Genomic DNA, 72,089 nt, shown 5'->3' with positions numbered 1-72,089 from the left:
ACATTAATTGACAAATTTTCTATAAATTCATCAAGGAATCCCTCCAAAGTCCATATCCCAATTCCAAGAATTGACTTGTTCAAATCCAGTCTGGTTTACTCAGGCGCCACCCTATGGAACTCACTCCCAGAAACAATTAAACAACACCATTGCCCAACCACCTTCAAAAAACATTGCCTTTCCCACCTTATGCCATACTGTGTAATGTGAATCGTTCATTTTAATGATACTGTTTGTCAAATGTGTATGGTTGACTTAGAACCTTCCTCACCCTCTATATTCTGGTCTGTAGTGTGGTGTGTGTTGTGTGTGTTTGTTTCTTTCATTTTGTTCATTTTTTTCCTATGCATTCTAATAACACCATGCTAGTGCCTGTATGCCATGTGTGTGTGTGTGTGTGTGTGTGTGCGTGCGTGCATGCGTGTGTGTGTGTGTATTTGGTTGTTGTTTTGTTTTGATTTTTATATATTTTTTCCTCTTGTTATGTATCTTTGCTAACACCATGCTGTCATTTTATTGACTCACTTGTGTAAACAAAGTGAGTCTATGTTTTAACCCGGTGTTCGGTTGTCTGTGTGTGTGTGTCTGTGTGTCCGTGGTAAACTTTAACATTGACATTTTCTCTGCAACTACTTTGTCAGTTGACACCAAATTTGGCATAAAAATTGGAAAAGTTCAGTTCTTTCCAGTCATCTTGTTTAAAACAATATTGCACCTCTGGGATGGGCACAAAAAAATAAAGAATGAAGCATAATTATATGCAAACTGCATTTACTGTTATATTTATATTTTTTGTATTCTCAAAACTTGGCACTTTGATCTGATATTCTGACCCAACAGCAAGAGCAGTCATTATTATCATTTTTTGTTCAAACAGGAACTTCTTTTGCTAAGCATGGAAGTTTTATTTATTTTGCAAACGTTTTGGTGCAGATAGTAACAAAGGGAAATTACTCTGTAATGCTAGGGGAGTTAATTTGCTTTAAACTGATCTTTCTCATCTTAAACATTACATTTTGAAATTATACTCAATACATAAAAAGCTTGGATTTTTAAAAAAAAAGTGTATCACAAGGGAGTCTTGAAGGCCTTGCCTCTCTTGTTTTTATAGGATTACTTTTTTTTGTTCTCTCTTTTATGGTGTATAAGTGGAAGTATAATCATATGTCACACATAAAAAGCTATTGTTGCTGTGGTGCTATGTATTATTGCTTCTGTTGCTAGTACCCTTCCACTTTCTTTTGTGTGTGTATGTGCCATTGTGTTTGTGTCTGTGTGTGTGTGTGTTTGTGTGCTTTGGTGTGTTTATGACTTCTATCTTTAGTGGCAGCATAGCTGTTTTGCTTAACCGTTGACGTTCATGATATTATCCTCTTTTTTTTTTTAATGTGAGCAGTGAGAGGAGACAACTGTCCTTACGACGGTGAGCTAACAGCACGGAGCACATCCAGCGTTACGATATTCAACCAGTCACTTCAGGACCCCTATGACCGTATCTTTGAAAGGTATAGTCACTACGATTTAAATTATATATAATTCAGATACACACATGCGCACACACACACACACACACACACACACACACACACACACACACTCACTCACTCACTCACTCAGTCACTGATACACACACACACACGCACACGCACACACATACACTAGATCAATAAATAACTGGATCCTGGTTACATAGTTCAATTGGAATGATCCTGTATTGTGACTTAGGCTACAGGTATTGTTGTATTGTTTTTGTTTTTATATATGATAATTGATGTTATGATTTCATATTTACAGGATGTTGACTGCACTGTTATAATTAATATGTTAACATTTTGTCAGGAAACATAACAATAGTTTCTCTAGTTTAGGAGATGAAAAGGTATTCTTGTATCTCGTATATATATATATATATACATGGTGGTGGTGTGTCCATCGAGATCGATGATGACCATCGTTGTCATCCAGCTGGGGGAGGGTGGTGGTGGGGTGAGGGGGAGGATGCTCATGAATCTATCTGTGAATGCGCAGATGGCTGAATAGTCCAATCTGCGCACGAAATGTTCGCTGACAGTTGGGGCAAAGACAGGCATACCATTGTCAGGGAGCTTGTTTGCCCGTGACTTTCTGGCCTGCCTCTTCTGAACAGCTGCAGCAGTCCTGTTGGCCTCGCACAACTTGGCACCTTTGGATGAAAGGTCATTTTGGATGACTGATGACTTGCGCGATGAGTTTGTTTAAAGTGAAGAGGAGTTGCGCAACGTCGACCTCACTCTCTCGTCCGGGTCCACCAATTTCCAGTGGCAAGACTAAGTCAAGACGACTGGAGGATGAGCACGGATGCAGTGGATGACCAAGATATCCTTTCGGTGTCTTATCTTGCTCTCTGCACTCCACAGTGCGTTTCTGTAACTGCCTTCCTCTCCGTTGAACCGATAGGTTTCTTCCGCAGATTCTGCCGGATCCAGACTTCGCATGCATGGGTAGACACACCCCGGGGGCCAACTGTGTGTGGCATGCACACAGCACGGTGGAGCTAGATGGCCGTCGGTGGCTCTCCTGAGCCAACACCCTGTTATGGATCTCCATAAGGGTGTCTAGCCACCCACCTCACCAGTCCCGGAAGGGAGCGGTGGGAGTGCCGGTTTAGTCGCCGGCAGCCTATATATATATATATATATATATATGTACTGGCTCTTGAAGCGTGAAGCATTGGGTGCAGTAGCCAGTGGTTGGACTTTCAATATTAGGGTCCAGAGTTTGATCCTGGTATCAGTGTCTGGTAGGTCAAGGGTGAAGAACAGTGTTTTCTGATCTTCGAGGTCAACATCAATGTTGACCTGCTAGTGCCCAAATCTTCTGGGTTTTCCAGTCTTTCATTTTGATGCATTTTCTGTCCCAGCTATTTCATTTAATTTGTATTTGTATTTTCTTTCCTGTGCAGCCATCTATGTCTGGTCCTGAATGTCCAGGTTCATCTTTCTGGCTTCTGTCACAGTACCAGTATGACCTAAAAGAAGCTGTCGGCCAGATATCAGGTAGCCACCAGGCCGCTCATCAGAGGAGACCGCGTGTGACTGCTATGTCAGCTGATGTTCATCAGTAGCTCACCTGGTTGAACATCCATGGAGCTGCCATGATCATGTTTGCTTTGTGGTAAATTTAAAGGTTAAAAGTTTAGGTTAAAGATCCTGTAGCCTTTTACAGCTATAGGGGCAATGAATTCACAGGGCTCGGCGTCAGAGGATGGCGGCTCAGTTCTCTTCTTCTGCCGCTTTTAACCTTCCCTGACCAAAGTGAGGTAGCCATTCACCAAATGAAAAAACCCACAAAAAACAAAGTCTGAAAAGGTTGTGTTGTTGTTGGTTGCAGCTACAGTGGTTTGGAATGCTCATGGAAAATTGAAGCATCCGATGCAAGCAAGCGTGTCCGCCTGTACTTTGAAACGTTTCACTTACAGAATGCTACCAGTTCCCACAATGGAGATTGTGTGGCCATTTATGATGGTGAGAACTTTTTGCACAGCTTTTTACACATTTTTATTTTCTCTTTGTCAGTTGTCCTTTGGGGATGTTTGTGCTATGTATGTGTGTGCATGCATGCATGTGTATGTGTGTGTGTGTGTACGTACTCATGTATGTGTGTGCATCTGTGTTTGTATGTATGTTTTGAGCATGCTTTTGTTTGTGTTGGTGTTGTCTGACGTCTGCTTGATATCTGGTAGATGATTGTCTCTTCTCCTCATTCAGTCGCTGTGTCTGTATCATCATCACAAGTATAAATAGCATGTAAGTATTTATGTGAATGCTCTCCGCCCCCACCCCCTGAAACCCCGTACACACACAGACGCAGACACAGACACAAACACACACACACACACACACACAGAGTCACACACACACACATACACACATCATTACCGCCAGCAATTTAATGACAAATTAGAAAATAACTTACCACATACACCCACACACCCACACACACACACACAAACACACACACACACACACACACACACACACACACACACACACACACATATATAAATTCGAAAGTATGCTTGCTTGCAAAAACACGGAGTCCGTAAACACTGGGGATATAGATCATTTATATTCCTTCTTTACTGACACCATATTACAAGCCGTCGATATATCAATCCCAAAATGTAATTTGCTTAAATCAAACAAGCATTTAGGAAATATTTGGTGGACGCCAGCCTGTGAAGCAGCAGTAAATGATAAAAAAAAATGAAGTTTATAATTTATATGAAAAACAAGTCACAAGAAAATCTTATTGAAAAGAAAAGGGCAAGCCATTATGGTAACATGGTCATTGCACAGGCTAAAAGACAATATTGGTCCTCATTCTGTAATAATGAGATATCCAGTCATAAAGATACTAAAAAGTTTTGGAAAAAAATCAGTGAAATGAAAGAAGGTATAAATTTGCCATCTTGCCCAATTAAGATAGAAGACAAAGAATTTCCATCCAGTGCAGAGAAAGCAGAAACATTTGTAGAAATGTTCTCAGAGTCTATGCGATTGGAAGGTCTATCGCCTAAAAAGAGTAAACACAGAACCGAAGAAGAGAGCAAAAGTGATTATACAGATCCAAGTCCCAATAACAGTCAATACATCAATGCTCCACTCACACTCAGTGAGGTTAAAGACGCATTACTATCCCTCCCTAAAAAGAAAACATCTGTAGGACTTGACGCGGTCTCAAATGAGATGCTTAGACACTTACCAGAAAATTTTTTTGTTTTGTTATTTAAGCTTTTTCAAAAGTGCTGGATTGATGGTTTAATGCCAGCACAATGGAAACAGTCTATTGTAATACCAGTTCGTAAACAAGGAAAATGTAAAACAGATAAGAACAGTTACAGGCCAATTGTGCTAACATCACATACTGGTAAGCTGATGGAAAGAATAATTTTGAGAAGACTGATGTACTGTTGCCATAAAAATAGAATTATCCCAATTAATCAAGCAGGCTTTCAGAGAGGTAGATCTGCAACTGATAATTTGGTTAAACTTAACAACACATGTAAAACAACAATTTGCTAGAAGAAAAAACGTTCTTGCAACTTTCTTTGATATAAAGAAAGCCTATGATCAAGTTTGGCATGCAAAGTTACTCTTTAAACTGAAATCTGTTGGCTTTTCAGGGTGTCTCTATAATTATATCAAAGATTTCCTGACTAAAAGACGTATACAAGTATGAGTCAGAAATATGTACTGAAATCCTAAGACTCTTCACATGGGATTACCCCAAGGTTCTGTTATTGCCCCTGTTCTATTTAACATCTTGCTGAACAACTTACCCCAACATTTATCAAAAGTCGTGATCCTAGTGCAATACGCAGATGATATATGTATGTGGATGAATGTAACTATGAAAAGAAATACATCAAAAAGGGCATTAAACTATATTAAGAAAACATACCAAAGAGAAATAGATAAATTGAATAAGTATTTTGTCGACAATGGTCTTACATTATCAGCAGAAAAAACTCACATTAATGTATAATAAGATAATGTAGACACGCAGAAAACAGTAAGTCCATGCCCCATTTGGGAGATGAGTAAAGCACAGTTTGATATCAATCATACTGACATTGTAAAAAAAGAAAATCCAAATATCATGGCAACAGAAGTCCGATTACACCTACAGAATAGATACCGTAACCACTTACATATTTACACAGACGGCTCACTCCTAGACAATGGCCAAGCAGGTTCAGCTTTCGTTATACCAAAACTGAAAACTGAACGATCATACCTTATTGGTAAAGATCGATCAATATTCACAGCTGAACTTATCACTGTTCTTATGGCTTTAAATTATATTCTTGATCTTCCAGTTTGCCTTCTACAAGTCTTATTTTGTGTTGATTCAAAATCTGTATTATATACTTTAAAGTCATCAAATTGTAAGGACAAGTCCAAAATAATAATAGAAATAAGTCACGTTGTACTTTTTTTTAATTTGAGAGGAACACATATAACTTTTTGTTGGGTTCCTTCTCACCTTGGTCTCCTATATAATGAATGGGCTGACAGGGCTGCAAGAAAAGGTGCAAAACACCAACAGGGAACCACAGACCTTTATGTGCCTTTGTCTGTACAAGAGGGGTACCGCTTACTAGAAAAAGCATCATGGAGCAATGTCAGGGAAGTATACCAGCAAAATGGCAAAGTTTTAAATAAAAGTATAAATAATATTCAACAACCGGAATCTATCAATCAATCAGATACATTCATTAATTTATTCAGATTAAGGCAAATTCGGGCATTATCAAACAGGATAAAGCTGAACGCTTTGATAACAAAGTTCAGCATAGATGTTAAATGCATATGTGGAGAATCTATTTCTAGAAAACACATACTCTTTGAATGTCAGTCTGAAATCGTTTTTACCAAACTTCTCGGAAAATTCTTTTGAATGTATTTTTGACAGTTTCAAGATGTTATCTGCTGTTGCAGAAGGTTTGCTGCATAGTCCAATTGGACATTATAGTTATTACAGTTGTTTGATGTTAGCGTTTTCTTCTGTATTGTGCCTATGTCTCCCCTTTTAATGTCTTATTTTTTCCACTGCTTTGTATCTTTCCCCACCACACACACACACACATGCGCACACACACATACACATCATTCTTCACCCTCTGCCCAATACCATTCCCACCACCACGCTCTGCCCTCCACCCCACCCCACCCCCCTTTTTTTTCTTTTTTTTTTTTTGTTGTTGTTGTTGTTGTCTAATATCACTTAAAGTGGAAGACGTTAAACTGAAGACTACTACTACTACTACTACTACTACTACACACACACACACACACACACACACACACACACACACACACAGGTGCACACTCACACACACACACACACACACACACACACACACACACACACACACACACACACACAGCACACACACTCACACACACACACACACACACACAACACACGCACTCACACACACATAAACACAGCACACAAACACAACACACACAAACACACACACAACACACACACACACTCACGCACTGATGACAAACAGCACACGAACAATCAATTTCTAACGCGCGTCTTCCACTCTTCAAGGAGAGTATATCTGGGATGGCCAAGACAACCTGGTTCAGGAGCTGTGCAATCGAATGCCAGAGCTGATGTACAACAGCACTGACAAATACCTTACAGTGGTGTTCCGCCAGGGAGGTCAGGGGGGTCGTCGATGGTTTTCCATGAACTATACCATGGTGTCTGCCCCTGATGGTGAGTGATGTGCATGCAAGCATGGGCACGCGCAAGCGAGTGTATGTGTGTCTGCTTGTGTGCCTGCGTGTATGTGTTTGTGCATGTGTGTGTGTATGTGTGCGTGCATGCGTGCGTTTAATATATGCATGTGTTGTCAGCAGAACATGGCTTGGCTTTAATTGTTCTTCGCCTTATAGTTTCTCACCATGGCTTCTTATATTTGTTTGTTTTGTGTTTAGACATGAACTGATTTGCCCAGATAGTTAGCACGCACACTCAAACCATGATTCTGAGGTGGCACCAGCTTATTGGGTAGAATTTGCTTAGTACTGTAGTAGTATCTCACCATGGCTTCTTATATTTGTTTCACCATTGCTTCTTATATTTGTTTGTTTTGTTTTTGCTTGACACAACAGAAGGCTCAGTGGTGGGCACAATCATCGGAATCGGAGCAGTGCTTTTCGTTGGAGGCGTTTTCTTAGTGGGACTCTTCAATTTCTGCAAGATGTGCATCAGACGAAGCAGCTACAGGGAAGTGGACTCCATTTTCACCTGTTGCAGGGACAGTCTCTCCGCTCTGTGTGACGCAGTCGGCCGTGCCATCCCCAGCTGTGAAGATGAGAGTGGGTCTGGTCACAACACTGAGGTGAGGAGAAACAGCATGACATTGGAACATGACTCCGAGAATGGCAACCCGAGAAGCGAGCCAGGCTGGGAAAGGGAACCTGACAATGCTTGGAGGGAAACCATGTCCATAGCACTGTCTGAGGGTTGGAGCGAAAACTCATGCCTATCAGTGTCAGAAGTTGAAATGAGTCCGGATGCCGATCCATCATCACCTCCACCTGATTATTTGTCTACGATGGAGACTCCATCTACTCCCGAGCTTCCACAAGGTGGACTCCCAGTTGTGCCCCCTGTGGCTCCATCAACACCGTCTGCACCCCTCCCACCATGCAGTGAGGAGCCAGGAATTGTCGGAGTGCCTCCCCCATCGTATGAGTCTCTGTTCTCTGGGGACAGTGCTGCGTAAAGAGCCATGGCGTTTGAGAGAGTGTAGGTTGGTTGCCTGTGTGCTATTGTCAGAAATAAGGACATTGTATTGGGGAGTCGGTCCATCCGCAAGCTTGCGGTTGTAAATTCATGGTTTATGTGGCATCACTTTGCATCCAACAAGATTTTAATTTAACTTGAGTCCTTTGGAACTAGCTTGATTTATAGTAGGATGAGTCAGTCAAAAGACCAAAGGGAAAAAAGGTCATAGACACTGCAGGAATTTCTGTATGGCAACAGTGGTTTTGTTTGCAAACACTCTATGGTGGCATGTTAGGAAATTAATCAGTGAATAGTTCTGGATGAGGAGTGTTCATGACTGTCCCTAAGCACTTGAATTATGAGTTTGAACATATAAACTGTGATCTGTTTCAGTAGTGCTACATTTGTGACCATGAGTTTACTATCCTGGGCTGATTTTTCTCTGTAAGGGTGGTTTTGGGTGCCGTTCACAAATGTAGAAATAACAGTTTCACCTGTGTGTAGAAGTGTTGTGTAACTGGTCCACTTTTCAGCATGTGTGCTTGAAAATTGAATGCTGTCTTCACCTTCTCTTGGTAGCGGTTTGGTTGCTGGCTGATGAGTTTCGTTGATCCTCTTTAGACTTTCTTATTGTAGTGTAACCCATTTCCACTTTCATCCTTTTTATAAACTCTGCTTGTATTTTTTTTTATTTGGTATCGCATGTATTAACCAGACCTGTCATCTTAACACTTGGCAGTAGTGTGCATATACTGTTCAGACAACCTCTGAAACATACTTTAGCCAGTCATTCATAGTTCATGGGTTTTGTTGAGAAAATGTTTCATACCTGCTGTTGATTGCTTCTCATAAAGTATCGTTGGCAACATAAATGGAACTAGATTTTCTGAGATGCAGACTGCAAGTTGTTAAAGTTGGTGACCTCACCTCCTCAACATTCGTTCTCAACATAGGCGCCCCACAGGGATGTGCTTTATCCCCACTGTTGTACTCACTATTCACCTATGACTGTGCAACTCAAAATGAATGTAACACCATGGTCAAGTTTGCGGACGATACAACTAGAAGGGCTGATTTACAAACAGTGATGACTGGTGTCCTCCTAGGACCAGTATATGATAATCTGTCGTGTACGACAATGACCATCAGATCAGCAGAGCAGGCAACTGCCATCCTTACTATTCGGGCTGGAATCTGATTATACAGTTTATAGTAGAGAGTGTTTTACCCAAGTTGCATCCCCAGTCCCTCGATCAAGAGGGCCTTTGGACTCGCCATTGGGACGGATCCCAAAGGCTAGTTAGCCCTTAAGGCTACAGCACTAAGTCCCAGTGCAATTTGACTTCTAGTCTGAGAGACATAGTCCTTCATGAAAGACTAAGCTGCTAATGATTTCACTTTGCAATTCAGAAACCGCTGATAATACAGCTCTCACTTTACTGTTGGCCATACTGTAAACGCATGTCAGATCAGTGATTTGATGTAAATGGCCAGTACAACACATCTACAGCCACTTTCCTCCATCCCAGACTTAGTGCACACCACACACAGCCAGAGGCCTGTCATGGATCCGGTCCCCTTTCTCACTAAAGAACCTTCAGCAAAAATTTTCCCCATGGAAACCCTCTTCCATTAGGAATTCCACCACAGAATGCGACTCAGTGACCTGCGGGCACTCCCACAGCCTGATCCAACCCAGCCATTGACTGTGGACAACTTTCTGCAGGTTGCTCCAACACGCCACACTCAGGTAGAGAAGCCATCAAGCCTTCCGCATGCTCCTTCGTGATGGTACCTACCTGGGCAATTACACAGCCCTGTCCCAGAGACACCAGGGACCTCAAGTCTCTTGTTGCCAAATGTCTGCCCTTCTATGCATAGGCAACATGCCAGTGCTGTCTTTTTTGGCAACGACAGAAAAGTGGGGGGGGGGGGAGCGCCTATCGCCTGTCAGCTCTCATGGAGGAGCTCTACAGATCTGGCTGTCACACCTAAGGCAAGCCCAACATGGTGGCCTACCTCTGTCTCGTTCCACAGTTTTCTCTAAACACATATACCACTTCCACTATCAGCCCACAACCGATGTGGAATCATCAGATCAAACCACATGTGCACCTCCTTGCATTGACGCTCAACTGCGCTCAAGTGAGACAACCCTATAGGGTATGTGTTTCCTTCCCTTCCTTTGATTCGAAGGGCTCTCAGTAAAGTGTGGATTCAACACACCGACCCAGTTTTCTTTGCGCTACATTTATCAGCACAGCTGTGGTCCACAAACCTCTCCCACAATACAGCTGCGGACCTCAGTCTTCTTTGCCCGCACCAGTATCCTTAGGTGACACAGTACACTCTACCTTCATCAAATTCTACTTGGGGGACATCGATCGCTTTAGGGATGATGGCTCAAGAGGCATTGCCTCTGCAGTGGTCACACAACAGGCTATCGCAGCGCACTGGCGATAGAACAGAAGGATTGAGACTTGATGCCTCCTCGGCCAGAGCACATGAAGTCAGAGCATGGTCCTCTTCTCTTGCCTTAGTGCACTCAGCACGGCTGCAAGACATCATGGATGCTGCATACTGGAAAAACCCTGCTACCTTCATCGACTTCTACCTGAGAGACGTCGCACGCTTGCGGGATGATAGCTCAAGAGGCATCACTTCTGTGGTAGTTGCACAACGGGCCATCACAGCACACAAACAGTAGAACAGGTGAGCCCTCCACCTTGTCGCGCTATTCTGCACTAGTTGGGTCACGGTTAAGTATGTGTAATTAAAAGGAAATTTTCTATCTAAAATTATGTTTAAATAACATACTTACCGTGACCCAAATTTAAGACCCTCCCGTCCTCCCCGCTTCCTGTTCTCCATGCTCGCTGCGCTGGTGATGGTATATTGCCATCAAAAGAGGGTGCTAGCTAGCGGGACAAAGGGGAGGTTACCTACTTCCGGGAGGTTATCGGCCGTAGTTGCTTTCGTTTTCTCCGCATAGGCGGATAGTAGTTTGCACAGGACAGGAATGTCAGACCCCTGCCAGAGTCTGCACTGGTTGGGTCACGGTAAGTATGTTATTTAAACGTAATTTTAGATTAAAAAATTTCCTTTTATTATCAAGTGTACCGGGGTCACAAGGAATATTAGGGGGGGATAGTACATAACAAGGTATGAACACAAATCAAAAATCATACACAAACACAGATACAGTAGAAAATAGGATACATACAAGTGTTTATCAAAATAAAAACTTGTGCATGCTCCCACATGCATGCACACACTGTCTCTCTCTCTCTCTCTCTCTCTCTCACACACACACACACACACACACACACACACACACATACATTTGAACAGAAGCCGCATATTACATGTTGATGGGGCTGATGACTAGATCTTCAGGTAGATGGTTGTTGATTGTACAATTCTATTTATCATAATGGATTTGTTCAAGAGTCAGGGCATTGACTGCTTTGGGGAAAAAGCTATTGGCAAAGTGATTGGTTTTCGTCCTAATACTTCTGTACCATCGACCAGAGGGGAGCATTTCAAAAATCCCAAAAGCTGGATGTGATTCGTCCTGGCTGATTGATTTTGCTTTTTTGAGTAGCCGCTTATAATATATGTCTTCTGGAGAAGGTACATCAGCCCCAGTAATCTTGATGGCAGTTTTTACGATTCTGTTAAGGGCTGCAACTTCTGCCTTGGAAATATTTCTGTACCAAACAGTAATAGCGAAGGTTAGCACACTTTCAATGACTGCTCTGTAGAAATCAACCATGATTATATATGACCACTTGTCATTAAAGACAAGCAAGTAGAGACCATCAGCGAATTTGAATTTCTCGGACTGATCACTTCCAACGATTTGAAATGGGAGAAAAATACGGAAAAAAATTGTTTAGAAAGCACAACAGCGCCTGTACTTTCTTCGGCACCTCAAAAAGTTTGGAATTAAAAAAGAAATCATGGTTGATTTCTACAGAGCAGTCATTGAATGTGCGTTAACCTTTGCCATTACTATTTGGTATGCAAACATTTCCAAGGCAGAAGTTGCAGCCCTGAACAGAATCGTAAAAACTGCCACCAAGATCTACCTTCTCTAGACAACATATATTATAAGCGGCTACTCAAAAAAGCAAAATCAATCAGCCAGGATGAATCACATCCAGCTTTTGGGATTTTTGAGATGCTCCCCTCTGGGCGACGGTACAGAAGTATTAGGACGAAAACCAATCACTTTGCCAATAGTTTTTTCCCAAAAGCAGTCATTGTCCTATCTCTCGAACAAATCCAGTATAATTAAATAGAATTGTACAATCAACAACCATCTACCTGAAGATTAGTCATTAGCCCCATCCACATGTAATATGCGGCTTTTGTTAAAACGTGTGTGTGTGTGTGTGTGTGTGTGCATGTGTGAGTATGCACAAGTTTTTGTATTGATATGCACATGTATGTATCCTAATTTCTACTGTATCTGTGTTTGCGTATGATTTTCGATTTATGTTCGTACCTTTTTATGTACTATCCCCCCCAATATTCCTTGTGACCCCGGTACACTTGGTAATAAAGACTTATTCTGTTTTATTCTTTTAAACGGTTAGCATGTTTCTTCTTCTTCTTCTTCTGCGTTGAGGGCTGCAACTCCCACGTTCACTCGTATGTACACGAGTGGGCTTTTACGTGTATGACCGTTTTTTACCCCGCCATGTAGGCAACCATACTCCGTTTTCGGGGGTGGTTAGCATGTAATTGTCCAAACTAAATGTTTTGGTTTGCAAGCCTTCTCTTGAAACGTTTTCCTTATATTTTTCATATGACACCATTTTGTAGTGGCGCTACCACAACAATGCTGCCTATAAGTCCCATGTACTGATCAAATTTCTCCTCATCGCTGCACTGACTAAGCCACCACTGGCTCCAGTTGAGGCAAGAATTAAATACAAAGTTGCATGTCCCAAACCCTGCTTTTCTGCTTTCCACTCCACTGGACCTACCTATCTTTCCAACCTTATCAGTGCAAAGAACTCTCCCCTCTTCCTCAGATTGTTAACTTCTGAAAATTCAACACAAGAACCTATGGTGAATGCTCTTTCCTGTTTGCTGCTCCTCATATCAGAAACAAGCTTCCACATCATATCCATTCATCTGACTGTCTCTGCCTTTTGCTCTTCACTAAAAACTCATCTTTTCACACCCTGTCTGGAAGCACTATTGATTTCCAGCTTCTGCAACACTGCACCATGCTTGCCGATTCACTTTGCATGTTTGAAGAATTAGAGAAGTGTGGAAGAGGGTGGGAAGGGAGAGTGGGGGAAAGAGAAAGAGAGAGTGGTCATGAGTGGATTATGAACTTTTTAATGTTTTCTTTCACGTAAAGTGCCATAAGCTCCTAAAGTGAAAAGGGTGCCATAGGAATGTACATTATTACTATTATTATTATTATTACTACTACTACTACTTAGCTACTACTACTGCTACTGCTAGTACTGCTGCAACTGCAAAAGTTTGCTGCACAAGTCTGCTGAACATAGTCCATTTTTTAAATTCTTATTTTGTTTGAATCATTTGCCTTCCATATATCTTAGATTTTGGGGTTTTTTAAATATGTATTTTAGTGTATTGTCTGTTTATTTTTCTTGTTTCATGTTTGGATTATGTTTTGTATGTACCCATGGGAAGCTCTCAAGGCCCTTACCAGTACTTTGGGTTCATTATGTTTAGGTCAGTATCTACACATTGTGTTTTTCCCTTTATTTCATTTTATTTTACTTATATGTTAGTTGTTTTTGTTCGTTTGTTGTTGTTTGTTTGTTTTATTGGGCAGATTTGGTGTATCATTTATATCTATATCTATATATCTCTCTATATATAAATTATACACCAAATCTGATATATATATATATATATATTTAGGTCAGTCTGCACACTTTGACGCCTCCTTGATGCCAAAACAAACTTAAACACTGTTTCTGCCTGCCTGCCAAGTTGGTTTTCTCATCCCTCTCTCTTTGTCTCTCTGAATGTATGCACTTAATTTTGTGTGTGTGTGTGTGTGTGTGTGTGTGTGTGTGTGTGTGTGGCCTATTTTTCAATTTTAAATGATCTTATTCTACCAGCAAGGTGGGGAACAAGCCAAAAAATTTTTAAACATTTTTTTAAATATAAAGACATATTTGAAAAAGATAATTAAAAAAGAAACAAAAGAAAAAGGACAACCATGTGTGTGTGTTTGTGTGTGAAAATGGTTCATCCTCCTCCTTTCTGAATTTAGCTTTTGTTAGATAGAGAATGAATAATAAAATTATTTTTTTAGTTAGTGGCTCAGTTCTTTCATTTTTGATAGTCTACGACCAGCAGCGTACATTAGCGTCAGAGTTGTCAGTTACCCAGCTAACCAGTCTTAAGGGCATTTGGATGGCCTTCCAAAACAGCAGGCGTTTGACTGGTCAGTTGAGGGTCAGGCCATGATTGAATTTAGTCCTCTGCCTTTGTTTTGAGAGCATGAGAATTGTGTGGAAAGACTTCTCACGAGTGTTTACAGCAGTTGAGGGAATTTAGTCCTCTGCCTTTGTTTTGAGAGCATGAGAATTGTGTGGGAAGACTTCTCACGAGTGTTTACAGCAGTTGAGAGAATTTAGTCCTCTGTCTGTGTTATGAGATGATGTGAATTGTGTGGGAAGACTTCTCACGAGTGTTTACAGCAGTTGAGGGAATTTAGTCCTCTGCCTTTGTTTTGAGAGCATGTGAATTGTGTGGGAAGACTTCTCACAAGTGTTTACAGCAGTTGAGAGAATTTAGTCCTCTGTCTGTGTTATGAGATGATGTGAATTGTGTGGGAAGACTTCTCACGAGTGTTTACAGCAGTTGAGGGAATTTAGTCCTCTGTCTTTGTTTTGAGAGGATGTGAATTGTGTGGGAAGACTTCTCATGAGTGTTTACAGCAGTTGAGGGAATTTAGTCCTTTGTCTTTGTTTTGAGAGGATGTGTATTGTGTGGGAAGACTTCTCACAAGTGTTTACAGCAGTTGAGGGAATTTAATCCTTTGTCTTTGTTTTGAGAGGATGTGTATTGTGTGGGAAGACTTCTCATGAGTGTTTTCAGCAGTTGAGGATTGGTTTTAGAAGCATGTACATATACTTTTAGAGGAGCCATGGCAGAATCAGACAGGCATTGGACGTAAGATCCAGTGATCAGGGTTCGAGGCTTCATTTAAGCATGGTGTTATGCCTTTGGGAAAGGTATTTTACTCCAGTTTTCCTCACTCCACTCAGGTGTGAATGAGTACCTGACTTTATGGTTGGGGGAGGTTAAGATGACAGGAGGAGTGGATTGGGCCTTTGCTTTCCTGTGCCAAGCCCATAGACACAGTGGATGTGAACTCACTGGTCCCCATGGCTGTAAAAGTCCATTTCCATATGATCAGGGAACATCTGATGTCTTTCTGCAACATAGTGAACTAAAAATTCATTTTAATGAAAATTTAGGAACTTTTTAAAAATAATTGAATAGGTGAGTTAAAAAAGAAAAAGAAAAAAAAGAAGATTGAAGCATGAGAGGGGCTGGAGGGAAGAAGGTCAGTTTAAATGTCTGGGTGATAGCCATCGAAAGTGGTGGTGGTGGTTCCTTGTGCTGCATGCAATTCCTGTTTTGTGCTCTGACAATAGACAGTGGAAGGTGTAGTAAGTCTTAATGTGCATCGTTCTCTAACGAGACCCTGCCTTCTCTTTTCCAGACAACGGAGACGGGTTCTGGTCTACGACGTTCGGACGTATCCTCTCCTTCCTCATTGTCATCGCCATCTTCAGCATCTTCAGCTTTGTCTTCAAAGCCGGACGGCACGGTTCCTTGTCAGACACCTGCAGCGGACTGTGTGGTTTTCTGGGGCACTGTGTCAGACGTGTCCTGGGGCCGGGATCTCGGCCATCATCACAGTCCACAAGCCAAGCTGTGGAAGGGGAGGATGCGAACACAGACATCGTCACCATCAGTGGCTCAAACGGTTCCACTCCTGCACCGAACTTGTCCTTCCTTTCAGCGGACCCAGCCCCGGACTACACCACAGTCATGGCGCGCTCTGCTTCTGTTTCCACATTGTCGGAGATAAGTGACAGTGTGAGGCCTGACGAGGAGGATGCTGCTCCTGATTATGATTCTGTCATTTCCCAGTCTTTTCATTCGCATGGGCAGGACCTTTCCCAGGAGCCCACATTGTGTCCACCCCCAGACGATGACTCTGCGCCACCGTCGTACGAGTTACCTGCCCCTCCATCCTATGATTCTCTGTTCAACAGCAGCAGTGTTTGAGATCCTTTTCCGCTGTCTTCAAGGATTGCTGACTGAAGCTGCATAGTGTGTTATGTGTGTGTGTGTTTGTGCATGTGCAGCTCATTTGAAAGAGATATTTTTCTGATGTGGTCACATTGTTTACAATACTGTTACATGTAGAAGCAAAAAGGGCACAGATTATGTGACAGACTCTTGGGGGAAAGGGGGGGGGGAGGGGTTGGGGGAGGGGAGAGCGGGGAGTTTTGAATGAAAGAACGGGTTTGTTTTAAAATGATATCATCATGAGGTTTGTGGAAAGTGGAGACTGTTAAACCTGTGTCATCCACCCTTCTCTCTCCATCACATGACAGTTTACACTTTTCTTTTGCTTTTATTACAGTATTAATTTGCCTCTTCTTTCACAGTCAGTATCCTTTTTTGGGTTGGAGGGGTCATCCACTCACAATGCTATGTCATTTAAAATTGCTCAATCATTATAGTACTCAGATTTTTTGGATATATTTAGATCTGATGTTCATCTTAGGCATTCAATCATAATTTCATATTGTGAAGAAAAATAAAATATTCTGTTTTATTATTTTGTTTTATTTCATTTTCCCAAAATATTTTTGAAAATCTCATTGTAATCATATGCCAGTCTTTATTCATAACAAAGATTTATAACTATAAGATCTTGTTCAGTGATCAAAAGCACTTTACAGGAAAAATATAATATTCCCACCCCCCACCCCTGAAAGTGATTTAACATTCTCAGACAGTACACATTTCTGTTATTATTACTTTTGTGTCACTGTAGTGTTTCATAACATGCACAATGCATATATTCAAACTAGTTGGTTGTACCCTTTTGTGTGTAGCCTGATGTGGATCAGTATATTATTTTAGTATTGAGTATTTAATTTGTGACTGCACCAGGCTTAGGCAAAGTGGGTTTGATCTTGTGCATATTGAATGGTTTCTGTTCGACTCTTAATGCAGTACACATCCGCTCCATCATGGTTGTATCATAAAGTATCCTTTTTGTATTGTATGGTTTTTGTTAATCACTTACTGCAATACATATCAGACTCATAATGGTTGTACCATAAATTATATTGTTCATATTGTATACTGGTTTTTGTTAATCACTTAATGTAATACATATCAGACTTGTAATTGTTGTATCATAAATTATATTTTTCATATTGTACACTTTTTGCAAAGTTAATGCAATATGTATCACTCCGCCTCATCTTAATTGTGAGATAGAATACTGTCATAAATGATTTTTTTGAAGTGGCTGATCTCCTGTCAGACTACTTTGTGATAATTTTTTTGTTGTTGTTGCTTTTTTTGAATGCCAGTGTTCTGTTAATAGTGGAGAGTAAATACTGGTATATTCATATTGTGTGTGTGTGTGTGTGTGTCTACGCGCGCGCGTGTGTGTGTGTGTGACATGATGACAATGAAGACTGAAGGAGGATTTATAATAATGGAGTCTCCCGTCGGACCGACAGACAAGTAGGCAGGCTGGCTTATCTGTTGGTGTGTGTCCTCACATGGGAGAAGAGGCCAATTCTGGATGCGCAGCACTTTCCACAGGTGTTGAAAGAGAAAATGTCTCCAGAAGTTGAGCCCTGCTTCCTTCGCTCACGCTTCTCCTTAATGGCCAGCATTCTCTTGTTTTCAAACATCTTCATGCCACTAGAGCACAGCATCCTCCAGCGAGAGCGGTCAAGGGCATCAGTTTCCCAGGAAGCGATTTCTATGTCACAGGCTTTGAGGTTGTCTTCAAGGTGTCCTTGAAGCACTTGCAGGGTCTTCCAAGTTCACGGTGGCCTTCCTTCAGCTGGCCATACAAGAGCATCTTTGGGATCCTGCTGTCTGTCATGCGGACAACATGTCCTGTCCAGCGTAGCTGGCACTGGATCAGCAGGCTTTCAATGCTGGGCAGGTCTCTCCTCTCTAGGACCTGGAGGTTGGAGACCCTGTCTTGCTACTTTATGCCGAGGATCTTTCATAGGCATCTCTGGCGAAACTGCTCAAGTTGTTGAATGTGACGGCGATACGTCGTCCATGTTTCACAGCAGTACAACAAGGTGGTCAGCATAACAGCTCTGTAGTTTTTGATTTTGGTGTTGAGCCTGATGTCTTTGTTGTTCCACAGCCTGTTGTTGAGTCTGCCAAAGGCGGAGCTGGCCTTGGCGATGCGCAGTATCACTTCTGCATTAAGGGCTCCGTTGCTACATAGGGTGCTGCCCAGGTAGCAAAACTTGTCTACTGACTTGATCTCTGTGTCATCGATCTTGATTGCAGGTGGGGGTAGGGTTTATAACAAAAGGTTAAATAGCACAGGTCTTGAGGTCATTTTTACTAACCACACAAAGCCTGAAACGACTTAATCAGTTTGGTTTTACTTTAAAGGTTTAAGGAACAGAATTTTGTCCCAGTCTTAGAATGATGTGGACACGTACAATCTATCCACATGTTAACAGTTGAGTCACTGCCATAATAAGTTGGGGGTTTTTTAAGATTCATACCTGAATTGCAGATTAGCTCTACCCTGCATGATATTTTGCTTGGTAATGCTGCATATCTTTAGAGAGAGAGAGAGAGGCAATGGGTTAAGTAAGTGTTGTTTGGAAGAAATTTTACTGGATTACTGTATTTTGCACTGGTCATCTAAAATTAAAGTGATTTTCAATTTAGTTATGAGAAGCAATAGATCAACAAAACTTTGATTTTGAGAAGCAAACATATGCAGCAAAACAACATGAAGTGGCTTGAAATGAGACAGACTATCAAAAAAATATTTTTTTTAAATGATAAAAGATTCATTAAATTGTAAAACATGTGCTTTAATTAAAAGGTTGTTCTAATAAAAAAATTTTTTAATCTGGAACAAATTGGTTGCTGATCAGATTATATTGCCTGGTTATCGCTAAATACTACATGGATGTAATAATGGGAATACCATTTTTGTGGAAGGCCTTATCAGTGCAATGGCTTTGTGTGAAAAACAGGCATCTGCCTTTTTCTTCTTCTTCTTTTAAATTTTTTTTTTTTTTTTACAGCAAATTTGGTAAGGCATATATGGATCAGTCTTGTCATCTCCTTGAAACTGAAACTGGTACTGTAAGCGCCCTTTTTGGTCGTTTGTTTTCTGCTTCAAACAAGAAACATTAAATCTGCGATGTCAAATTTGTCCTTATTCATGGAATAGTTTTCGTTCCTGTGAAATGATGGACTGTTAGTGTGACTTGAGAGCCTTTGATTTTGTTTATTTCTTCATTTACCTCTGTCTAAAACAAGAGAAATGAATAATAAAGTGAATGATTGAAAACATATTGATCATGTTAATAATTTGAATGTTTCTGTGATGACTATACATATCAAATGTACATTTGACTGTAACATTGGAGAAAACGAATGAACAAACTTAGTGGCGCGCAGTGGACTACTGCTGAAGAATTTATTGGCCATGTTTTCTGACTTCCCTTTCTTATGTTTTTAGTTTTCATTTTGCTTTTACACATGCATTGGGTTTTGTTTTTTTTTAGTATTTTGAGTTCGGTTTTTTTTTTGGTTTTTTTAATTATTCAGTAATATTTGTAAAGCACTTCAAAAGTAGTTGGATATTATTTTCATACATTAAAAATGTGTGTGGTTTGCAAGTGTAGCATTCACAGAATACAGAAAACAGCATGTTTGTGCTGCTGTATGCACAGACTGCTAGTGTGGCATGGTTTTAGTGAATACATATATATATTACAAACCTTACTGGCAGCATCATATGTATGTTTGTGTATATCTTTTCCCTCCTTAGCTCTTCAGTGTTTGCTTGTTAGAGAATATCTGATGCATGTTTGCATTTTTCCATAGTGTTTACTCAGCAGTTGATATTCTTAATTTTCTTTACTTTGATGCACACAGGTAGAATAGTTACATCCCCTGTGTTATTATCAGATCACAATACTGGCCTGTGTAATGCTTGTTCATTTTGTAAGCACACCCACCTCTCAGAATTATGCTTTTTTGTTCTGTTGTTATTGTTGTTGTGTTTAAAGACATTTTTGTTTGCTAATAACTGTTACACTGCTGTTTTTTCAGGTACCATGTTGTTTTAAAACACATTATTTTTTTTTTTTTTTTGCTAATAACTGTTAAACTGTTCTTTTTCAGGTATCAGACTTTCATATATACATATATATATATGTGTGTGTGTGTGTGTGTGTGTGGCGTGCGACAGTGTAGTGATGGAAGAAAGGGAATTTTGGTCAACTTGACCCCCCGAATATATCATGATTTTCGTGGGTTTTTTTCTTTCTTTCTTTCTTTCTTTCTTTCCGTGCGTGCGTGCATGTGTGTGTGCATGTGTACGCACGTGAGTGTGTGTTCCTTCCCTTCCTCGTAGTCAGCTCAGGTTGTTGTTTTCTTTTTCTCGTGCATGTATACCTGCACGTTATTAAGCTGAGCTACAGGTCTGATAATGAAAAACTCACCTGTCGATGTCGTGGGCATCAGAAGATGCTTTAATCACTGGCAGTTGCACCCAGTCAGGGAGAGGTGGTTTGTTTTTCTAGTCCTGCTCCATTTATTTTGGAGTGAGGAGGGTTTTTTGCCAATTCGGTTCGGTTTTGGGGCCTCCAGTTCCACTACATTTCCTGGATCCGTTGTTTTGCTTTTCTATAGACAGGGAGCGACCACTGATATGTATTTCAGGGTTTTTTTTGTTGTTGCTGCATTTAAAATACATACTTTAATTTCAGTGCAGTATGGCTCTTCCAATCCTTGTGGATTCAGATTTATGTATATCTGTGTGCACACATATTCTGTTTTTTTTTGGTGATAATTATAAACAGTTAAGGCATTCAGCTGTACGTGTGAGTGTGTGCGAAACCCCTCTGTGTGTCTGCTTTAGCACATGCATTGTTTTTCTTGTGCTTGACTCTTGGCTCGAGCTTCTTAACAGCTCCAAAGAGTGTCAGACGATTCCTGCAGTTTCCCTGGGTGCCTGATGTCCTCTCTGTAGTTTACAGTACTCTCGTGTATCGGCCATCTTCCCGGACGCTGCAGTCCCCCCCTAGTGTCTGAGTGTGACCTGGGTACATCATCTGTGTTGTCCTCGCCCTGTGTAAACTTCTGTCTCACTGGGGCGTGCTCGCCGTGTATCTCAACACTTCGCCTGCCTGCAGGGAGTCCAGGACTCTCAGTCTGCCGACGTCTTGGCGGTTCATGCGTGCCTTGGACCACTGTGTTCAGGACCAATGCAAGCCCGACATGGATGGTAGAGGATGCGTGTGCATGTGTGAGAGCAGTGCACAAGAGGGGTGAGTGTGTGTTCGAGCGAATGTGATTTTTTTTCCTCTTTAAAAACAACAAAGCTTGACATAGTGAGGCGAATTATGGGTAGCTGGTTAGTAAGATTGGGGGGGTGGGGGTGGCATTCAGGGAAATAGTTAAGGCCTGACTGCTGTTTCGGTTGTCAGTATGTCTGTGTTAGTGAGTGAATAAAGTTTTGTATTGTGTATAAATTCTTGGTGTTGGCTGCACTTAATTGAGCGTGTGAGGATCCGGAGACCCATTTTTCTTAAATTTTCTTTTATTAGATTGCGCGGGGCCGGTCGGGTTGTAGGTGGGTCCTCAACCTTTACTGGTCACGTGACAATATATATATATATATATATATATATATATATAAAAGCATATTTGTGTGTGTGTGTGTGTGTGTATATATATATATATATATATATATATATATATATAAGCATACTGTTTGCTAATATCTCTATTGTATCTTCATTTTCAAGCAGTGGTTCATTTGAAAAGTTAACTGATACTAACATTTTCACTTCCACTTGTTTGCCAGTATTTCAGTTGTTTGTTCGTTTTCAAGCAGTGTTTCGTTTGAGAAGTTAACTGATATTAACACTTTCACTACCACTGGCAGCAAGCGTCGACTGTGCAGCAAAGTTGATGATATGCAAAGAGACTGCTGCGGGCAATGATTGTCAACCCAGGAAGGGTCATACCATTCACACTTTCTCTGTTCTCATTGATTTAAAGAAGTTCATGGGGAATCCCTAGTATTTATGCCAAGTGAGCAGTCCCATGCTAAAAAAAGAAAAAAAAGAAAAGAAAACGGACAACTATATTTGGTAATGGGAAAACCCCAGTATTCATGCCAAGTGAGCAACCCATGTAAACACTGTTCTGCATGTTTTGGAGATATTGTCAACCTTTCTTTTTTCAGTAGAAGAAAGAGGGAATTCTACACAACCAAATTTGCACCAAACTCGAAACAGCTGTAAAATTAGTGAGTCAAGGATGAAGAAAATGGAATATTTTATTGTGATTTTGTGATGAGGAAGAGAGTGATTTTGTTGCATGGATAAAATTGTTTGGTACATTCTCTTTTGGATTGTTTTTCTTAAAAAAATCATGATCATTGCAACTGCAAAATAAATTTCCCCTATGAAGTATTGGTAAATCTTGTATCAGTTTTCTAAGCAATCATCTTTATTGTTATGTAAAATGAATGATGAAATCAATGAAATGCAGATACTCAAGGCGATTAAGTTAGGACACTGAATTATCAGTAGAGTGGTGGCTTAGTGATAACACATCCGCCTAGGAAGTGAGAGAATCTGAGGGTATGGGATCGAATCCCATACTTGCCAGCATTTTCTTCCCCCTGCCACTACAGACCTTGTTCGTTAGAAAAAAAATTAGAGTAACTTGCCCTTGATTAAGCTGGAAAGAGAATTTGTGGGGAGTCTCTAAAAGCGAAAGTTGCGAGTTCATTGGTTGTACTTGTGTAAATGTTTCACAATGGGTCTGGGGAAAACGGGAGGAAAGAAGTACTGTGTGTGCTGTTCGAACTTCAAAGGAAAAAGGTGACATCGCAACGAATACCAGCCACGAACCGATTGCATAGAGCGTGGCAAGCTCAGAATCACTTCGTGAACTGAAAAGGACCGCGCCCTCAGTAGCGATGATATTCCTTCACTTTTTACGAACAAGGTCTTCAAAACAAGCACAGTATGTGACATTTTGAATCGAATATTCATTTTTTTATGTTTCAAAATATATTTGTTTTGATTCAACAACCAAGCCTAAGTATGTTTTGGGTCTGATTTCTCAAAGAGGGATGATTATACTGTCTTCATTTCTCTCACACTGTATTTATCCGCCTAATGTTTGAATCCAAAAGCACAATTTAACCTTTAAAAGGGAGAATTACAGTACACCAGCTGGCCAGTCTTTTTCAGCTTCCAGTCACCAATGTTGTATCATTCAAATGGGTTTTTATTGTGTGTGTTTGATTGATTGTTTTTTGGTCACATTCTTAGCTGTGATATTTATTCAGCACAGATATATGCATCTCTGACACATAGTACAAAACTGACTACACATGAAACAAACACTACAAAGAATTTCCACTATACAACATTTGTCAGCACATACTTCTTTCAAGTGGAAATGCTTGCACATTTTCAGAAAGTGTTGTTACAATGATACTGAGACAGTGAGATCCTTGTTACTTCCACAGGCAATGTGAATGCTTACACACACACACACACACACACACACACACACACACACACACACACACAGATAGATAGATAAAGCATAGTTATTGTTGCAAATTTAAACAACTCACTGGCTTGAGATTCTGCACATGCGTAATGCAGTGAATAGATCTGACACATTTTGGAGGTTGTATGGAGTTTGACTGAAAATGTGTAACTAAAACAAATGTCATAACATTCAAGCTATGATTATATATTCTTTTCTTTTTTTGTCACAGCTGTCAGACGTGCAAGTCCAAGAAGACATCACTGCTACTTCTCCATCAGCAGTGGAAACTAATGCTGCTGACAGTAAACTGGGTAATTTTACAAAATTTAACAAATTTGGAAGTGAAAATATGTAATGATCTGACAGCTTTGCTTCCCCCTTTACACCAATCTGACACTGATGACACAGTGAAAGATGACTTATTAGGGCCTTGAAAACTGAAGGGGGGTTACAGTAGTGGGTGTCAATTTGTAGAGTGTGTGTGTGTTAGTTGAGAGTGGATTGATTCAGGAGGATCATTGGTATTGACAAACTGTGTTAGACAGTCAGATTATCATCTGTGTATGAAGATTTTTTTTTTAAGCTTTCTTCTTGGGAATTGTGGAGTTTGAATGCTCTTGATTTTTTTTTTTCATACTGATGTGAACAAATATTGCAACTGTTTATATACTGTTTATATTTATCTGATATAATGTTGATTTATATGCAATATATACATTACTTGTATACAAGAGATAATCTGATTTCAACAGCCAAAGCTTATACCCACTGCTTGCTAAAGATATTGATCATATGGTGCATTTAAATAAGACTTCAGAAACTGTTGCTGTGAGTTTTCTTCTTTATTTCTTCTTCTTCTCTTTGAGGGAGAAAGGTGGGGGGTGGAGAGGGGTGCAGTGTGGTTCAAACCAGTTAAGATTCACTCAGAGTTTTGTTATTTTTTTCTTTCTGATCATGGAAAAAAAAAAAAAACTTTGTGAATGTTGACATTGCACTTCAATACAGTATATCACACACACACACACACACACACACACACATGAACACATGCACAACATCCAAAACTAAATGGTGCTCACATCATAAATAACTTTTTTAGACAATTGTTCATCGTTTAGCATTTGGGTGTGAATAGGTGTGCAGAAAAAAAAGAAAAAGAAAATATCTAATCAAAGTGATTTTCTTCAAGTCTGTTTGTGTTTGACTTTACCTGTTAATACTGCATTTTGTAAACAGTCCAAATTTGATTGTACAGATTTGACAACAAGCAATAAACAAATGATATATATATATATATATATATATATATAAAAATTTTTAAATACAGGAAATGAAAGATGGGAGGTGGGGCATGTAAATGTAAATAAATGCAAATATTTACACTAAGAATTTACAGCACTACCAGTTTCTAAAAAAAATAGCATCAGAGAGAAAACTGGTATGTATGTGTTAATCCTTTGGCCTGTTGTTAGATACAATGAACTTATTGGTTTCCGTAAAAGAAATACATATTCTAACCTGGTGAAAGTACAGACATATCCATTTTGGGTAAACAGGCCAGCTGATTGTACCAGACTGGTGTGTCTGAACGTCTGGGAGTCTTGAGAGGACTCGTCAATGCATGTCACTTGTATTGATGAATGAGTGAGTACTGTATGCACACATGCATGCTACACCATAAGATGAAATCATTCTTTACTTGCAGTTAATCATCAGTGCAACTGTGATTAAACACAAATGAATCAGTCTTAATGATTATAATGTTTCATCAAATTCCATGCACAGCTTCACCACTCTTCTCCCCACAATTTCCATGCTAAACTGCACCACTTATTTCCCCACAGATTTCCATGCTCAACTCCAACACTCTCCTCCCCAAAATATGTATTAAAGTTATTCCAACAAAAAAAAGAAGACAGAAGAAAAAAAAGTCATGTGATAGTTTTCAGTTTCAGTTTCAGTAGCTGAAGGGGGCATCACTGCGTTCGGACAAATCCATATACGCTACACATCTGCCAAGCAGATGCCTAACCAGCAGCGTAACCCAACGCGCTTAGTCAGGCCTTGAGAAAAAAAAAGGTGAATAAATAATAGATAAGCGTACATAAATAAAGAAAGAAAGAAAGAAAGAATAATTATAAAAAAAAGGTAGTAGTAATTAATAATAATAATAAATGAATAAATAAATAAGACAACAATGATGATAAATAAGCAAATAAATGTAAAACATGAAGACACACATTCACACATACACCCACACATGCATAACAGGCACCAGACATGCAGTTTCACAGATATTAAAGCACAGTCAAATACACATAAACGTACATGAGCCCCAACACACACACACACACACACACACAAACACACCACACACATTACCCTGCACCTCCTCTACTCGCCTCCTCCACACACTCATTTCTAGGCTACGTATCACAGCTTCTACGGCGCGCGCACACACACACACACACAGATGAACACTTACTTGTACAAGCACACACACATACACCCGTATCCCCCAACCCCAACCCCACACACATATATACAAAGATATATATATACACACCCGCATGTTCCGATATCCTGTTGCTCCCACAGTGTAGGCATGCATACACTCACATACCTCATCCTCTACCCCCCCTGCCCCCCGCACCCGCACCCCTTACACACACACACACACACACACACACACACACACACATACGCACATGCACAGAACTCTCCTGACACTTGCGTACACTTACACCCTCGCGCATGCACAAACACACTCAAAAACAGACCCACACATACACACAAACATACACACACGCACAGAGGCTGCCACTGATTGGCCACAAGATGGATGGGAAAAGATCTCTGATGCCAAGAACGTGGCGTCTAGTGTGTTGCTCAGTCTATTGTATTTGGAAAAGCCCACAGACTCTGTTCCGTTTTGAAGAAATTTGCGTAATGTTGGTTTGGAAATGATGCCGATATTTGTTTGATTTGCAAAGCATCGTGCTCTACCTTTCATGTTAGACTTACAGCCGCTCACTCTCTCTGCTTTTATTTCTTTGAGGTGATCGATGGTGTGATGGCCTTGTACCTGTTCTTTTTGATATTCTTTGACTTTTCTGAGGATTTCCGATTTTTCTAGATGTAGGCCGCTCGTTGGTGTTGCATTACCAGCAAGTCTGTCAGCTCGCTCATTTCCCTTAACACCTGCATGTCCCGGGCAGTATGACCATGAGAGTTTTTTTATCTGAAAGTTGCGCATTGCCTTATGCCACTCTGGGCTTCCCATTCCGTTTTCAATTTTCTGTATGAGGTTCATTGAGTCGGTTAGAATCATGGCATGTTGGTTTCCGGGCGTATGGATGGACGATAGCCACTGGAGGGCATGTGTCACAGCTTCAACTTCCATCGTTAGGCTGGAGGTTGTGACATTGTAGGCAGCATTCTCTTCCCTAATTGTTTTTCCATTTTGTTTCACAGTGAATCCCCAACCGGATTGGCCTTTGGTGACTGAGCCATCTGTGTATATGATGATGTCCTCTTCTTTACTGTTTTCTTCTATGAGTAGCTTCACTTCCGCATCAGTTTTGCCCTCTGGCCATTCCCGACAATGTCTTCCTAGAGTGGGTGAAATGGCTGTGTTGAATAGATGGTTGAGGTTTTGGGGGTTTTTCTCCCATTCTTTTGTTTCTTTCAGGTCTTGTAGTCTTCATACTAGCTGGATTGTGTCTTCTGCTTGCCCCATCCATGATCTTCCACGTCCTAGACGGCTGCCTTTTGGTTCTTTGACTGCGTCATGCAGTGGGTTTTGAGGGTTTTCTAATGCTTTGAAGTAGGTCTTGACATGTTCTAACCTGTTTCTGGCCTGCACTGAAGGAAGGTCAAGCAGGTATCGCATGGTTTCTGTGGGCGTGTCTTTTGTTGTTCCAAGGATTAGCCTCATAGCTTCATTTTGAACTCTTTCTAATTTTAGGAGGTTGCTTTGAGATGGTGTTGTTAGCCCAAGTCCATAGTCGATCACACTGAGGATGAGTGATTGGTATAGCAGGAAGAGGTGGCATTGTTCAATACCTTTGGTTGCCATTGCTTTTAAGACTGAAAGGCCCTTTTAACATTTGATAGAAAAGCCAGAAAAAGATCAAACTCACTGGAACAGCAATGGCCATTTTCTCAAGTCTGAAATGTGTTTTTAGAAGGCGCGCGCGCGCACACACACACACACGCACTCACTCATACTATGTAGCAACAATATGAAATGCTAGAATGTATATAGATTCTGAATGAATGAGTCAAAGACAAGAGCGATACTTTTATCTTCAGTTGTTAAAAATCTGTGGGAGGTTTAAGTCACTGTGACAGCAGAAATGTCTCTGTGAAAGCAGAAACTGACTTGACTTCGCCTTCTTGTTTCTGGATCTGGATCTGGATCTGGTAGTGTACGTCGCAGACGCCACTTCTGGCGATAAAAACGCGGCGGAACTAGGAGGACGCATGTACCTAGTAGACAAAATAGTCTAAGAAGACCTAAGGAAAACTGTCTACCCTGGGTTAAGACCATCAAAACCCCCCAGTTCGGCCGGAAGGGTCCAGGCCCCACTTCCAGAAGCAAGACCTTAAAAAAGATAATAATAATAAAAAATTTTTAGTGGTTGCTGGTCACAGGCTAAGATGGTGATCTGGTCAGCGCTGATGAAAATGCTCTGACTGAGCAGTGACAGTGGCCTCACTCAGTTGGTTCCACTCCATGGCAGTCCTGATGAAGAAAGAGTTACGATATTGCTCTGTTCTTGCGTCGGGGATCCGGAATCCACGGAAGTGGTTGATGGCCTGTCTTTCAACTACATTTGTTTTTTGAATCCCTCAAAACTGGTGGGTCTAATTCTGCGGCGATTTGTGGGGGCTGGAGTTAGGAGTTTATCTGCTGGGATAGCTGGTAGGACACCCTCAACAATCTTATAGAAGAGGCTGTGTTTTGGTGCCTGCATCTTTCCTCCAGGGGTGGCAGGTTTAGTTCCTTCAGCATGCCACTTACGCATCCGGGATTCCTGACTTGTAGTCTCTGGTAATAAACCGTGCTGCTTGGCGTTGCACTCTCTCCAACTTTTCGATGTCCTGTCTCTGGTGTGGGTCCCACACTCGCGCTGTATTCCAGCTTGGATCTGACCAGTGCTGTATATGCTAGGCGCCTGCAGTCTTTGGGACAGGAATCCTAGGGTCGATCCAGCTTTGCGGCTGATATTGGAGATATGTGGGGACCATTTCAAGTTGCTCGCGATTTGTACTCCAAGATAGGGTGTCTCTTGTACTTGTTTCAGTATTCTGGTTCTGCGACAATTGAAAATCATTGCACGACGAACAAGTTCGACTTCCGCGCTGCTTATCAGATGTCCATTCTTTTTTTTTAAATACTCTTCCGGTTCTTTAACTTTTATGGATTCAAGCGCACTTTCAGTTTCAGTGGACAGAATGGCCATGTTGCCTTATCCGGTCGTCCCAAGGTGAAGGGGCTGAACTTTTCACTGACTTCCGGTTTCCTAACAAACAAGGTCTGTAGATCTTGAATGGTGGTCAGGATGCTAGTCATTCGGATGAGACGATAAAGTGAGGTCCTGTGTGTAGTATGCACTTTGGGGCATGTATAAAAGATCCCACAGCAACAGGAGTGTTGTCCCTGGCAAAATGCTGTGGAAAAATACTCTTTGATAGTAAAATAATTACAATGCAGACAGAAAAAGAGGGGAAAAAAAGGAGGTGCTGAACAGTGGTGACATGTTCTCTCCATGGAGAGCAATCTGGATTTCATACAGAAAAATATGTTGTGACAACAACAAAATAATAGGATTCTTTTATTTTCCTGCACTTGTTGAGCCAATATTTTGACTGAAGGTTCCTTTGTTTTTCATCTCCTGCTGAGATACTTGTGTTTGGCTTCCTTTGTTTAGTTGAAAAGGTTTTTGCTTTCATGTACCTGTTGAGTTTTGATTGATTGATTGATATGGATACTTATATAGCGCCTATCCTCAGTGGGAGACCAAGCTCTAAGCGCTTTACAAACACCGGGTCATTTACACAACAGGCTGCCTACCTGGGTAGAGCTGACTGACGGCTGCTATTGGGCGCTCATCATTCGTTTCCTGTGTCGTCCAATCATATTTCAGGCACGCACACATACACACTCAGGCAAACATGTAATATTTAACATTTTAAGTGTATGACCGTTTTTGTTTATTTACCCCACCATGTAGGCAGCCATACTCCGTTTTCGGGGGTGTGCATGCTGGGTATGTTCTTGTTTCCATAACCCACCGAACGCTGACATGGATTACAGGATCTTTAATGTGCGTATTTGATCTTCTGCTTGCGTTTTCACACGAAGGGGGTTCAGGCACTAGCAGGTGTGCACATATGTTGACCTGGGAGATCGGAAAAATCTCTGTCCCTTACCCACCAGGCGCTGTCACCGAGATTTGAACCTGGGACCCTCAGATTGAAAGTCCCACGCTTTAACCATTCGGTTATTGTGCCCGTTATTCATTAACATAAAGCTTTCATGTACCTGTCGAGTTATTAATTAACCTAATTTTGGCTGAAAATACATTCGTTTTCATACATGTACCTTTTGACTTATCTGGCAAAATCAGTTGGCTGAAATTACCTGTCTTCTCATAGATTGACTGAGAAATACTGTGTTTTTATACACATGTTGAACTATTTTTCAAAATCTTTTGGTTGAAAATTCCTGTGTTTTTACACTACACATGTTGAACTATTTGGTATAATCTTTTGGTTGAATTTTGTACACTTGTTGAACTATTTATCAAAATCTTTGGTTGAAAATTCCTGTGATTTACCTACTTATTTAATTTTGCAGGCTCATTGGGCAGAAAATTTAGATTTGTCCTGCTTTTTTGGCTTTTTTCTTCTGTGTGTGTGTGTGTGTGTGTGTGTGTGTGTGTGTGTGTGTGTGTGTGTGTGTGTGTGTGTGTGTGTGTGTGTGTTAGTATGTGTGTTGATTCACACATCTCACAATGCTCCAAAAAATGACGCTCAAAGATTTTAATCATCTAGTGTGGAGTTTGTTTGCCTTGGGTACTGATCTTTGTTTATGGTGTGTGTGTGTGTGTGTGTGTGTGTGTGTGTGTGTGTGTGTTGATTCACACATCTCACAATGCTCCAAAAAATGACACTCAGTGATTCCCAGTGTGGAGTTTGTTTGCCTTGGGTACTGATCTTTGTTTATGGTGTGTGTGTGTGTGTGTGTGTGTGTGTGTGTGTGTGTGTGTGTGTGTGTGTGTGTGTGTGTGTGTTGATTCACACATCTCACAATGCTCCAAAAAATGACACTCAGTGATTCCCAGTGTGGAGTTTGTTTGTCTTGGGTACTGATCTTTGTTTATGGTGTTTAAAAAAAAAGTTTTTTGTACATTGATTCTGCTGTTGTTTTTCAGTTGTGCTGTTTGTGTGTGTGTTGTTGTTTTGTGAGTGTGTGTGTGTGTGTGTGTGTGTGTGTGTGTGTGTGTGTGTGTGTTTTATGGTGTCTGGATGGGGTGAGTGTTAAACTGTGGAATGTGACAATGTTGCTGCATTGCGAAAACTTAATTGCTGCAACATGTACCCAGTACTTAGCTGTTACCTCTGCACTTCTGTAAACTGGCTGTGATGTAGTGTGTGATGATTTTGTGCGTGAATGAACATAAATTTGTGTTTGAATGTTCGGTTGGATGTCTATGCATGGTTATGCTTGTTAGTTTTTCATTTTGGTGTTTATGGTGGTGGTGTGTCCATCGAGATCGATGATGACCATCGTTGTCATCCAGCTGGGGGATGGGGGGAGGGTGGTGGTGGGTTGGGGGGGAGGATGCTCATGAATCTATCTGTGAATGCGCAGATGGCTGAATAGTCCAATCTGCGCACGAAATGTTCGCTGACAGTTGGGGCAGACAAAGACAGGCATACCGTTGTCAGGGAGCTTGTTTGCCCGTGACTTTCTGGCCTGCCTCTTCTGAACAGCTGCAGCAGTCCTGTTGGCCTCGCACAACTTGGCGCCTTTGTGCACAGCAGCGCGCCATTTGTCACGGTCCACTGCAGATTCTTCCCAGGAGTCAGGGTTGATATCAAACGCTTTCAGAGAGACTTTCAAAGTATCTCTGAAGCGCTTCTTCTGACCTCCGTGTGATCTTTCAGCTCGCCATAGAAGAGCCTTTTGGGCAGCCGATGGTCAGGCATGTGCGCCACGCGTCCAGCCCAGCGAAGCTGGGACTGCATCAGGATGGTGAAGATGCTGGGAAGGGTGGCTTTTGCGAGCACCTCTGTGTCTGGGGTCCTGTCTTGCCACTTGATGTTCAGTAGCTTCCTGAGGCATGTTGTGTGGAAGTGGTTCAGCTTCTTGGCATGTCGTTGGTACACTGTCCAAGTTTCGCAGGCGTACAGTAGTGTGGGGAGAACTACTGCTCTGTAGACCTTTAGCTTGGTCTCAAGACTAATGCCTCTTCTGTTCCAGACATTTGCATTGAGTCTACCAAAAGTTACGCTTGCTCTCGCAATCCTGACGTTCAATTCATCGTCGATGGTCGCATTTCGTGACAGTGTGCTGCCAAGGTATGTGAACCGCTCCACCGCACTGAGTCTCTGACCGTTGACTGTGATGTTGGGCTCAACGTAGGGTTTCCCTGGTGCTGGCTGATGGAGAACTTCAGTTTTCCTCGTGCTGATGGTAAGGCCGAAGTTCCTGCTGGCAGTGGCAAACTTGTCGACGCTGAGTTGCATGTCAGCTTCAGATCCAGCGTTGAGGGCACAATCATCAGCAAACAAAAAGTCTCTGATGATGTCTGTCATGACCTTCGTTTTTGCTTGAAGCCTTCTGAGGTTAAACAGCTTGCCATCTGTTCGGTACTTTAGGCCAATTCCAACATCGCCATCTCTGAAGGCATCAGTAAGCATTGCAGAGAACATGAGGCTGAACAGCGTTGGAGCCAGGACGCAGCCTTGCTTGACACCATTTGTGATAGCAAAAGGAGCAGATGTTTCGCCATTGTCCTGGACTCGAGCCTGCATGCCTTCATGGAATTGGCTGACCAAGGAAATAAATTCCGAGGGCATCCGTACTTGGCCATGATCTTCCACAGTCCCTCTCTACTCACGGTGTCGAAGGCCTTAGTGAGGTCGACATAGGTGGAGAACAGATCAACATTTTGCTCCTGACATTTCTCTTGCAGCTGCCTTGCAGCAAACACCATGTCGGTGGTTCCGCGCTCTTTCCGGAATCCACATTGGCTCTCAGGCAAATGACCTTGGTCAAGGTGTGCTGTGAGGCGGTTTAGTAGGATCCTGGCAAGTATCTTGCCTGCGATGGAGAGCAAGGAAATGCCCCGATGGTTATCACAGGCTTGCCGGTTCCCCTTTCGCTTGTACAAGCGAATGATAGATGCATCTTTGAAATCCTGGGGGATCATCTCTTCTTTCCACATGAGTGAGTACAGCTGATGGAGCTTCTCAGTCAGCACAGTGCCTCCATCCTTGTAGACCTCTGCTGGTATGGAGTCTGAGCCAGGTGCTTTGCCACTGGATAGCAGACGGATTGCTTTCTGGGTCTCAAGAGGTGTTGGCGGATCGTCCAGTGCTTCGTTGATGGGGACTTGTGGGAGACGGTCTATGGCTTCATCATTTATGGAGGAAGGGCGATTTAAGACATTGTTGAAGTGCTCAGCCCAGCGTTCGAGAATTTTCTCCTTCTCGGTGATCAAGGCATTCCCATCTGCACTGAGGAGGGGGAATGATCCTGAGGATGTGGGGCCGTAGACTTCTTTTAAGGCATCATAGAACCTCTTCATATCGTGCCTGTCAGCATATCCCTGGATCTCATCAGCTTTGTCACTCAGCCACTTATCCTGCATCTGGCGTAACTTTTGCTGAACAGTCCTGCGGATGGCATCGTACGCATCCTTTTTTGATGTGGACTTTGGGTTGCTCAGGTAGGCTTGATGCAGACGGCGTTTCTCATCCAGAAGCTGCTTGATTTCATCACAGTTTTCATCAAACCAGTCTTTGTGCTTTCTGGTCATGGGTCCCAGGGTCTCTGAAGCTGTACTATAGATCAGCTCACGCAGGGTCCTCCAGTCAGACTCCACATTCTGGTTGTCCAGAGAGGCGGATTCCAGACGATCTTCCAGCAGCTCCACAAAGGACTGTTTGATGGTGATGTTTTTCAGCTTAGCGATGTTGAGCCGTTTTGGAGCCTTCTGGCCTTGGGGGCGTCTCTTTGGCTGGATTCGAATATTCAGCTTTGAGACTACAAGGCGACGGTCTGTCCAACACTCGGCGCCGCACATGGTCTTTGTTACACGTACATCTTGCCTATCCCTTTTCCTGACGATGACATAATCGATGAGATGCCAATGCTTTGAGCGAGTGTGCATCCATGACAGGCAGAAAACTGTGTTGGTTATCAGCAGTTCGTGCTCAGCACAGGTCTGAAACAAAAGCAATCCATTTGGGTTGCAGTGGCCCACACCATGCTTTCCAATCACTCCATCCCAGGAGATGTAGTCATAGCCAACTCTAGCATTGAAGTCCCCAAGAATGATGAGCTTGTCTGCTTTAGGGATAGCAGCAATGACAGAGTGAAGGTCCTCGTAGAACTTCGCCTTCACTTCATCCGGGTTGGTCATGGTTGGGGCGTAGGCACTGACAATGGTGAGGTGCTTCTGGCCAGATGCCAGTGGGAGTTTCATGGTCATAAGCCTATCGTTGACTCCCTTTGGGATTCCAGCTAGCTTGCTGACAAGTGCTGTTTTTACTGCAAAACCAACGCCAGCCTCACGTCGCTCTTCGCTTCCTCGTCCACTCCAGAAGAAGGTGTAACCAGATCCCTGTTCACAGAGCTCGCCTTCGCCTGCAAGCCGAGTCTCACTCAAGGCTGCGATGTCAATGTTGTATCTGGCGAGTTCGGATGCAACTAGTGCCGTTCTCCTTTGGGGTCTGTCCGCGTTATCTCTGTCCAGGAGAGTCCTTATGTTCCAAGCACCAATGGTGAGAGGAACTATCCTTGTTTTTTTCTTTTCTTTCTTGTTTCGACCGCTGATGTAGGGTCCCCGCCAGCCGCGGTATGCTGGCCAGGGTGATATGGAGCAGGCGATTTTTAGGGCACCTTTTCTACGCCTTCCTCATGCCAGGGAGGTGAGCAGTGCATTCCTAAAGAGGGCTGCTCAGACGCTCAGACGGCTGCCGAGCTCCATCGCTGCTCCTGTCGACGAAGAACGACCCTATGGCCTGAGCCGCCTGCGTGCAGGTCTGCGGCTGCGACTGCCAGTGTACCCACACCTGTCGTTTCGGCGCTCGCCTGTCGCCACAGGACTTGGGGGTGATGAAATGATGAAGGATGAAAGGTCATTTTGGATGACTGATGACTTGCGCGATGAGTTTGTTTAAAGTGAAGAGGAGTTGCGCAACGTCGACCTCACTCTCTCGTCCGGGTCCACCAATTTCCAGTGGCAAGACTAAGTCGAGACGACTGGAGGATGAGCACGGATGCAGTGGATGACCAAGATATCCTTTCGGTGTCTCATCTTGCTCTCTGCACTCCACAGTGCGTTGCTGTAATCGCCTTCCTCTCCGTTGAACCGATAGGTTTCTTCCGCAGATTCTGCCGGATCCAGACTTCGCATGCATGGGTAGACACACCCCGGGGGCCAACTGCGTGTGGCATGCACACAGCACGGTGGAGCTAGATGGCCGTCGGTGGCTCTCCTGAGCCGACGCCCTTTTATGGATCTCCACAAGGGTGTCTAGCCACCCGCCTCACCAGTCCCGGAAGGGAGCGCTGGGAGTGCCGGTTTAGTCGCCGGCAACCCGACCCTGAACAGGTTGTACTGGATTACAGGTTACCAGTAGCAGATCTAATGACGTGACCTGACTACTACACTGGTGTTTATATGTATGTTTTAAACATCAGTTTTTGACATGAGTATGTTTTACATGGAAAGGCACGTTATCAGTCAAATCATAATTATTGTAAATGAAGAGGGTGTGGGTGTGGTGTTTTGTTTGTCAGTGCTGTATTGCCAGTTATTTATGGAGTATCAGAATTGTTAAAAGTGTTTCTCAAATAAACTGCATGGTTTTTGTGATTTTGTTTGAAAAAAAGAAAGAAAGGAAGTAATATGTGACCATGTACTACTCAGTCTATATCTATATAATTATATATATATATTGACAGCAATGCTTTTTTTCTTTGTGTATGAACCATAAAACTGACAAACCATTTTGACATTCTCAGCAATACTTCTGGGTTACTGTTGTATTTATACATAAAAACTGATTAACAGAAAATTTGTCTGTAACTTTTGTTGTGGTGGTGGTGGCAGTGTTTTGTTGTTCTTGTTTGTTTGCTTTTTTGTTTTTTAACCCATCCCCTAAGCCTCAACCATTATTTGGTTGGTTCCATTAGTGAGATTTAGATAGCATGAATTATATTTTTGGTTTCCAGTTTCATCACCCTGCATGAACCACTCTTTTTTTTTCTTCTTTTTTTCGCAATAGCCGAGTGGTTAAAGCATTGAACTTTAAAGGTCCAGGGTTCGAATCTCGCTAACGGCGCCTGGTGGATAAAGGGTGGAGATTTTTTCCGATCTCCCAGGTCAACATATATGCAGACATGCTTGTGCCTGAACCCCCTTTGTGTGTACACGCAAGCAGAAGATCAGATACACATGTTAAAGAACCTGCAATCCATATCAGCATTTGGTGAACATACCCAGCATGCACACCCCCGAAAATGGAGTATGGCTGCCTACATGGCGGGGTTAAAAACAGTCATACACGTAAAAGCCCACTCGTGTACATACGAGTGAACGTGGGAGTTGCAACCCACGAACACAGAAGTTGTTTTGTTTTTAGCTCACCCCTAACCAAGAGAAATGAAAGCAACAGGCGGGATTTTTACTCCCTTTCCTGTTTATTTATATTCATGCCTTCGTTTGCCTAACACAATAAATATGATTTCTTGTGTGTGTGTGTGTGTGTGTGTGTGTGTGTGTGTGTGTGTGCACTCATGCTTATGTCAATGTAGGTGTGTGTATGTGTGTGTGTGTGTGTGTGTGTGTATGTGCAAGCTTCATCTCTCTGCCTTTCTAGCACAGAGATAATGATGTCTGGGTTTTTGCTGTTCATGGGATCAGACATATGCTTTTATCCACACTTTTTGTCAGTGTTCTAGCCATGACTTTGGTATGAGAAATGAAAAAGAAAAGAAAACGCTCCCCCCCCCCCCCCCCCCCCCCCCCCCAAAAAAAAAAAAAAAACAACAAAAAACAACAACAACAAAACATTCCTTGAATCTCACAGCTCTTTTTTTGAATGAATCTCCTTCAGGCAGGAATTCAGCCAATGAAGGTGAAAAAGAACCACCAACCAGTTTGAGTTTCTCTAGGAGGCATCACTGCGTTCTGACAAATCTATATACTCTCTACATCTGATGGGCAGGTGCCTGACCACAGCGTAACCCAATGCATTTAAGTCAAACCTTGTGTGCATGCGTATATATTTGTGTACCTATCAGAATGGATTTCTTCTGCAGAATTTTGCCAGAGCAAGGTTAACTCTTTTGTTGCCATGGGTCTTTTTCAGTGCACCAAGTGCATGCTGCACCTGGGACCCGAGTTTATCTTCTCATCTAATTTTCCAAAGTTACGAAAAAGGGCGAGACCAGGATTCAAACCCAGACCCTCTCAGACACTGTATTGGCTGACAAGCATCTTAACCATTCTGCCACCTTTCTCCTAAAAAAATAAAAAAAAAAAAAAAAAAAAAAAATCTAGCACTGAAATGACCCCTGGTCTCCAACTTTACGGGCAGGGATACTAACTGTTACACAGCTGTGGAGCGACAGCAACTGGTTTTCTGACAATATTCTGTACTAAAGTCCACTTTTGACACAAACATACAAACGCGCACACAAAGTGATACTCTTGTGGAGACAGGTACTCTTTTGTGGAGATATTTCTCTTAGAGCAGCCTGAATTTCACAAATAGAATAAAATCTTGCCTCTGTGTCAGCAAAATATACACACCACACATACACAATAAAATGTGTTACTCGAACACGCTTCAAACCTGTGCTCTAAACATACACAGGGGAGGTAACCTATAAGGGGGAGGTAACTAGCCGCAAGTACTTTCATTTTCTATTACTGGAAGCATACTGAGCTGGACAAAAAGCTTCTTGTCAGAAAGAACACAGGTAGTTAGAATTGGAGAAAAAATGTCAAAAAATGAAAATGTTGTTAGTGGTATACCACAAGGTAGCATACTTGGCCCAGTGCTTTTTACAATGTACATAAATGACCTTCCTGAAAGTATAGAAAGCAAATGCAAAATATTTGCTGATGATACTAAACTTTACGACAATGCACAAAATACTACTACACTACAAGGATTTATATAAGTTACAGGACTGGACTGATTGATGGAACCTATATTTTAAAGTATCAAAGTGTAAAGTAATGCACATGGGAAGAAAAAAATCCAGAAAACAAATACCGTATGATAATAGTAGACATCACACAGGATATTGAAAAATGTCATTGGCATATTTTTTTTTTTATTATAAACTATCATTTGACATGCATATACAGAATATAATAAATAAAGCCAACCAGATGATAGGAATAATTAAGAGAACATTTACCTATTTAGATAAAGATATAATTCTTAAACTGTATAAAGCATTGGTTAGATCACAAGTGGAATATGGTAATATTGTGTGGCACCCATACCTCAAGAGACAATCTATAGCTACAGAAAGGGTACAAAGAAGAGCAACTAAGTTATTAAAAGAATGCAAATCTATGAGCTATCAACAGAGACTTATATACTTAACTCTGCATTCATTAAAGGGTAAAGGCTCGGCATTCATTAAAGGGAAGAAGGCTAAGAGGGGATTTAATAGAAACATACAAAATGTTAAATTGCTATAATGAAGTCAATGTGAATAATATTTTTAGAATGTCAGATTATGAGAGTACAAGAAATTCAATGATGAAAATTTGTAATGTGCACTGTAATACTAACCTAAAGACTGAAAATTCATTAGCTAATAGAATTGCTCATATGTGGAATGCACTACCTATTGAAACAAAACTTGCACCAAATACTAATGTGTTAAAAAATCTTGACATGAAAGGAAATTTAAAAGAAAAATGTATTGACTTTGGCGAGTGATTTACAGTCCGTGTAAAAAAAAAAAAAAAAATGTATCCCACAAATAAAAGGAGACCAATATTGAAGGGGACAAAAAAAAGGCCGTGAGGCCTAGGCAGTCAAATGCCAGTCCCTACACCACCACCACCACTACTACTACCCATCTCAGGGGTAGTAGTTTGCACAGGACAGGAAATCATACCCCTGCCGGAGTCTGCACCAGTGGGTCACGGTAAATTATGTGTAATTAAAACACCTTAAAAATATAAATAAATAAATAAAAGCAGAAAAATGATGAGGTATGGTTGATCAGTTAATTTTCCAGGACATCAGAGTGCCAGATTTTGCATGGGTTGCATTTTCTTACAACTTATTACTTTAAAAGGTGGTTTGATGTCCAGGCACTGGTAAAGATTGGTGATGGAAAGGCATTTTACTTAGGTTTTCAGTCAGAATTGAAGCTAGCAAATTCACACATGGAAATTGAAAGTAAAACAAAGGAAATCATATCATTCCAAAATTCAAGGACCTATTTCAACGTCTGTTCCCGTGCACATGCGATTTTTGTGACCCATTTTCTGAAGTTTGCTACAATTTTGAGGGATATTATGCCGTTTTGTTTAACTACTGTACAACCATGTTACAGGGACCAAAAAATCGTATGCAATGACGCGTTCATTCATTTTCACAGAATCACAGAAATGTTTGGCTATAGGCTAAAAGCCTTTTGCCCTCGTAATCAGTGTCCATTTATGTGCTTTTGGATCACTTGTTGTGAACAAACCCTTGTTTAAATCTGGCATAGTGTATACTATATTTATCTACAGCTCAGTAAAGATTTAACTCTGTGGAAAATACATGGTTCTTAAACTTTTTGTCAATGTGATTTTTGAAGGCGTTTACCGATGGTGCATTGATGGTGTCATAGGAAAGGTTATTCCACAGATTTATGATACGGTTGGTAAAGAACTTGCGGAACTGGTTAGTTACGAAATTAGTTTTGTTTATTTTGAAGTTGTGCCCTCGAGTTTTATCGTAGTTAGCCATAGTAAACAATGAAGAAGTGGTGCAAGGATCATAAATATTGTGCATGATCTTATATACTTCAATGAGATCACCTCTTAATCTTCTAAACTCAAGGCTAGGCATATTAAAAAGAGCCAGGCGCTCCTCATAACTAAGATCACGAGTACTAATAGTATTACTAGTTATACACTTGGTAAATCTGCGTTGAACTCCTTCAATCATATTTATGTGCTTTTTAAGGTAAGGGCACCATACTGAGTTTCCATATTCAATAATGGGTCTAACCAGAGGTTTGAACAATGGAATCATAATTTCGGGAGATTTATTAGTTACAGTTCTCACAAGAAGACCAGAAATTTGATTTCCCTTTTTCACTATATTATTTATATGTGCCTCAAAGCTTAGTTCTGGGTCCATCGTGATCCCTAGATCTCTTTCCGCTGTTGTACTATCCATTGTTCGAGTTACCCCCTTTTCCTGTATCGTGTACTGATACTGTGGATTATTCTTTCCAAGGTGCAGAACTTTGCATTTCTCGCTGTTAAATTGCAACAGCCAATTATTTGTCCATTTAACCAGATTATGTATACACATTTGCAAGTGATCTCTATCTTCTGTATTTCGGATGGCAGAGTAAGCCTTGGTGTCGTCTGCAAAAAATTTTACTTTACAATCTACCTCACCAGGCATATCATTTATAAAGTATATGAACAAGGTTGGGCCAAGAACACTACCTTGTGGTACACCACTAGTTACCTTAACCTTTGATGATTTACTACTATTTACACTTACAAACTGTGATCTTCCATTTAGAAAATCTCTGATCCACAATAGTAGCTTGCCTTTTATCCCATAGCCTCGGCCTAGTTTATTCAAGAGTCTGTGATGGGGAACTGTATCAAAAGCTTTCCTTAGATCAAGGTAGACTGCATCGACTGGTACCTTCTCATCTAGCATGACTAACCAATCTTGTAATGTAACAAGTAGTTGTGTAACACACGAGCGCCCTCTGGTAAATCCAAACTGTTCTCTAGATAACAGATCATGTTTGGTTAAATGTTGGCAGAGAGCGTCTCGAATAAAACCCTCAAAAACTTTACAGACAACTGATGTTAGACTGACTGGACGATAGTTACCCGCAGAATTTTGGTTACCTTTCTTAAAGATAGGACGTACTTCTGCTTCTTTCCAAGCTTTTGGTATTTCACCCTTATCTAGTGTTCTATCAAACAAGATCTTAAGTGGGTGAGCAATAACTTCAGCAAGCTCTATTAATACTCGTGGGTGTATCTCATCAGGTCCTGGGGACTTTGATGGGTTTAGGCTCTTTAGAGCTTTTTTCATCTGTTCAACTGTGACCTCCACGTTGGAAATTTCAGTAACCCTGGGACATTTACGTTACTCTCCTCGGTAAAAACACTAGCAAAAAATCTGTTTAGCACAGCTGCTTTTTCTGAGTCATTTTGTGTTAAGGTACCATCTTCCTTTATTAGATTAGCAATTTGTTCTCTTGGCAGAGTTTTACTTGCAACATAACGGAAGAATCCTTTTGGATTATGCTTAGATTCTTTAGCTAATTTAGTTTCCTTAGCTTTCACGTTTTTTCTTGACTCCCATTTTACCTGGTTTCTAGCACGTGCATATATTTTATAGTTCTCACTAGTGGGATATTTCTTATATTTTTTAAAGGCTCTACGCTTTTGATGAATTTTATCTAAAAGTGACTGGGGAATGGGATCACGTCTTTGTTTATTGGAGGGTCCTTGTTTGAATGATTTTTTTGGAATAAATTTGTTCATGGACTTTATTATTACATCATGAATAAGTTCCCAGGTTTCATCCACAGATGTCTCATTTTTCAAAAGGTCATCCCAGTTTATCTCACCTACGTAATGCTTCATGCCTTCGTAATCTCCTTTATCTAGTTAATATTTCACAGAGTGACCAGATGGATGCATCACTGAGAGCCGCTCTTTCCGTTTCTAGACACCCAACTATGAAAAAAAAAGAGGCAAACCAAAAAATTTAATAAAAGGCCGAGTGTGCAAGTGTCGGTTAGTGCTCATGATACGGGTCATTTCGCTTCACATTATTCCCAACTCTTGGATCGATTACGCTCAATATGTCTCCTACGCCTGCATTGCAAAGCGTCGTTAAACCGGTTTCTTCTGTAAAAGGCAGCTTTTACGCGAGATCTGCATGCAAAAACACATGTGCGAGCCATAACTTCCACGAATGGACTTACGTAACTTTTGCCATGCGACCTTTTTCGAGGCATGAACTCCGTGAACTTTGCAGGCGAAATGTCAGTTCCGGTTATCTGCATCCGGTGTCTCACAAAAGTTTGTTTTGGGATAAGTTGTTCAGCCGCAAAATACGAAACCAGTAGAAGTTTGAAAGAAAAAAAAGTGACTTTTTTCGGCTCAATGGAGTGTAGAGAACGAACGGTTTCTTTAGCTTCGTGGACACATTTGTGTGAATGGCTGGTCGTTGTATTTTTCGGTCTTACAGCTGTCGAAGGTGAGACAGTCAGTGACAGTGTCACTGGTGCAGTGATCGTGTCAGTGTCAACTTAACCATTATCATGTGAGAAGTATTTGATAGATGAATGAAACTAATATGTGTGTGTGTAATCTAGAAGGCTGTATCAGGGAAGACCCTAACTTTATGCTAAAGTGCTACACTTAACTTGTTTATGTCCAAGAAAGTGTTATGGTGTGGAGTCTACATTGAGGTGACTGATGAGTATTTCCTGTTCATTGCCAATCCCACATAATCCATGATGGAATGGGCGTGCGGAAATAATGCGATCACTTACCATTACCTTGATATAATTGCATGTTGCAAGAAACACACACACACACACACACACACACACACACATGCGCATGCGCGAACAAGGACAAACACACACTCACACACACACACACACAACACACACACACAGAGCTCCAGTCAGTAAATGGTAAGAGAGAGGGGGTGGGGGGGTAAAAGTTGTAGAAGTTTAAGAAGCAAAATCTTCAACAAATTAAAGAAAGGCAGAAAAAGACTTTTCTTGGCTCAGTGGAGATTTGATAATGAGTGATTTCTTTTATACCTTCATGGACACAAATGTGTGAATGGCTGGTTATGTTTTTTGGGTGTTACAGTTTGTAGAAGGTGAGGCATTCAGTTACACTTACAGTGACTATTTATAACTGATAGTGATTGTGTCAGTGTAAACTGTAAGCTACTATCATGTAAGGCATAGTTGAGATGAATGGAACCAATATACATCATTACATGTATACATTACATCAATACATGTATAGTTTGATAAGGCTGTGACAGGGAAAATCTGAACTTATTTAATCTGCTGTTGTAAGGACTGCTAGTTGATACCACTTGTGCAAGGACTACTACTGGTGCTAATATAGTGATTGCTTGTTTAATTTAGGACTGCTGGTGTCGTATTATGTTGTCCCGGCCATGCATCGTTAGGTTGTCTAGGAGTCAATTGTAATGTATCTAAAGTATTAGTCCAAGAAAAGTAACTACTACTAATACTACCTAATTTATTATCATTAAGAATAACGTCCCTTGCATGAGAGCTTGATTTCTGTAACCTTGAACGCCAACGGTGGTTTCTAAGTAAAGTTAAGAAGTTTTCATCTGTCTTCGCTCATGTCTTTAATTGTGTGTGAATCCACAACATCATTAAACATTTGCAGAACATCTTTTCCACTTTTCCATCTTACAAACATTACACTGGCGACGAGTGGGTAAACTTATTTTCATTTTCTTCAATCGAATCCGATCAAGTCCAAAAACGTAAACAAGACAATGGCCGCTGCGCTCCCGAGCTATGCTGTTTTTGACTGTTCACCAGAAGGTCGTGCTGTACGATGGCAAAAGTGGATTTCAAGATTGAAAAATCTCTTTACTGCATATGCTATAGACGACGATGAGCGCAAGAAAGCTTTATTACTGACGTATGCTGGAGACGAATTGAACGATTTTGTTGACATGTTCACGGAGCAACAACTGCATCCCCAACCTAATGAAACGCACTTCGGCAAACTGTGTGATGCAATCGCTGCTTATTTCAACCCCGAAACAAACACAGAAGTTCAACGTTATGTATTCAGACACACGTATCAGTCAAGTGACAACATTGATGAGTTCTATGCAGAACTAAAACATCTTTCTGGTACCTGTGGTTTTCATGATGCCAACGCAGAAATGAAATTACAATTCATTGCTGGCTGCAAGTCTTCCAAAGTCAGGGAGAAAGGACTGTCTAGCCCAGCTATGACTCTTCAAGACTTACTTGCTTTTGCACGGACATTACAACTGACTGCTACCCAATCAAAGAAAAAGTCAGAATCTGATGTTCATCATGTCAGATCACAGCCCCAACAGCAGCAACACTCAGGTCGTAATCATGATGGTGAACTCTATTATCAGGTGCCAAAGTGTTCAGCAAACTTGACTTAAATCAAGGATATAACCAACTGGAATTGGATGAGGAGTCAAGATACATCACCACATTTGCTACACATCTGGGACTATACAGTTATCTTTGGTGTCAATTCAGCAAGTGAAATCTTCCAAGAAAACATTCGGCAAGCATTGTCAAATCTACAAGGTGCTATCAACATCAGTGATGACATTCTCTGTTTTGGATCTTCACAGCAAGATCATGACTCCAGTCTGCGTTTACTGTTCAAACGTCTTCGACAGAAAAGTCTCACTTTGCACTGTGACAAGTGTGAATACAACAAGAAATCTCTTGAGTTCCTTGGTCATGTGTTTGGAGAAGAAGGAATCAAACCAAGCCCAGACAAGCTCAAAACCATCCTTGATCTGCCTACACCTACCAATGCATCAGAAGTCTGCAGTCTTCTTGGGATGATGAATTTTTGCAGTGCTCATCACATACCAAATTATGTCACACTGACACATGAACTGCGCAATCTAACCCAGAAAACCACACCATGGAGCTGGACAAGCAAGCACGAGGCTGCTCTTTCCAAGTTAAAATTGGCACTCAGCGAAGCAGTAACTCTTGCTTACTTTGATCCAAAAAAGCCAACTCACATCTACACTGATGGCAGTCCAATAGGAATATCTGCAGTTCTCACTCAAGAAGGTCATGTCATTCAGTTTGCAAGCGTCCTCTCAGTCCAACTGAGCAGAGGTACTCACAGACTGAACGAGAAGCACTTGCAATCACATGGGCTTGCGAGTATTTTCATATATACATCTTCGGAGCCCCATTCACAATCTACACAGATCACAAGCCGCTTGTGACAGTCTTTAACAATCGATCCCACTCTTCAGCAAGAATTGAACGTTGGGTGATGAAACTTCAATCCTATGAAATGACAGTTCATTACCGGCCTGGATTTGACAATCCAGCAGACTATCTTAGTCGCCACCCTGTTGCACAATCTTGGATGGGTAGAGAACAAGAGATCACTGAAGAATACATCAACTACCTTGTGAACACAGCCAATCCAAGAGCAATGACTATTGAAGAAGTAGCAGCAGCAACTTCACAAGACTGTACACTTACCACAGTGATCAACTGCATCATCACAAATCAGTGGTTCAAGAAAGATACAGAAGTGGATGAAAAGACATTTTATACACTCTACCTTTGTCGATCAGAACTTTCACTCGCTCATGATGCCAGCATCATCCTGAAAGGTCGACAGATTGTCCTGCCAGCATCGCTTCATCCGAAAGCAATCAACACTGCACATTCTGGACATCAGGGCATCGTAAAGACTGTTTCACTTCTTAAAGAGAAAGTGTGGTTCAGAAATATGCAACCCTTAGTGGAGAACACCGTCAAGAACTGCATGAAATGTCAAATTTCAACACCAACAGCAGTGCGAGAACCATTTCAGATGTCAAAACTCCCTGACCACCCCTGGAAAGAACTTGCTGCTGATTTTGGTCATCTTCCTAATGGCCAGTACATCCTAGTTGTCACAGATGAGTATTCTCGCCATCCTGTTGTTGACATCTTGGACTCAATATCAAGTCAGACTGTGATCCCACGACTCGATAAAATATTTGCAGAAGTTGGAATCCCAGAATCTTTGAAAACAGATAATGGACCACCTTTTAACGGCAAAGACTTTGTACTTTTTACTGTATTGTTCGCATCTGGGTATTACACACCGAAAAATCACTCCATTATGGCCTTGCACCAATGCTGAAACAGAACAATCAAGAAGAACATCAAGAATTCCACTACCCCCAACTTCAAGCAAGAAATGTACAAATTTCTTCTGGACTTTCGTACAACTCCACATTCTACAACAGGTGTTCCTCCAGACACAGCACTTTTTGGTAGGAATCTGAGAACCAGACTTCCACAAATTTCTGAACACCTAGAGGACAACTCTATGAGACAACGTGTCGCTGCTCAGAAAGCCACCATGAAAAAGTATGCTGACTCCAAAAACTACGTGAAGCCGTCAAATCTTCGTGTTGGTGATCCTATCCTGCTAAAAAACCACGACACCATTTCGTCGGATACAGCATATCAGCCTGTCCCTCTTGTCATCATGCAGAAGAAAGGATCTATGATCACGGCTCAGCGAGGACAACAATATGTCACCCGCAACAGCAGTTTCTTCAAAAAATCTCCCAGACACCCCACTGTTGTAGAGACAGAACCTGACTCTCCAGTGGAACTGAATGAAGATGAACCAGCACATTCCCAATTATCACATGCACATGCTACACCCAACTGTTACTCACACCACAATCAGACTCCTGTGACCGGGCCTGTGTCTGTGAGGAGTAGGCCAACACGCAACGTGAAATTGCCAAAACGCTTTGATGACTTTGTCATGACTTAAAAAGTCACCAACACAAAATTCAAGACTAGCTCAAAAACTGTACACCTAAGTTTATACTCCTTTCTGAGTATAATTCATTACAATTCACATGTTTGCTAGCTATACTGAAAGGAAGAAAATCAAATTTCATATCTAACACACCAACATGACTTTAAAAGTTTGAAACAAACAAACAACAACAACAACAACAGCAACAAAATGATAACATTAATTTGATTCATTTTTAGTATTTTAAATTATCTTGTTTTAATGTTGATCTTAAAGTTTACTTAAAACTTGCATGTTATAGTAGTAAGAGAGAAGGACAGAACATTTTATTAGAATGTGTTCCATTCAAGTTAATATTTTAATTTTATCACACTGAAGCAGATGGAGAATGAGACTTTTGTGTGGAAAACACTTGACTGTTCAGTGGGTGAACTACTTTTTTACATTGTTATAGAGACACATTGAGTATTTGACCTTCTGTGGATTGTTTTGAATATTTAAAAAAAAATCCAAGGGTATGAAGTTTTTTTTATCCGAGGGAAGGGGTGATGTAATGTATCTAAAGTATTAGTCCAAGAAAAGTAACTATTACTAATACTACCTAATTTATTATCATTAAGAATAACGTCCCTTGCATGAGAGCTTGATCTCTGTAACCTTGAACGCCAACAGTGGTTTCTAAGTAAAGTTAAGAAGTTTTTATCTGTCTTCGCTCATGTCTTTAATTGTGTGTGAATCCACAACATCATCAAACATTTGCAGAACATCTTTTCCACTTTTCCATCTTACAAACATTACATCAATCACTATCCCGGGCTGAATACAGACATCTATTTGCTGATGGGCTAATAATATAAACCATTATTCTACATCCCTCCTTTTCAAGTTTGTAAAAAAAAATATTAAAAAAGCCAACTAAATTTAGGTCTGCAAGTCCTGTTTGATCAGTGTATCTGCATCTGAATGGTAAACTAATAAATTCAGCGTCAACTTTGTTCAACACCAACATTTAAACTGAAACTAATATCATAACCAGTGTGCACTGTCAGAGATCTAGAATATCTCGAGGCTTCACACGTCTTCCTGATTTCGTTCAAGTGGCCAGTTCAGTTTGTTTTCTCATTTCACAACCCCGTGGATTTGTTGTCAGTAGTGGCCCAGGTTCTGGTTCAGGTTCTTGTTCTGGTTCTGGTTCAGGTTCTTCTGGAACTGTTGACGTAGTAACAGCTTCTTCAGGTTCTTTGTATGCCTCGTATCGTCTTCGTAAGTGCCATCTGTTCCTCCTTTGCTGACCGGTACGGGTTTTCAGAGTGTACGAGGATGATGTCGGTTTGTTGACTACGATTGCTTCTTCATCTCTAGGAGTTTTCATCCACACCTTCTCTTCTTTCTCCAGGGGTTTCAGTGACTTTGTTCTGTGACGATGGTCAAAGTTCTTTTTCTGTTTCTGTTTGATGCGAGCATCATTTTCCTGGAACTTTTGAAAGTTTCTGTTGAGTGGAAGGTGATGGCTTGGCATGCAGGGGATTTTCATTCTCAGCTTTCTTCCCATCATGAGTTCAGCTGGACTCAGTCCATGTCGTAGAGGTGTAGCTCTGTAGTTCAGAAGAGCGATGTTTGGATCTTCAGCTTTCTTCAACAAGTTCTTCACAGTTTGTACTGCTCTCTCTGCCTTGCCATTTCCATGAGGATGAAGAGAGCTGCTTGTCAGATGGGTGAAACCATACTTTTCTGCAAATTTGGCAAAGTGTCTGGAACTGAACTGAGGTCCATTGTCTGAAACAACAGTTTCTGGAATGCCTTGTCTTCCGAAGATGGCTTTGCAGTGTGAAATCACTGAGACTGATGTGGTTGTTGATACCAAACGGCAGATGCTTGAAGCAATATCGCCCGAACGGAGTTACGAAGGTTGTCAGCTCCTGGCTGTCTGAATGAAGTGGTATTTGATGGAAACCACTGTTACAATCCAGTTTTGTGAACACCTTGGCACCATCCAATTGGGCCAGTGACTGATCAGTTGTGGGGAGTGGAAAGTTCTCTCGACGCACACTCTCATTGAGTTTTGTGAAATCGATGCACAGCCTCACTTTCCCATTTGATTTTGGTACAGCCACTATCGGTGCACACCAGTCAGTCGGAGTGGTGACAGGTCTGATGATGTCTTCCAGTCGAGCCAGTTCTTCCTTTACTTTTGTCTTCATAGGGAGCGGCAGACGTCTAGGCGCTGCTATGGAGAATGGTTGCATGTCTTCTGTCAGTCTGATTTTGTAGACGGTCTTCATCTTTCCCAGACCAGTGAAGAGTTTGGGGAACTTGGATTGTGGACTCTCTTCTTCTTGTGCAGAGTTCACTCTTTCAAGAACTGAAGAAGATGAAGTGCTTCTATGGCAGGCCTTCCAAGTAGTGGCTCTTGCAGATTTTCCACTGTGTAGAGATCTTGCTCAGTCTCTGTCTTCTCAGTCTTGAGAATGGCAGTGTATTTTCTGGCAACTTTGATTTCTGTCTTCCCTGGACCTATCAGTTTCTTGTTGGTTTTCTCAGTTAAAGGAGAGTTCTTTTTGAAAAGTCATCTTGGAACAACTGAGACATCAGCACCTGTATTGACACGAAATTTGACTGATTTTCCATTGATTTGTAGTGTAGAATGCCAAGATCTTCTTTCACTGAGTTGACACCGTCTTTGTCTTTGCAATTCACAATGGAGCCTAAGGTTGTTTCTTCTTCACCTTCATCTCTGTTGTGGACTTTCTTCTTGCTTCTACACATGACAGCATAGTGTCCCTTTGCAGAGCAGTTTCGACACTCAGCATCTTTTCCTGGGCTGTCTTTTCTTCCATGCATTGGACTCTTTCCGCAGCGTGGGCAATGAAATTTGTAAGCTTCATACGCTTCATGCGTTTCACCAACACAGAACTCTTGGAACTTCTCTATAATCTTGTTCACATTCTTGTCGTCATCTTCATTTTCAAATCTAAACCCTTCAAAAATGTCAAAAGCTTCCTCTCCAGTTGTTGCTAGGAAGACTGCTCTCTGAAATTCAGGGTCTTCTTTGTTTAGCCTGGTTGAATTGCATAATTTTCCCATTGCCTTCGGAATCTTTTCCAGTTGCTTCCCAAATTTCTAGATCTAGTGTCTAGTTTGGCTGGAGCAGGCACACAGGTTGTGAACTGCTTCACTTGGCTTACTGACGATGTTACCGCATCGTTAACGTCAGTTGTTTACTAATCAAGACAAATCACAATCACAGTCTTTGATCGTGTAAAAAAAAAATTGAGCAGAACCATCAATGCAGTGAATTCGATCCCGGTTCTGACACCATGTCGTATTATGTTGTTTGTCCCAGCCATGCGTCATTAGGTTGCCTAGGAGTCGATCACTATCCCGGGTTGAATACAGACATCTATTTGCTGATTGGCTAATAATGTAAACTATTATTCTACAGCTGGTATAAGGGCTGCTTCTTCTTGTGTTAGTTTAGGACAGTCCCACTGCAGATAATGGCAGAATCTGCAACTGTATGCCCAAGCATGGAGGGAGAAGAGTTTGTGGATAAACTTAAAGATTGGTAAAACAACAGCATCACGATCACTTTCATACATCCACATAAAGATTGGTTAAAACAACAGCACACCAATCACTTTCATACAAAATTTGCAGTCCTGTTGTGAAGGACTGTAATGACTTAGCTGAGGCAGGCTGTTGCATTGTGGAAATGAGAAACCCCTGGACATTCCATTCGTTGTTTCATGGGCATAATCACATGTGAAAAGACAAAGTATGCAACACCATGCCAAAATGGGACCTTGAACCCTGATCACTGATGAACACTGGATCAGAAGTGAAATATTCCTAACTGGTTCTCTGACAGCAGCACTTTTGGTTTTGTTTGGGGGTTTTTTTGTTGTTGTTTATTTGGAGAGTCTTCACACTTCAAAAGTTTGACTAAGTCAAGCATGGGTGCTGAAGAGCATGGAACCTTAATGGGATCTCAATTCGGCCAATTGGTGCAGCTTTTTTTTTTTTTTTTTTTTTTTTGCTGCCCCCCATCATCTGCACCGTTTCAGTGGCATTATTCCCACGACCGTTCAGTCGCGGAGCCAGACTGAGTGAGCGTCCCTCCCAGCTCTTTTGTATTAGTAATATATATATTATATATATATATATATATATATATTATCATATATATATACATACATATATATGATATTTACAAAAGTTGTATATGTATGATAGTCAGTCATATCTGACTAAGAAGGAAGATGGCAGAATGTTTAGGACACTCTCCGCCAATACAGAGTCCGTGAGGGGTCTGGGTTTGAATCCCACTCTCACCCTCTCTTTCAAGTTTGACAGGAAAATTAAACTGAACATCTGGTCATTTGGATTAGATGATAAACTGAGGCCCGTATGCAATATGCACTTGGGCTGAAAAAGACCCATAGCAACAAAAGTCGTCGTCTCATGCAAAATTCTGCTGGATAGAAACATCACCTGTGAATAGTGATAGGTAAATATGCAGCGTCAGCCTGACAAAGATGATGGTTAAGTGCTGGTCGGCATTTCGCTGGCTATAGTGTCTTTGCATGTATGGATTTGTTGAAACAGTGATGCTTTTGAGAAACTGAAGTGCTGAGACCATCAGGCAGCGAGGATGACTGCAAATTGACTGGAGATTTGATCATGATTCACGTGTGGAGAAGATTTCTTGCCAAGTTACATCCCATCTTGCTGCAATAAAGACTAGGGTTGTGGTTTGATCCACTTCCCCTTCTCTCATGTTTGGACTGAATCACTGAGCATCTACACGTGAAGACATAAACCGTGTCCCTTTGAGAGCATGCACTTGGGCCTAAGAAACTATGGCACGGAGGTGTTTTGTCCTGGCATGACATCCAGCTCTGATGGGTCACAATGAAATTTTGACTGCTTCACTTAGGCTTACCTGACGATGTTAACCCGCCATCTTTAACGTCAGTTGTTTACTAATCAAGACAAATACACAATCCCAGTCCTTTGATCGTGTAAAAAAAAATGAGCAGACATCAATGCAGTGAATCGATCCCGGTACAGAACCATCGTCGTATTATGTTTGTTGGTCCTGCCATGCGTCATTAGGTTGCCTAGGAGTCGATCACTATCCCGGGCTGAATACAGACATCTATTTGCTGATTGGCTAATAATGTAAACTATTATTCTACAGCTGGTATAAGGGCTGCTTCTTCTTGTGTTAGTTTAAGGACAGTCCCACTGCAGATAATGGAAGAATCTGCACTGTATGCCCAAGCATGGAGGGAGAAGAGTTTGTGGATAAACTTAAAGATTGGTAAAACAACAGCATCATCGATCACTTTCATACATACACATAAAGATTGGTAAAACAACAGCATCACCAATCACTTTCATACAAATATGCAGTCCTGTTGTGAAGGACTGTAATGACTTAGCTGAGGCAGGCTGTTGCATTGTGGAATGAGAAACCCTGGACATTCCATTCGTTGTTTCATGGGCATATCACATGTGAAAAGACAAAGTATGCAACACCATGCCAAAATGGGACCTTGAACCCTGATCACTGATGAACACTGGATCAGAAGTGAAATATGCCTAACTGGTTCTCTGACAGCAGCACTTTTGGTTTTGTTTTGGGGGTTTTTTGTTGTTGTTTATTTGGAGAGTCTTCACACTTCAAAAGTTTGACTAAAGTCAAGCATGGGTGCTGAAGAGCATGGAACCTTAATGGGATCTCAATCGGCCAATTGGTGCAGCTTTTTTTTTTTTTTTTTTTTTTTTTTTTTTTTTTTTTTGCTGCCCCATCATCTGCACCGTTCAGTGGCATTATTCCCACGCCGTTCAGTCGCGGAGCCAGACTGAGTGAGCGTCCCTCCCAGCTCTTTTGTATTAGTATATATATATATATATATATATATATATATATATACATATATATACATACATATATATATATTTACAAAAGTTGTATATGTATGATAGTCAGTCATATCTGACTAAGAAGGAAGATGGCAGAATGTTTAGGACACTCATCCGCCAATACAGAGTCCGTGAGGGTCTGGGTTTGAATCCCACTCTCACCCTTTCTTTCAAGTTTGACAGGAAAATTAAACTGAACATCTGGTCATTTGGATTAGATGATAAACTGAGGCCCCGTATGCAATATGCACTTGGCGCACTGAAAAAGAACCCATAGCAACAAAAGTGTTGTCCTCTTGCAAAATTCTGCTGGAGAAACCCACTGTGAAATAGTGATAGGTAAATATGCATGCGCTCAAGGCCTGACAAAGAGTGATGGGTTAAGCTGCTGGTCAGGCATTTGTCTGGCATATGTGTTTTAGCATGTATGGATTTGTTCGAACACAGTGATGCCTTCTTGAGAAACTGAAGTTGCCTGAGACCATCAGGGCAGCAGAGGAGGTAGCTGCAAAATTGACTGTCTGGGCTAGAATTTGATCAGTCACGATAGTGGAGAGTGTCTTGCCCAAGTTACATCCCCACTCTATCGGCCAAGAAAGATTAGGGTGTGGTTTGAATCCCACTCTCGCCCTTTCTCTCAAGTTTGACTGGAAAATCAAACTGAGCATCTAGCCGTTCGGATGAGACGATAAACCGAGCTCCCGTGTGAAGCATGCACTTGGCGCCCTGAGAAAGAAACCATGGCAACGAGAGTGTTGTCCTGGCATAATCCACTCTGATAGGTACACAAATATATTTAAGCGTGCACTCAAGGCCTGATATAGTGTGTTGGGTTATGCCTCTGGTCAGGCATCTGCCTAGTAGATGTGGTTTGACATATATATTATGAATTTGTCCGAATGCAGTGACACCTCCTTGAGAGACTGAAACTGATAGACTCTTTTCACACACCAAGGTTTTATGTTGCATTACAGATAATGAGATAATAACACTGTATATATAATGAATTATCTTGCCTTATTTAAGATTTTATGTTACTGATAGTGAGATAATGATAGTATATTATGAATCATCAGGTATTATTATACAGTTACCGCTGAAAACAACGACCTATGGCTGCCTATATATGGTGAGATAACAATGGTCATGCATGTAACATCAGGTATTATTATACAGTTACCTCTGAAAACAACATATGGCTGCCTATGTATGGTGAGATAACAATGGTCATGCATGTAAAAGCCAGCTGATATTAAGAGTAAATGTTGGGAGTCTCACTCTCAGCCCACAAATGAAGAAGATTAGATTACACTGTCCTCTTTATCTTTTTTTTTATGTTCTTGGTTTAGTTCCCCACCCCTCTCACTCCCTTCTCTCGTTTTCACTGTTCAGCTTTTTAATGATAATTTTCACAATGTTGATCAGTCTCAGCAGATCTCAGTTGTATGGTTCTTGTGTCCATAATCCTGTAATCCATGTCAGTGTTCGGTGGGATGGGATATGGTTACAAGAACATATCCAGTATGCACAACCCCCCCAACCCCCACCCCCCGAATGGCTGCCTACATGGCAGGGTGAGTATACAAAACTGTCATACACGTAAGATGTTACATGTCTTCCTGTGTATGTGTGCATGCCTGAAATCTGATTTAGTGATTGAATGACACAGGAAACAAATAATGAGCACCCGATGGCAGCCATCAGTCGGCTCTACCCAGGGAGGCAGCCTGTTGTGCAAATGACCCAATGTTTGTAAATTGCTTTGAGCTTGGTCTCCGACCAAGGATAGGCTCTATATAAGAATCCCTATCATCATCAAATGCAATTCTTCTTTGATTGCAGTTACTGCAGATAAGAATTGCCCAGTTGTATCGTCGATGCTCTATGCCTATGTTGATGAAAGCCGATATGAGTTTTCCTACACCTTTGATCCCATCATCAAAACCAATATTGATCTCCTGGACAGGTAAGAGTGTACTCACTACTGTGTTACAGTGAAATCTATTTTGATTTGAAGTTCTGTCATTGCTTCTTGGTTGCATGTCTGTTTTGGGAGTCAGTGAGCACACATTGCATCTATCTGTCTATCTATGTGTGTGTGTGGGGGGGGGGGATGGAGGGGGGCTGTGTACATAAGTTTGTCGGTTGAGTGTTGGGCATTGGTGCCCCTGAGACTGCAAATTGTTGCATACGTGTGCTCTGTGTATCTGTGAGTGTGTGTGTGTGAGAAGAGAGTGTGTATGTGTCTGAGTATTTCAATCATTTACCTTAAGAATAGATATTTTTATATTATTATATTTTTACATATTCACTTATTTTTCTTAAAAGTGATTCCATGGCAACGTAAGTGTTGTCCTTTGGCAAAATTGTGTAAAAGAAATCATTTCTGATACAGTGATAGGTACACAATGCATGCACTCATGGTCTAAGTCAGTCAGTGCATTGGGTTAATTACACTGCACTGTATAGCAGATGTGCCAAATAGCATATATATCAGGCATCCCCCAAAAAGTGAACCGCTTTTTGACAAGTATTTTCTCAGTGATAGAGAAACTGAATTCATTGAAAATTTTCACACAATAACCTTAGGGTATCATCAACAAGTCTGCAAAATATCTTAAAGTTTGGACGCAAATTATGCAGGTATTGTCAAATTCAAAACAGCATGTCAAAAAATCCAATATCAGAGCTGTGCAATGTGACTTTCATCATGTTCATGGCAGCTGCCAGGTGTTGGCTTCTGTCAATCAGTCTCAGTCTAAAAATAGCCTGTCTGGGTGTCAAGTCTATTGATTTTTTTATTGTCGTCTGTATCCAAAATCAGTTCTGTCCATAGTTTCAGTTTGAAACAATCAACCATGCCTTTGAGTGAAAGGATAATGTTACCATTGAAAACTGTTTCAAGGAGAAAGGCTGGGGTAGAAGGAGAATCGTAAAGGAATTTCCAGGCAAGGTGCGGAGTCATGTCACTGTAAATAGACTTATCACTAAAATACGCTCTACAGGGTCAGTAGCACGTAAAACTGGCAGTGGGAGACCCAAGGCTGCATGTTCGGAGGAGAACAAGGACCGTGTTGAGGAACTGATTCAATCCCAGGAGAACCCAGGGACCCACAAATCTCTTAGAGAAGTTGCAAGCGATTTACAAGTGAGTAAGTATTCTGTGCAAAGAATTGCGAAGAAACTGGAGCTGAAGCCCTTAAAGAGGATACAGGTATCAAGGAGGGACCAAAATGTTAGAGGGAAAAGAAAAACTCGCTGCTGTAGCTTGAATGACCGCTACTCAGCCACTAATGTGAAAAGGATCATTTTCATAGACGAGAAAGACTACGTTAGAGATAGATAAAAATCTCCAAAACGATCGCGTTTATGGGAAATGGAAACAAGAAATTCAGCCATCTTGCTTCTGTCATGAGACTTCTAGATTTTCAAAAAAGATAATGGTTTCAGCTGGAGTATCCTGGAAAGAAAAAACAACATTCATTTCATTGACACTGATAGAGCCAAGGTTAATAGTGAAAGCTACATTCAGTTATTGGATGACAATCTCCTCCCAGATTGTAGGCGTCTTTATCTTAAAGATGGAGCTCCTTCACACACAAGTAGGGTAACCCAGGCCCATCTGGAGGAGGCTACACCAGAATTCATCAAGAAGGATGAATGGCCTTCACAGAGTCCTGACTGTAACCCAGTGGATTATGCCATATGGGACTGTCTGAAGGAGAATGTTTACCAGGGAGTGCAAGACAAATTGACCGAGCAGGCATTAAAGGACAGGATAATTATGTCATGGGAGGCTATATCGGTGGAAGAAATGCGTAAAAGCATTTCTGCTTGGAAGACATGGCTTCGTTAAGTCGTGGAGGAAGATGGAGGCCACATTGAGCATAAACTGAAATAAGTGAGTTTTCCTCTGATATTGGATTTTTTGATATGCTGTTTTGAATTTGACAATACTCGCATAATTTGCATCCAAACTTTTAGATATTGTGCAGACTTGTTGACAATACTCTAAGGTTACTGTATGAAAATTTTCAATGAATTCAATTTCTCTATCACTGAGAAAATACTTGTCAAAAAGTGGTTCACTTTTTGGGGGACACCTGATATATGTGGATTCATCCAAATGCAGTGATGCCTCCTTGAAAACCAGAAACGAAGTGTGCCCATTTGTTTCAGACTGTTTACTTCAGATGATGAAGTGATCTGTGACTGGGTGGTGAGAGCAAAAGCGGATCACACGGCCAGGGTGCTGATTGAAGACTTTCGTCTGACGCCAGCTTCACGCACCAGAGATGGGGACTGCTTGAGGGTTTATGATGGTGAATATGTGGGCATGTGTGTGTGTGTGTCTCACTGTGTGTGTCACTCTGTGTGCGTCTCACTGGGGCAACCAGTCCAGCAAGTCACCTGGCAGTGGCAGTGACAGACACTTGCGGGCCAGAAACAAATAGGCTAGGCTCGACCATCCTAAATATTGGAAGTTTTTAAATTATAACATGGAGAATCTTTTTTAAAATTGTCTGATGTCTCATTTATAAACAATGTCAATACTTTTCATTTTGTTTGTTTAACTGAAACATTTCTAGATTCATCCTTTGATTATGGTAACATTTTTCCAGAGTATCTAAAGTTTTTTGCTCCTGCAAAGAAAATGTCACAACAAGGGAGAAAATCAGGAGGAGTTTTAGTGTTAATAAAAAATACTTTGAAACAGTTTGTGAAAGAAATTTCTTTAAAATGTGCGAATACTGTATCGATCAAAGTTAATAGAAGAGTTTTCAATGTTGATAAAGATGTTCTTTTTGTTGCAGCTTACATTGTACCCGAAGGAGGTCCAATGTTCAATGAAACAGAACTAAACGATGGAGTATTGATTTTGGAAGAATGTTTGCTGCAGGTTGTGCAAGATAAAGATGTGTATGTTATTGTTTATGGAGATTTGAATGCACATACAGGTTGTGAGCAGTCTAAAAGTGAAGATATGGGTATCAATGTTTCTGATCTGGATTGGGAAAATGTGAAGGACGATTCACGTTGTTCAAAGGATGTTATTATTAATAATTTTGGGAAATCCCTGTTGGACTTTTGCTTTTTTTTTTAACTTGTAATTTTGAATGGTTTTTGTAATGGGGACCGAGACAGCGATTTTACATTTGTTTCTCCCCAAGGATGTAGGGTCGTTGATTATTTTCTTGTTTCTGACTGTTTATTTGATAGTTGTAATTTACGTATTGGTGACAGTTTATTTTCATGGCATCTACCAGTCGAAATGTCCTTCTTAAACGGATAAAGTACTGAAAAAGAATCTGATTCAATTCAAAAAGGAGAAGAAAGGATAGTGTGGTCTGAGGAGAATGTGCATGTATATAAGGATGAGTTGGACAGTTGTCAGTTTAAGGAGTGTTTACAGAATGCTTTTGACATGTTAAATGTTGATGTTAATGCCTGTGTCAAATTGTTTTCTTGTGCATTGTATGGAGCAGCTGCATGTATGATTCGAACAGTTGGTAGAGGACAGAAGAAATGTAATGATTGGTTTGATGACAAGTGTAAGAGGAAGAAAAGACTTGTCAGAGGCCTTCTTAAAAGTTTCCAGAGATGTAAAACTAAAGAAAATAAAAGAGAACGTAAAGAAACATTTGTAAAGGAAAGGAAGGAATATGTCTATTTGAAGAGAAGAAGGAAACATGAATTTGAGGAGCTAAGGTTACAGAAATTAAAATCATCAATCAAAGATTCAAATCTTGTTTTGGGCAACAGTAAGATCTGTAAATAGAAAGGCATTTGTTTACAATAATATTAGTGCTCAGCAATGGTATGACCATTTCTCTAGTGTATTTAAAGGTAATGCTAACACTGAAACAGAAGATGAGGTAGTAGAGGAGGTTGGGGGTTTTGAAGAACCTTGTTTTAACGATCCAATTAGCAGGCAAGAAGTAATCGATAGCATAAAGAATTTAAAACCAGGTAAAAGTGCAGGCCCAGATAAAATATTCAGTGAAATGTTAAAGCAGACAAATACAGCTGTTGATTTTCTGGTGGTATTATTTAACAGATGTTTTAATGATGGAATCTTTCCTATAGATTGGGCAAAATCGATTATCATACATATTCACAAAAAGGGAGACCCGAATATTCCAGATAATTACTGTGGAGTTGCACTTACAAGTATCATTAGTAAAGTCGACACTTACATTTTAAATAGAAGATTGACTAAATGGGCTGAACGAGAAGAAAAGATTATTGAAGAGCAAGCTGGATTTTGATCAGGTTACGTTGCAGCACCATTGACCACATTTTCACATTGTATGTAATTGTGCAAACATATTTTATTAAACAAAAGAGGCAAGGCCTTCAAGACTCACTTGTGATACACTTTAAAAAAAAAAAAATCTAATCGTTAAAATGTGTTCTGTATTTGTTATTATAAAGCTTCGCGTTTAAAAAAAAAAAAAAAAAAAGTCCTAACCAGATTCGAACCCCATGTGTTCGGGTGAGAAGAAACTGCCTTATCCATTACACTATTGTGGCTCCTTAGCTGATGTTCTAAAATTTAACATTTGAACATACTTTTTTAAAGGGCAATAAATCAATTGTGGTATTCGCAGTGAGAACGCTGTTTAAATCATATTATTCTGGTGTATCTTGGGCATTCAAAAAATCTTTAAGGGCAATAAAAAAAATTCTTTTTAATGGCTATCGCCGCAATCACACTGCAACATTTAGCCGTTTTCACTAGATCTAGATAGATGTACAAGTTTAGTTACACCCGCCGGGAATGTAGTATGACACGGTCAGTTCAATTTCTCTTTTATGTTCATTCTAGTTTTATAGTTTTAAAGTTGATATGAAAATTCAGTATTTTGTTAAACTAATAACATGTAGAGCCAAGTACAAGTACTTCTAAACGTCGTATGAAGTGAAAAGGACTTCATTTTGAGAAAAGTCAGGACTGGAAATTTTTTCGTTTCATCATGATCAGTTCAAGGGTATTAACTCGCATGGTTTACAATTTTTAACTGTGAATTATATATGCCAAGTTTAGAGAATACAAAAACTATAAATATAACAGTAAATGCAGTTTACTTGTACTTGGCTCTACATGTTATTAGTTTAACAAAATACTAAATTTTCATATCAACTTTAAAACTATACAACTAGAATGAACATAAAAGAGAAATTGAACTGACCGTGTCATACTACATTCCCGGCGGGTGTAACTACACATGTACATCTATCTAGATCTAGTGAAAACGGCTAAATGTTGCAGTGTGATTGCAGCGATAGCCATTAAAAAGAATTTTTTATTGCCCTTAAAGATTTTTTGAATGCCCAAGATACACCAGAATAATATGATTTAAACAGCGTTCGCACTGCGAATACCGCAATTGATTTATCGCCCTTTAAAAAAGTATGTTCAAATGTTAAATTTTAGAACGTCAGTTAAAGAGCCACAATAGTGTAATGGATAAGGCAGTTTCTTCTCACCCGAACATGCGGGGTTCGAATCAGGTTAGGACTTTTTTTCTTTTTCTTTTTTTTTTTAAACGCGAAGCTTTATAATAACAAATACAAAACACATTTTAACGAATTTTTTTTAAAGTGTATCACAAGTGAGTCTTGAAGGCCTTGCCTCTCTTGTTTATTTTTTTGTGCCCATCCCAGAGGTGCAATATTGTTTTAAACAAGATGACTGGAAAGAACTGAATTTTTCCTATTTTTATGCCTAATTTGGTGTCAACTGACAAAGTATTTGCAGAGAAAATGTCAATGTTAAAGTTTACCACGGACACACACACACACACACACAACCGAACACCAGGTTAAAACATAGACTCGCTTTGTTTACACAAGTGAGTCAAAAATACAAAATTATGTGTTGCTTTTGTAGATTTTCAGAAGGCCTTCGACACTATGAATCGAAATAGTTTATGGAATGTGTTACGTAAAACTGGTGTGGATGGTAAAACTACGTTTACACGGGATGCAACTAACTTGCAACCAAATTCAAATTTTGGTTGCAAGGCTGGTACATGCGACTGGACGGTCTCCGCAGGATGCAACCGGCGGCGACTTACGTGCAACTAACTAGGCTCCTCCCCTTTCTTTAGCAGTGGGGCGCTGTGTCTGACTCGCTCGCTGCAGACTGGTTGCCACAGGTCTCCCCCTGTCTCCGCCGGTTGCAACACACACGAGAAACCACGCTGCGAGCATTTGCAAGCCAGACAGAAAAATCCATGACACACGTGCCGCTTGTGTCATCAATTTCCTGTTAGAAACCGGCTGAGACGAGTGGCAAGCTGTGGCAACCGGCGGCGACCGTTTTTTCGCAGTTTAGTTGCAAGGCCCTCAAAAAATTATCGGTCTTGGAGTGGAAATAAAATGAGCCTTGCGACCAAACATGCAACCAAAAATCGGGAAAATCCGTTGGTTTCTGAGACCGGCAGCGACGGGCCACAACCGGGGGCAACCAGTCTCCACCAGTCTCCGCCAGTTTCAAAGAGTTAGTCGCAAATTGGTTGCAAGTTAGTTGCATCCCGTGTAAAAACACAAGCCGCATGCAACAAAATAAGGCCAAAAGGATACGCTGAATAGCTGAAAAAAGCGTAAGACGAGACAGAGCGTAAACCTGACAAGATGGCGTGGAGAGCCTTGGCCAAAGGAATGATGAAGCGCTTATAGTTTTTAGAGGCGTTTGATTGGCTGAGAGCGGGTGGGCCCGTCTTTTCACTGTTAGCCGCGCGAAATTTGGCCAATAGGCCTAGTTTGCATCAGTTTGACATGGTCAGTATATTTAACACCAAACATGGAGTATAATACAAACTCCTCCTATAAGCTTTATATGGCACTGCATGGTGTGTATGATTCAGTTTTAGCGTGTGTGCATGAGAAGGATGTATATTCAGATGTATTTGATTGCCCATGTGGCATGAAACAAGGATGGCTGTTGAGCCCTATGATATTTTCATTCTTTATTAATGAACTGGCAGGAGAGATAACGAAAAAAGGAAGACATGGGATTCAAATGATCCCTTGGGCTGTTGAACTGTTTCTCATGTTATTTGCAGATGATGTAATTCTTTCGTCTGCCACAGCCAGCTGAGCATATTAAAGCAAGAAGCAGATAGATTATTTTTAAAAATTAATCTTGAGAAGACAAATGTAGTTGTGTTTAGAAAAGGTGGTTACCTATCAAGACATGAAAGATGGCACTATGGCACTGACGAAGTGAAGGTAACTAATGCTTATAAATATCTCGGTATGATTTTTACAACTAAGCTGAGTTTGACAAGGACAGTAGCAGAGATCTGTAGGAAGGGGAAGAAAGGGGTCATAGAAATCTTAAGGTGTTTACGTAAATTAGGCTTGATAGATTCATACATATTTTGGAAACTTTTTGATACTCAAATAGAATCAATGATAACATACAGCGCCGAAATTTGGGGACTTTCTGATATCAAAGATTTAGAAAAAGTACACGCATTTGCTATTAAACGTTTCTTAAATGTTCCGTTACATGCTTCAAATACTGTATTATATGGAGAAAGTGGTAGATACCCATTATATATTAAATCATGTGTGAAATGTATAAAATATTGGTTAAAATTGATAAGGCTACCCACATAAAGGTTATGTAACCAGGCGTATGAAATGTTAGTAAAAGAACATGAGAGAGGGAAGGAAAACTGGGTATATCTTGTAAAGAAGACGTTAACTGTAAATGGATTTGGGATTGTGTGGATGTGTCAGGGAGTTGGATGTGAAGAAGGATTTGTTTCAGAATTCAAAGATAGGCTAATTGCTTCATGTAAACAAAATTGGCACTGTAAAATGGAAAGCACTGAGAAATATAGATGGTTTTATTGTTTTAAAAGTATATTTCAAACAGAAAAATATGTCACAGTCGTGACAAACAAGTGACATCGAACAAGTCTCACCAGATTTAGATCAAGAACGATTGGATTAAATGCATATAAAAAATGGTTTCAAACTGAGCCCTCGTTACTCTCCCCTTGTCCGAAGTGCAGTCATTTAAGGGAGGATGAGTTACATTTTTTGTTGTAAAGCTTATGATCATATTCGAGAAAAATGTGTTGTATTTAAAACAAATTTTGCAAAGAATGAAGATATTTTTGGAGTGCTTAATCCAAATCAGGAAACTTCACTACAGTCACTTGCAAAATATATTGCCAAAGCGAATAACATGAGACGAAAAAAACAACAATAAAATAGTATCAGGTGTTGTTCATTGTGAAAATTGAAATCTGTGTCATCATTCTCATATGGAAAATATTCATGTTATACATTTTTTATGTTGTTTTTTTATTTCTCTCTTGTCTACATCACATTACTTTGAATGGATGGTGGAACTGCACTTAGTTGCACAGATTGATTGATTTTGTTTTGGATTTTCATCAATATTATTACTATTGATGCATGTTGTTATTTGTGTTATGAACCCCCATGTCATTAGGGCTGTAAAGCTATTGACATTAAAGTGTTCAGTGTTCACTGTGTGTGTGTGTGTGTATGTGCTTGTTCATTCTTTAGTTTATATCAGGATTGCATAATATGAGTGAGTAAATGTGTGTGTATTTATGTTTCACTGTGTATGTGTGGTCACATGAGCATATTTGTGTGTGTGTGTGCGCGCGCGCACGCACGTGCATGCGTGCTTGCTTCTGAGGATTATTCTGTTTTGTTTGTTTTTTTGTTTCATTGTTTTCAAGGTTTATTTTGTTTGTTTTTTTGTTTCATTGTTTTCAAGGTTTATTTTGTTTGTTTTTTTTGTTTCATTGTTTTCAAGGTTTATTTTGTTTGTTTTTTGTTTCATTGCGCTGCCTCATCCCCCCCTCTCCCCCTCCTCCCCTCCCTCTCCCCTGCATCCTCTTTCTTTCACCACCGACCCCCACCCCACCCCCACCCCCCGCCATCTCCACACCTTCCTTCTCACCCCACCCTGATCCCAGTTTCTCCCACCCAGCGTTTCCTGGATGATGACTAAAACAAAGAAAACTGTGCACCAGGAAAGACGTCAGAAGGCAAGCTGCTGGAGAAGTTGTGTGGCGGAGACATCACCCCGGAGGCTGTGAAGGCCTACAGCGGCAGTGACCGCTACCTCTACCTGGAGTACACACAGGGGGAGATCACCGGGGAACGAAGCTTTGTCATCGTCTACACAGCTGAGCCAGGTGGGGGCGCTGGGTTGATCCTTTTTTTCTTTTTTCTTTTTTTATCATTCTGTTCAACATATTCAGAGTGAAAGTTACATTTTTAGGTGTGGTGAAAAGAAAAACAACAAGAAAGGAGTGAAAAAACAAGCAGACAAACAGACCAAAACAAGGTAACAAAACAGACAAACTAACAAACAAAAACAAAGTAGCAAAACAGACAAACTAGGAAAACAAAGAGGCAGAGGGTTGGTCTTGATATATATATATATATAGATATATATATATGATGAGTAAGAGCAAGAGTATATATATATGGTGAAACTGAGGACAGTCCACCCTTTTGGTCTCTACACACTACAACCGGATATCTGAATTTATTTCGACCTGAAAGTTGTGTTTGACAATGACAGTGGATCAGTTCCAGAGACAGAATGGCGTGAATCCTAACTTGTGTGAAAACAACAACTACTACTACTACAATGACGACGACAATGACTACGACTACTACTACCACCACCACAACTGCTACCACTTCCATGACTATTACAGCAACAACAACCACTACTACGACAACAACGATGACAACGACAACGATGACCGCTACAAACACTACTGATTGTGGGTGTGGAAGTGACGCTGGTGGTGATTATTGTGATGGATGTCCTACTATTCTATTTCATTCAGTTGTTTATTTTCTTTGCTTTTATCTTATTTATTTATTTATTTTTACATGTTTTCATCAATTAATCATAGATGTATAATTCAACCCTTTCCATTTCTTTCCCCTCATCAGTACTTTTCTTAGATGCCTCTCTTTTTGTAATACGGTCCATTGTTCTCAACGATTTGATTGTTTATAATTGTAACCCCCCTCACACCTGTCTTTTTTTTTCTTCTTTTTTTTTTAATTATTCATTCTTATTTATTCATCTGTTTGTGGGGTTTTTTTCCTTGTTATTTTTTTTAATTAATTTATTTATTTTTATCTTTAAAGAAAAAAAAATCTATTATTATTATTATTATCATTCTTAATCTTCTTTTGATTATCTCCCCCGACCCCCTTTATTTTCTTTCTTTCTTTCTTTATTTATCATTGATTTTTATTTCATTTTTCTTCTTATTGTTATTATTTATTGTTTTATTTCTCTACTGTTCATTGAGTTATTCAGTAACTTAGGTTTTAAGGAACTTATTTTTTTTGACAGTAGAAGAAAATAGACAGTTGCAATTCATTCGGCTCTGGGCGAAACCTGGCATAGTGAAACTGCATCACAACATGTACGTCATGGTGAGCTTGCGTCATAATAGCTACGTTAGAGTGACCCTGGTAACATGTAAACAACTTATCCCTTGACGAAGGAACGTGATCGTTCCGAAAATTTGGAATATTTGACAGATTGATGTGTTTGTTTTTCTTTTTTCTCTTTATATATATATATATATATACGATGAGTAAGAGCAAGAGCCTCCAAAATTGTCTGGGGTATGTGATAATGAAAATTATATATGCTTCAAAAAGTATATGTCAGATAAATTATGAGCTTTTGAGGTAACTGACCAGGTGTCCACTGTTTAGCTCATGTATTCATGTGCTTACGGCTTATGTGTGTGTGTGTGGCGATTGTGTGTTTTAAGTTTCATTCTATATTATACCGGTACTCGCCAATGTAAATGTTTTTTTACATTTACAAAATAACAACAACAACAACAAAAACTCTGATGTCACAATAGTTTTTGACTCACTTGTGTAAACAAAGTGAGTCTATATTTTAACCCAGTGTTCGGTTGTCTGTGTGTGTGTCTGTGTCTGTGTGTCCATGGTAAGCTTTAACATTGCCATTTTCTCTGCAAATACTTTGTCAGTTGACACCAAATTAGGTATAAAAATAGGAAAAATTCAGTTCTTTCCCGTTACCTTGTTTAAAACAATATTCCACCTCTGGGATGGGCACAAAAAAAATTTAAAAAGAAGCCAAATTATATGCATACTGGATTTACTGTTATATGTATATATTTTTTATTCTCTAAACTTGGCACTTTGATCTGATATTCTGACACAACAACAAGAGCAGTCATAATTATCATTTTTTTTGTTCAAACAGGAACTTGTTTTGCCAAGCATGGAAGTTATATTTCTGGTGCATGTCTTTGGTGCAGATAGTAAAAAAAGCAAAATTAATCTGTAATTAATGCTGGGGGGGGGGGGACAGGGGGGGTAATTTGCTTGAAACTGATCTTTCTCATCTTAAACATTACATTTTGAAATTATACTCAATACATAAAAAGCTTGTGTGTTTTACTCTTAGTGAACAGGGCTTTCACTATGTTCATTCGCCCAAGTGGTCTTTTTCGGAAAATACTAAAATCAGTACCACGCGTGGACTTTATAGATCTATTGGCTGAGCACTGAAGGTCATGGGCAAAAATCAGTTGCGTACACATATTTATACATATTCAAAGCGCGTGCTCATATTCTTTGCGAAGGTGAACGACGCCATTTTGTTTCAAGTTGTTGACCTGCCCATTCAATCCTATATTCAATGGACAATACATGATAACATGTGATGGATAGTTGGAGAAGAAGACCATTAAATATTTATTCAGAGAAAGATTTGTGAATGCCTCATCACTCACTGGATTATGCCCCAAACTGCCATAAAACTATCAACACAATCAGTCGGAATTCACAGTTAAAAATAATAAACCATGAGAGTTAATACCCTTGATGAAATGTAAAAATTTCCAGTCTTGACTTTTCTCAAAATGAAGTCCTTTTCACTTCATATGACGTTTAGAAGTACTTGTACTTGGCTCTATATGTTATTAGTTTAACAAAATACTGAATTTTCATATCAACTTTAAAACTATAAAACTAGAATGAACATAAAAGAGAAATTGAATCAACCGGGGGGTGTAACTAAACTTGTACATCTATCTAGATGCAGAGAAAATGGCTAAATGTTGCAGTGTGATTGCGGTGATAGCCACGTCTCCTTTACCGCGGACTTAAAAAGAATTTTTAATTGCCCTTAAAGATTTTTTGAATGCCCAAGATACACCAGAATAATATGATTTAAAGAGCATTCTCACTGCGAATACCGCAGTCGATTTATTGCCCTTAAAAAGCATGTTTAAATGTTAAATTTTTTAACGTTAGTTAAGGAGCCACAATAGTGTAATGGATAAGACAGTTTCTTCTCACCCGAACACACAGGGCTCAAATCTGCATTCAGGACTTCTTTTTTTTTTCTTTTTTTCTTTTTTTTTCTTTTTTTTAACCCAAAGCTTTATAATAACAAATACAGAACACATTTTAATGATTAGGTGTTTTTTTTAAGTGTATCACAAGTGAGTTTTGAAGGCCTTGCCTCTCTTGTCATTGTTGTATTTAATTCTAAACATCTTATTTTACCTTCATATGTGTTTTAACATTTTAACTCTTCACAGAAGATGAATGCAACAGACAATGTGGTTTGGGTATCACTGGACTTTCGTTCAGAGGGTTTAAATGGTGGCTGCAGCACATGGTTGGTTAAGATGGAAAACAGAAAATACTGACTGCATACGGAAAAAAAAAAGTAAAACATCTTGATTTGATGTTGATACATTTGACCAGGCAGGCCACTAGCCTGTAGGCACCCTTCTTAATGAATTCAGCCACATGTTTTTCAAGACTTCAAGGTCCTCCTTATGTATCAGTATTTTTGCTCACTGTTAATTCATTCATTTCTTTGTTTTTTTCTTTTTCCCCAGATAGCAAAGAGCTGCTTATCAAAATTGCTGCTATTGTATGTGGGTCGGTGGTAGCCGTAGCCATCGTCTTCCTGGCTTTCAAATTCACTCACTACTGTCGACCCTGCCGCAAACGTTGCTGTCCCAACCAGCCCATGGAGGGGGGCATGCCTCAGCGCGAACTTCGACCGCTGTCTCCGGACGTGCTGGCACCACCCAGTGGGGGTGGTGGTGGAGCCCGAGCAGACACTAACGTACCACAGAGAGGGGCTGCTCAGAGACATCCGCCTCAAGCTGAGGGTGGGAGACCTGGGGGGGAGGGGGAGGAGGAGGGGGAGGATTGGTTACCTGTGGATGAAGCTCCTCCTTCATACGACTCCATCTTTGGCAGTTCTGAGGAGCAGTACAAGGCAAATTGAACTGGATCTTTTTTGTTTGTTTGTTTTGTTTGTTTCTTTTTTGTCCATCTTTGGCTGTACAAGGCAGACTGAATTAAATCCTTTTTGTTTCTCTTGTTTGTTTTGTTTTTCCACATCTTTGGCTGTGCAAAGCAAACTGAATTGAATCCTTTTTGTTTCTCAGTTTGTTTTGTTTTTCCACATCTCTGGCTGTGCAAAGCAAACTGAATTGAATCCTTTTTGTTTCTCTGTTTCATTTTTTCCCATCTTTTTCTCTCTCCATCTTTGGCAGTTCTGAAGGTCAGTACGGAGCTAACTAGACTGGATCATTTTTGTTTGCTTGTTTAGTTTTTCTTCACCTTTGGAAGTTCCGAGGTATTTGTAATCAGGACAAGGATATACTGATCATTTTTTGTTAGTTTCTTTGTTTTATTTTTGTTTCATCTCTGGATGTTGGAAGATGGAATCATGACAGATGAATTCTGTTGTTATATGTTTTCATTTCCTCTTCCTCTCACAAGAAGACTTTAGGTTGGCTTCAGTATGGCTGTTCTTGTGTGTGTCTGCGCGCATGTGCTCTGTGTGTGTGTCTGAGAATGCATTCACATTTATATTAAAAAAAAAATCATTTATACATATATATATATTTATATGGATGGATGACTGTGCATGAACAAAGTGTGTACCAGTACAGATTGTTACATTTTTTAATGTAAATCTTCAAACATTTTTTCCCTGTTAATTATCTGACTGAAGGAGGAGCCAATCACACCAGTATAAGCGTGACTGTCCTTACTTTTTTCCTCATTTGTCTTGGTCTGTGTGTGACTTTTTTTTTCTTTTTGGATACTTGGACTTGATCTGCCCATTGTAATACTTATTTATTGATTGGTTGATAGTTTAAATCTCTTTTTTTTTTGGGTGGGGGTGGATGGTGGGATGGGTCTTTTCTTCCTTTTTTTCCTTCTGTTTTCTTTCTTATTGTTAAGCTTATATAGTAATTTAAAGATAACTTGGGGTTTTATGCCATTGCTTTCTTTGACAATGGGGAAAAATAACATAGGTTTGTGGTATGGGAAGGTACACTTTTCCAGAAATACTTAAAAATAAGGTTATGCATAAGTTATAAGACAAAGGGTTTTTCCTTTTGACCATTTTATTTTTAGTGTTTGTGAATGAGATCACACACATGTTTACCCTCTTGGAGTCTTTGTGAATGTATCAATCATGTGTTAATCCATTTTACCTATTTTCACTAGGTGTGATATCAGATGAAGGAAAACAAGAGAGGCAAGGCCTTCAAGACTCACTTGTGACACTTTAAAAAAAAATCCAAGCTTTTTATATATTGAGTATAATGCATTTACTGTTATATTTATATTTTTTATATTCTCTAAACTTGGCACTTTGATCTGATATTCGACCCAACAAAAGATCTGTCATTATTATCATTTTTTGTTCAAACAGGAACTTCTTTTGCTAAGCATGGAAGTTTTGTTTATTGCAAACGTTTTGGTGCAGACAGTAAAACAAGGGAAATTACTCTGCTGGGGACTTAGTTTGCTTTAACTCTCTCCATACGATCAGCGAAAGAGACGACGGTAACTCACTCCATACGGCCAGTTCTCTCTTCTCCTCTACACAGACCCGTCGGATGTCCAGTGGGTGTCTCAATGACCCAACCTTTAGCTTCCGTCGTCAGAATTGTGGTATTCTTTGTCAACATTCACCTCTTCAGTGTAAGAGCCTTCCGCTTGTAATATTTTGATGGTGGTAATTGGGGTGAAACGACGGAAGCTAAAGGTTGGGTCATTGAGACACCCACTGGACATCTGAGGGGCAGTACTGAGTGAGTTAAACTGATCTTTCTCATCTTAAACATTACATATTCAATACATAAAAAGCTTGGATTTTTTTTTTAAAGTGCATCACAAGTGAGTCTTGGAGGCCTTGCCTCTCTTGTTTCAAAATGTAATGTTTAAGATGAGAAATATCAGTTTAAAGCAAATTAACTCCCCTAGCATTACAGAGTAATTTCCCTTTTTTACTATCTGCACCAAAACGTTTGCAAAATAAATAAAACTTCCATGCTTAGCAAAAGAAGTTCCTGTTTGAACAAAAAATGATAATTATGACTGCTCTTGTTGTTGGGTCGAATATCAGATCAAAGTGCCAAGTTTAGAGAATACAAAAAATATAAATATAACAGTAAATGCAGTTTGCATATAATTAGGCTTCATTTTTTAATTTTTTTGTGCCCATCCCAGAGGTGCAATATTGTTTTAAACAAGATGACTAAAAAGAACTGAATTTTTCCTATTTTTATGCCTACTTTGGTGTCGACTGACAAAGTATTTGCAGAGAAAATGTCGATGTTAAAGTTTACCACGGACACACAGACACAGACACACACACAGACAACCGAACACTGGGTTAAAATATAGACTCACTTTGTTTACACAAGTGAGTCAAAAAAGGAGGGGGTTTAGAGGTTGGGACTGGGGGTGAGGGTGGTATAATGAATGGGATATGGAAGTGGTGGCACAGTGTATGTGGTGTGGTGTGTGCATGTGGTGATTTGTTAATACTTTGATATTTATACATGAAAATCTTAAATGCAATCTTCATGTAAGAAACAAAGTGAAAAAACAACAACCATCAAACAAAAGAAACCACCTCTTACATCTGTGAATGAAAAAATACTTGCTATAGGGGACTGTTTAATTGAGAAGTGAAACACACAAAAAATCATATATTAAGGTTGGAATGTGTGTGTGTGTGTGTGTGTGTGTGTGTGTGAACTGGTATTTGGAATGGCAAAAGTATGTTGGAGTTTCAAGCATTCCAGATCAAAGTGACAAGGGGAGTGGTTTGGTTGGGTTTTTTCTCCTCCTCATCAGCTTTGATGTGGTGACTTTTTTGTAACAGTCAGCCTGAGATGTCATGTATGACGTGGCTCACAAGACAAAAAGTTACTGCTATGTACGTCACCACTGTTGTGTGGGCCAACACCAGCCTGGTGTTATGTTATACCTCCGTATTGGTTTTCTGGAAATTCTGTGCTAGAAATTTCCTCTTTTCTATCACTCACTTTGTTTCTGCCTTTTTTCTTTCTTCACTGTTGTCTCCTTTTTCTGCGTTCCCAGTCCATTCCCCTTTCTTTTTTCCAGCAAGCCTTGACACTTTTTTTCTCTTTCCTGCAGTCTGTGATTGTACTGTCTTTGCTGTTTTGCTATGGTGATTAGGTAGTGAGATGTAAACTCTGGTATGGGCACTAGCTGCCATCTGCAGTTATTTGCCCAGATGGCCTTTTTTATTTATTTTTTTGTTTGGCTTTGAAGTAATGGTATTTTTTTTCCTTTTTTACAATTTTTTGTAATCTGGGGATGATGAATTAACTCTTTCGCTGCCAGGAAAATAAGATTTAGGTGAAATCTGTTTGCCAAGGGTTTTTTCACCAAAAAATGGGTATAAATTTTCAAAAAATTCTCTGCTCTTTGTTATTGGAGAAAGACCCATGAAAGTATATATTTTCTGAAAGGTAAAGGAATAAAGAACACAAAACACGTGATGTTTTCCCATTTTATATATTTTTAGTGACATGCTGTTGTTTTGAAATCAGTGTTTTGTTTTTTGTCACATTTTCAACTTGT

At 40.3% G+C, this 72,089-nt stretch overlaps 2 protein-coding genes across 2 annotated transcripts in view; both read left to right on the top strand.

The window, feature by feature from the left end:
- LOC143290891 (uncharacterized) overlaps window positions 1-16,770 on the top strand; it is a 20,149-nt gene extending 3,379 nt beyond the window's left edge. Inside the window, exons 2-5 of the mRNA XM_076600446.1 lie at window positions 1,397-1,505; window positions 3,370-3,503; window positions 7,108-7,278; window positions 16,028-16,770. Coding sequence (XP_076456561.1) covers window positions 1,397-1,505; window positions 3,370-3,503; window positions 7,108-7,278; window positions 16,028-16,599 — 986 coding nt within the window. The 3' untranslated portion in view covers window positions 16,600-16,770. The remainder of the gene's footprint in view (window positions 1-1,396; window positions 1,506-3,369; window positions 3,504-7,107; window positions 7,279-16,027) is intronic.
- A 25,912-nt stretch (window positions 16,771-42,682) lies between these two features.
- On the top strand, window positions 42,683-71,713 carry LOC143291196 (uncharacterized). Its single transcript, XM_076600929.1, has 5 exons — window positions 42,683-42,876; window positions 54,972-55,095; window positions 57,309-57,451; window positions 64,160-64,324; window positions 68,060-71,713. Exons 1-5 carry the CDS (start codon window positions 42,783-42,785, stop codon window positions 68,455-68,457), a joined length of 924 nt encoding a protein of 307 aa, XP_076457044.1. The 5' UTR covers window positions 42,683-42,782; the 3' UTR covers window positions 68,458-71,713.
- Window positions 71,714-72,089: the final 376 nt, after the last annotated feature.

This window comes from Babylonia areolata, chromosome 16 (genome assembly GCF_041734735.1).
Source record: "Babylonia areolata isolate BAREFJ2019XMU chromosome 16, ASM4173473v1, whole genome shotgun sequence".
Lineage (NCBI taxonomy): Eukaryota > Metazoa > Mollusca > Gastropoda > Neogastropoda > Buccinidae > Babylonia > Babylonia areolata.
The sequence above is the reverse complement of the archived record's forward strand: the minus strand, read 5'-3'. Positions and strand labels throughout refer to the sequence as shown.

Bases quoted from the DNA above. Each gene is read 5' to 3' on its own strand.
- LOC143291196 (XM_076600929.1), top strand. From the start codon at position 42,783: ATGGAGTGTAGAGAACGAACGGTTTCTTTAGCTTCGTGGACACATTTG. The intron at 42,877-54,971 runs GTGAGACAGTCA...CTTTGATTGCAG, and splicing joins CGGTCTTACAGCTGTCGAAG to TTACTGCAGATAAGAATTGC. The intron at 57,452-64,159 runs GTGAATATGTGG...ACTGTGCACCAG, and splicing joins CTGCTTGAGGGTTTATGATG to GAAAGACGTCAGAAGGCAAG.